The sequence below is a fragment of the Apium graveolens genome, unplaced genomic scaffold (genome assembly GCF_009905375.1).
Source record: "Apium graveolens cultivar Ventura unplaced genomic scaffold, ASM990537v1 ctg44, whole genome shotgun sequence".
Taxonomy (NCBI): Eukaryota; Viridiplantae; Streptophyta; class Magnoliopsida; order Apiales; family Apiaceae; genus Apium; species Apium graveolens.
In genome coordinates this window covers 1-67,678 of record NW_027418524.1, presented here as the reverse complement: position 1 = coordinate 67,678, position 67,678 = coordinate 1, and the positions used below count along the sequence as shown (strand labels likewise).

The window sequence follows — 67,678 nt, the reverse complement described above, 5'->3', positions numbered from 1 at the left end:
CCAAAAGTCGTATTTTGGCTTGATTTCAGTTTTAAACATACCAAACTGAATCGATTGAAAAATTGAATTACATGTTGCTTGAATTATGTGTTTATGTGTTATTTGAATTATGTGCCTACATGATTTAAGATTCTTATGCTTAAATATTTTAATTATGTGTGGACTATCGTATGGATAGAAGATAGAATGTTAGAAAAGGAGTTTGTCGAGTAATTATCGTGTAGATGATTAAAGATGTATCTTATAATTATAGATGCGGATCGTTCTAGACTATCATGACCAAACGTTGAAGTCAAAAGAAAATATTTGAATGGTAATGCATGCTGGGTTTGTAGCAACGACATGAGCGGCAGTTAAAGAGACTTGAGGGAATAAAATATGATGATGTCATGAGATGTCAGAATGATATTGTTGTGTTAAATGCGAGTGCGCATAATTTTTAAGGACCAAAGGCAAGTGTTTTACCCTCATTATAATATCATAATAGTAAAAATATTTTGCATGTTAATATGTTTAGCTTTACGCATGTATTCCTCGTCAATTCTACTTTCAAAATAGTTAAATGTTTTACGTATCAAACTCATTACTTATAATTATACAAGTACTTCTTTCACTATTCTATGTTCAGAATAGCTAGATGTTTTAACCTGTCCGTATGTGCAGATTTTTAAAATAGACAAGTTTTCTCAATTCTAAATTCAGAAGCGATAAATGTTTTTATGTATTAATAAGACTAAAGTTATGTTGTTAAAGTTGTGTTTTGAGTGTTCCTGCCCAAATGAATTTGGGGAATAGAATCAATAAGGGTATCAATTATTATGGCTCCTTTCAATAAAATGTTTTAAGATTGGGAAATATCGGGGGTTAGATAGTGTAATGTACAAATCGCGTTGTGTCCTCAACAAAACAAATTTGACAATTGGATATTTCTGATTTGCAGGAGCTTCAATGACATCTATAGTTTTTTGTTGTTTTGTCTCAGGCTTCTTAAAAGAAAATGAACTAGTCAAGATTAAAACAAGGTGATTAGGTACACCTAGTAAATCGTTACAACCATACTAAACACGGTATACAAACATATACAAAAATTAAGTAGTCAAGATGCATAAGCACAAATACACAAATAATAGTAAAAAATAAAATTTGAAAATTTATATATATATATATATATGGTGTGTCTGTGTGTGTTCGTATGAATATGCACACACACAAATAATCGACAATTGCATCGGATATATCTATACACGCACATAATCAAATAACGGACAACTAAAATAAAATTTTACTAGTTTTTCATCGGAGCTCCTAAGTCCACACATTATTCCATCATTCCAAGTTTGGACACAACCATCTTATTTTCAAAATTTGTTATCGGTAGTCAAGAGCATCTTCGTTATTTTTTATTTTAATAAAATGTTTTTGTAGATTATCACAATTCTGGGTGAGTTAGAGGTGTGTGGCGGAGTAATAGGTAAGATAACTGATTTTCATCTTGACTTGTATATTATTGGGATATTTGTGCAGCATTAGTAGAATTACTTGTACAAGAACTGATGGACATAAGTTAACTAACTTTCATGCCTTTTTTTCTTTTTAAGTCTTCTAATATTATTGTAAAAAACATAAAAAAATGTCTAACCTTGTTTGTATTATATAAATTAGGATTAAAAAACTATCAAAGGTGGCAAAAACATCAATAGCTATTCTATTTAAACTAAATCAGAATTTAGAATAAATTTGAAAAATATTACAATGAATGACAGAAAGTATTAACTAACAATATTTATTATAGCTTATTTTCTATTAAACCATAAGTTCGATAAATTACATGAAATCACGCACTATTTCTGACTTATTAAAAGCTCTCTCGATGTATTTCTTTCAACTTTATCTGATTTTTTTTTCCGTTTACATAAAATAATTCGAGGATATCTCTAAGATTTGCCTTCAAAATCATTAATTTCTTAATTTTTATCGTTAGATGATATATAGACTTAGGATGATCTGGCGACTCGGATAATTTACTCTCATACATAGACTCTGACAATGTTCTAGACTAGGATATGATACATAGACTCTGGTTGTTTGTCAGTTGTCTAGATTATGATTTTAAAATCTATTTATTAAGTAAAAATTTTGATTATGTAGAGAATATGTTGTGGCCATCTTTTTTATGATTGTTACCTTTCATGTGCATCTTTAAATTAGAATTCATGGTCGGAAAAAGAGTCGTAGTATGGTGCAATATTATATTAATTAATAATATTAATAAAATATTTCTATATGTTATTGTAGTTATAATATTATTAATCATATCTCATTTTCTATATGGCTCGATCTATTACAAGTAACTTTGTACTTTCAACATGAGACTGATTAATTCAATTTATTTCAGAAAAAAATTCTTAAGATAATAAACTTGAACAACATGATGTATCTTCTTCAAAAATACAAGTTTTCAATATTAAAAAGTGGTGAAACATTTACCACAAGCCACCAACTTTAACATAAACAGGAAAAAAAGGCTAGTTCAGATGTTTTTTTACTAATCATCAGAAGTGGACTCGCGACTTCTCTTGATATACTTTTTGGCCCAGACTTGCTTCCCATAAATGGAGTACTTGGTCTTTTTTCCGGGAGAGCAATGTGTGGAATGACGGAAGAACGGCAAACCATTCTAGCGTACAATGGTTGTTCATCACTCGACACATCTTGCATGTAGATGACTTCAATGAAATCGCCAAAAATCCTAAACACAGAGGAAAGGCATGTAAACATATATTTACTTACTCACCACATAAACAAATTTTCAACACTATATATAGTATAGTTATGGATTTGCATACATCTGGATGAATATTACATATTAAATTAATTTTATACCTTATGAAGAATTCTCGAATATCCGATTCAGGGAGGTAGTAGCCTTTGGAGAATGTTAAAAATATTGTTCGATCTTCTGGTGCAACATGGTTCATCCTCGCAACCATCCACCACCTGCATTCCTCCAAAAATTCACTTAAATCAGCATCGGGATTTTCCAATACATTCCGGATAGGACCCAAGTTTGCACCTAACCCTGGTTGAGGAAACCGACCTACAACATTGTGGTACAAAGGAGGACGTGGCACAAAAACTGGATTGGTGTTACAACCAAACCACATCCTTGTTGATTTGCAGATTTCTTATGATGACCTAATTCAAGATGTACATAGAGAATGCAGATTATGGGACTTAGTTGTTGTAAGTGATAGGGTTTGGTGTAATTCTATTTGACTGGGTAAACAAGTTTCTCTTCAAAACAAACTCTATCTTGATAAACCTCTTTGAACTATTCTAATCTTATCCTTTCTAAGGTTTATCTTTTACAACCAACTAACGGGTTGTTTTACAAAGACTTATTCAAATATTTTCAAACAAATAGATTATCCAATCTTATCTCTTCTTTGTTTTGAAAATCAAACCCGTTAGATTTGTGTGTATAAATACACATCTTATTTTTCAGATTCAATAAGAGTGCTTATTCCACGTTCTATCTTTATTCTCTAAAAAACTCTTCTTATTCCATTCTCTTGAATATTCTATTTAAGAAGAAGACACATCTCATATTCTCAGATTACACCTAATGATTCCATGTTCTATCTTTATAATCTGAAACACCATTCTTGTTTTATATCTCTTGAATATCCAGTCAAACAAGAAGCTTAGTTGAGTTGTAAACTTTCACATTACATTATTGTATTTGAATCATGTATTATATCACTTGTCCCGGGTTGTGGGAGGTTGATTACAACAGGAAGGCCAAGTAGCTTTGTGTTAGGTAGCTGTGTGCTAGGGAAAGGTTTCTTTCAAGTGAGCCAAGTTTGTAATCAAGGAAAGTTTGTAAGTACTTTGTTTTAAGTGGATATAATACATTCTCTATGCTAGTTGGCATGGGGACTTGGATGTAGGCCATAGACTAGGTGTAGGGGCCGAACCAAGTGAAAACTTCTGGTGTTTTTACTTTTCAGTTTTCAGCATTCTGCATTTTTTATTTCTGCATTTTACTTTCTGCAGTTAATTGAGACTGTCCCATTCATTGTCTCATTTGTAAAGGGACTGTCCCATTTGCATAAGAGACTGTCCCATTTACCTTGACAGTTAGAATATAATATTATCTATCGAGCCATCGAATTTCATTTGGTATAAGAGCAGGTGCATTTAATTCTCTTTTTAGTGTTTATTTTGCTAGCGATCCATGGCTCAACCAGATAGGTATTCAAACAATTATCCACCACTGCTTCATGGTGCTGAAAACTACAATGACTGGAAGTTTCGGATGAAGATCTTTTTCCAGCGTGACGCATTCGAATGGGATCTGTAGAAAATGGTTTCATAATTCCGATAAAAGAAGGGAAGCCAAAATCTCTCAAGGATCTTTCTCCCGAAGAAGTGAATGCAATGAATTCCAATGCTAAAGCTATGAACTCACTTATCAATGGCTTGTAGCTACAGAATTAAGAAAAGTTTCAGCATGTACTATTGCCAAACAGATTTGGGATACAATCAAAGTCAGCCACGAAGGCACGTCTAAGGTACGTGAAGTAAAATTAAGTATGCTAATGAGTGACTATGAAGGTTTCAGGTTGGAAAGAGATGAAAGCGTGCGAGATGCTCAAGGGAGGTTTCTGACATTGATGAACTCTATCTCACTTCTGGAAAGGATCATTCCTCAATCTGAGATTAATAGGAAAATCCTCAGAGCAATACCAAAGAAGTTTGCTCCAAAGGTTACCATTCTGCAGGATTCAACACTGCTTTCGACTATGGATACTCTAACACTGTTCAGTGAATTGGAAGAATTCGAAAATCAGCTATGCAGATATGATGAAGAAGATGAAGCTCCTCGTAAGAAAACTCTTGCACTTAATGCAGATGCAGACGAGTCTCCTGATGATTCTGATGAAGAGATTGCTCTTCTAACAAAGAAGTTTCATAAATTTCTTGCCAAACGGAATGCTTCCAAATGACCTATGAACTCATAGTTTCCAAAAAAGGACTTCAAATCTAATCCGAGCAAGGAGAGTAAAACAAATCAAAAAAAGGATACCTGTTTTGAGTGTGGAAAGAAAGGGCACTTCAAAAAGGACTGCTACAAGCTGAAGAACAAAAAAAGGCATTAATTACCTGGAGTGATGATAATCTGATGTGGAGATCGATTCAGACGATGAAGTTGCTCAACTTTGCTTTGCTGGACTAGAGGACAACTCAAGTGATAATGATGAGGTACAGAATATTAAGTATAATTCAAATATATCTTCATCCATGTTGAATTTGCAGGTCCAGGTTAAGAAGTTAAAAGAAAAGAATGCTTATTTAAAACAAGCATTAAGTGAAGTTCTTAGTGAAATGGATGACCCCATGAAGGAAGAAGCCTTGGTTGCAGAGAACAAATCCTTGCTTGAAAGGGTTTCAAAACTTACTGAAGAAAATCTATATCTCAAAAATGAGATTGAGATGAAAGATGTATGCCTTGAAGCCTTGAAGAAAGAGTCAATATCTGTTGATCCAGAAACCGTTAAAGAAGACAGTGCTCCTGATCCCCTGGTTCCTGAATTAAAGCAGAAAGTCGAACAGCTTGAAAAGGATTTAGCTAAATGTTTCCATGGAGAAGGAACTTTGAATGCTCTTCTTGGAGAACAAAAATCTTCTCTTGATAAAGGAGGTTTAGGATGTGAATCAATCAAGAAACGTGCATTTCAAGGAGGGTATAAGCGAGCTCCTATAAAATATAAGATGCCTTATGAGAAATGTCGAGATTGTGGCAAAGCTGGCCACCCTACATCTGAATCTAGATTATGTGGTATCAAGGGCCACCCTTCTAACTCATCTTATAAATCATCTACTAGATATAAATCTGCTAATACATCTGTTAATATTGTCCAGATGTGGATTAAGAAATCAGATAGACATTTATATAAGATTTGTGATACTAACCAACCAGGACCCAAGGTTAAGTGGGTACCTAAGAGATAAAGCAATTATTGCAGGTCTGTTTGAAGGTCCATGTTCCACGAAATAAATGGATCATCGACAGTGGTTGTTCACGTCACATGACAGGTGATAAATCCAAGTTTCTATCTCTAGTTGCCAAGGAAGGTGGCTTAGTTACTCTTGGAGATTCAAACACCGTCAGAATTATTGGAAAAGACACCATTGGTAATGACAGGTTTGTTATTTCTAATGTTTCTTTAGTTGATGGTTTGAAAAATAATCTTATTAGTGTAAGTCAACTTACTGATGTTGGTCATAAGGTTAAGTTCGATAAAGATGTATGTTATATTGGTACTCAGACTAATGAGTTTGCTTTAGTTGCCAAAAGGAAAGGAAATATTTTCGTGTTAGATTTTGATGAACAGCAGGAGGAAATTTGTCTTGCTACTGTTCAAGATCAGCAGAATCTTTGGCATCAACGTCTAGGTCATGTTCACATGGATCTTTTTCGGAAGATATCTTCTCATGATCTGGTACGAGGTCTACCAAAGTGAAGTACAAGAAAACAGAACCTTGTACAGCTTGCCAACTTGGAAAACAGGTGAAAACATCCTTTACTGCTAAGAATAAAGTATCAACTTCTGTTCCTTTGCAGCTCCTTCATCTAGATCTTTTTGGTCCAGAAAGGTATGTAAGTTTGGGAGGTAAGAATTATCATTTGTTATAGTTGATGATTATTCTCGTTTACTTGGGTATTATTTTTACGAACTAAGGATGAAGCTTTTGTTGAGTTTAAGGATCTTATTACTAACCTTGAGACTAAGTATTCATTTAAGCTCAAGACTATTCGTAGTGATCATGGAGGTGAATTCGAGAAGGATTTCATAACCTTCTGCAAATCGAGAGGAATCACTCATGATTCTCAGCTCCTCGAAACTCCTCAGCAAAACGGAGAAGTAGAACGCAAGAACGGGACTTTACAGGAAGCTGCCAAACTCTACTGCACTGAGTGTAAGCTTCCAAGAAAATTTTGGGCTGAAGCGGTACACACTTCCTCTTATGTTTTAAATAGAGTACTTATTCGTCCTATTTTGCTTAAAACTCCATATGAATTGCTTAAGAAAAGGACTCCTAACATTAGTTATTTTCGAGTATTTGGTTCCAAGTGTTTTATTTTAGATACTCAAAATAATCGAGGTAAGTTCGATGCAAAATCTACGGAAGAATCTTCTTGGGATATTCTACTACAAGCAAAGCTTATCCGCGTTTATAATTCTGTCAAGAACAAAGTAGAAGAATCCATCAATATTGCGTTCAATGAATCCTCAAGGAATATATCTCAAATTGATGAAGACACTGCGGATCTATCGTCTCATTCCCAAATGAGACAGTCTCATTCTGAAAAGAGTCAGTCTCATTCTGACAAGTCAAACAGTCAAGACTCTCCAGGTCCATCTCAGTCTTTTGACAATTCTTCAGGATCTACTCAAGCTTCAGATGAATCTTCTGCTCTCCAAAGACGCCCGATAGTGTTTCAAATGTGAATTCTGTTACTCCTCCTGGTAAATCTTCACAAGCGGAAATGAGCAGTCTCTTTGAATGAGACAAACTCCCATTCATTTCCAGGAAGACAATTCTAATGAGGAAGAGATGAGTAATATTCAACTTCCTAAGTCTTCTAGGACTATGAAGAATCATCCACCAGATAATCTTCTTACTGATTTAGATCAAGGGATTTCTACTCGAAGCAGACTTCATAATCTATGTGCATTCTGTGCTTTTGTTGCTGAATTCGAACCAAAAACCGCTCAAGAAGCAGTTGCAGACGAACACTAGGTCTGTTGCAATGCAGGAGGAATTGAAACCAGTTCGAGCGTTGTGATGTTTGGGAACTCGTCCTACCTCCTCAGGATGCCAAGCATCATTGGTACTCGTTGGGTTTTCAAGAATAAGAAGGATGAAGATGGCAACATTATTCGAAATAAGCTCATTTGGTTGCTGAGGGATACAACCAGCAGGAAGAAGGAAACGATTACGATGAGACATATGCTCCAGTAGCTCGTTAGAAGCTATTTGAATCTTAATGGCTTTTGCAGCTCACAGAAGTTCAAGCTCTATCAGATGGATGTCAAAAGCGCATTTCTAAATGGCTATCTTAAGGAAGAAGTCTACGTGAAGCAGCCTCCAGGCTTTGTTCATGAGAAGTACCCTAACTATGTTTACAAGCTCAAGAAATCTGTCTATGGATTGAGACAGTCCCCTCACTGTTGGTACGAGCGTCTCAGTCAGTTTCTTGTGAACAATGGTTTCATTCGTGGTACACTCGATCCAACTCTCTTTATTTTCCATAAACGTGATAACTTTCTTTTGGTTCAAGTTTATGTTGATGATATAGTATTTGGATCTTCTAACGAAACTCTGTGTAAGTGGTTTTTCTGATTGCATGCATAAGGAATTCAATATGAGTTTCGATGGGTGAATTGCAGTACTTCCTAGGTTTGCAAATTAATCAGTCTAATGCAGGAATATTTATTCACCAGGCAAGTACATAAAGGATTTACTCAAAAGGTTTGCACTTGATATGTCACACCTAAATCAACTCCGATGAGTACTTCAGTTAAGCTTACAAAGGATGAACAAGGTACACCTGTAGATGTCACTAAATTTCGAGGTATGATTGGCTCATTGTGATATTTAACTACTGCCTCACGACCTGACATTATGTATAGTGTATGCTTGTGTGCTTGTTTTCAATCTCAATCTAAAGAATCTCATTTGAATGCCGTGTAAACGTATTTTTAAAATATTTGAAAGGTACGAGTGACTTGGGATTATTTTATCCAAGATCCTCTTCCTTTGACTTAATCGGCTTTTCAGATGCTGACTATGCAGGGTCACAGGTTGATAGAAAAAGCACAAGTGGTGCTTGTGAATTTTTAGGAGATTGTTTAGTTGCATGGCATAGTAAAAAGCAAACTTCAGTAGCTCTTTCTACCGGTGAAGGAGAGTACATTGCAGCTGGAAGTTGTTGTGCTCAAATTTTGTGGATGCAACAAACATTGCAGGATTTTGGTATTTCTTATTCAAATATTCCCTATTTATTGTGATAATACCTCTGCAATTAATATCACTAAAAATCCTGTCATGCATTCTCGTACTAAGCATATTGATGTTCGTCACCATTTTCTACGAGATAATATTTCTAAAGGTAATATTGAGCTTATTTATATATCTACTGAGAAACAGCGTGCAGATATCTTCACTAAGCCTTTAGCTGAAGATAGATTTTGTTTCGATGCGTCGAGAACTTGGTATGTGCTCCTTGTGTGATTAATTCTTTTGTCCCTTTTATGATGTTGAGGGGAGAAGAGTTGTTTTTCGATTTTGAGAGTTTGATTATATACTGATTTATTTGATTTTATACTTATTATTATATCTGTTGCATAAAGATATAATCTACATATGCTATTTTGTTGTTACTAACATCTTGAACAGAGCTTAAAGTGTTTTTGATAGGGGGAAATTTTTTCTCTTTGTCATCATCATAAAAGGGGGAGAATTATGATTTGCAGATTTCTAATGATGACCTAATTCAAGATGTACATAGAGAATGCAGATTATGGGACTTAGTTGTTGTAAGTGATAGGGTTTGGTATAATTCTATTTGACTGGGTAAACAAGTTTCTCTTCAAAACAAACTCTATCTTGATAAACCCTATTTGAACTATTCTAATCTTATCCGTTCTAAGGTTTATCTTTTACAACCAACTAACAGGTTGTTTTAGAAAGACTTATTCAAATATTTTCAAACAATATCTCTTCTTTGTTTTGAAAATCAAACCCGTTAGATTTGTGTGTATAAATACACATCTTGTTTTTCAGATTCAATAAGAGTGGTTATTCCAATTCTATCTTTATTCTCTGAAAAACTCTTCTTATTCCATTCCTCTGAATATTCTATTAAGAAGAAGACACATCTCATATTTTCAGATTACACCTAATGATTCCATGTTCTATCTTTATAATCTGAAACACCATTCTTGTTTTTATCTCTTGAATATCCAGTCAAACAAGAAGCTTAGTTGAGTTGTAAACTTTCACATTATATTATTGTATTTGAATCGTGTATTATATCACTTGTCCCGGGTTGTGGGAGATTGATTACAACAGGAAGGCCAAGTAGCTTTGTGCTAGGTAGCTGTGTGCTAGGAAAAGGTTTCTTTCAAGTGGGCCAAGTTTGTAATCAAGGAAGTTTGTAAGTACTTTGTTTTAAGTGGATATAATACATTCTCTATGCTAGTTGGCATGGGGACTTGGATGTAGGCCATAGACTAGGTGTAGGGGCCCGAACCAAGTGAAAACTTCTGGTATTTTTACTTTTCAGTTTTTCAGCATTCCGCATTTCTTATTTCAGCATTTTACTTTCTGCAGTTAATTGAGACTGTCCCATTCATTGTCTCATTTGTAAAGGGACTGTCCCATTTGCATAAGAGACTGTCCCATTTGCCTTGACAGTTAGAATATAATATTATCTATCGAGCCATCGAATTTCAATCCTATCGCCATGAACATCTACAAACGACTATCACTTGTCAGTATATCTCTAAACGCCCTCACACAAACTTCAGAGACTATATTCCTGACACTCTCATTGACCTTACTCCGTTTCTCCCGAAAGTAGAGCACGTTGATTTCATGAGAGCATAACATCTAAAGCAAACGAGGATCAAACAACTCTTGACCTACGTCCTTGTTCTCCATCCACATAAAAAAACTAGCAATCTCATTTGCAAGTTGGTTAATCAAATGAAATGGCCAAGAAATTACTCTGTGGATAGCATTCTTGCTATAACAGATTCTTTCCAGCCAGATTAAAAATGCCACCACAAACATAGATTCATCAACGTTACGACCAAGTTTACGGACTAGCCTATAAAAAAATGTCTGGTCGATGGTATGGTAAAGATTAAAATGCTGGTCGCTAATATTTTCATCGAAATACGAAGCTGGATCGTACAAGGCAAACCTATGCTTCAATTCATAGAATTCAAACTCAGTCTCCATTGCCATGACTTAAAAAGAATTACAGGTGTATATAGGTGATTAAATGTGGGAGCAAGAGAGAGGAACTTGAGAGGAAACAGAAACAAAATGTTTAGAGACTAATTTGAAGAGGAAATGTGAAGAGTTTGTACCAGTAAGAACCAAACATAGACAAGAGCGCTCATCTACAGCCTAGACTTGGTGTGAATATATAGGGTGTATTTGACCCGCCAGTCGCAACCTTTCGGAGAGGCCGCATCTATTCAAATTTGTTAGGGTTTTTTGGTGTGGTTTTGCTCTCAACGGCTGTGTTGAATCTTGTGGTTGTTCTTTGGGTAAATATCTAATGTAGTGAACCGGACATTTTAAGAAATATTTTGAAATTGATTAGAATGAGAATATGCACCGTTTATCTTTTTCTTTTTTTGATAGAAAAATCATAAGATTTATGAAGAATAAATACATATTAATATTTTCAATTTACTCTGTTTTACATAAAGATCTGGCTGATAATTATTCTACAATTATAAGCTTAAATATAAATCAGGGAATATTTCTATATCTTGTTAATTTACCAAAATACTTTTCGTGTTAATTCTCTTTTTTTCTTAAAGAGTCATGTATTATTTAAATTCTAAAATACCATCATAATTAACAACAACTTAATGTTGTATAATTGTCATGCACGTGGTATACTTGAAATGCATATATATTTGTTGAAAGCTTTGCATTTGAAAAATCAGAAACCATCGTCTAAACAAAAAAATCACTAAGATCAAAAACTAAATGACTTATAGCCCAACCCATATCCTAAAGTTCAAAAATTTACAAATAGCGTGAAAGGCAGTTTCCATATCCAGTATTAGTGCATGATGCATAAAATAGTGTGTGTTGCTTAATGCATAATATATAAAATAGTATGCGTGATAGTTTCGAGAAGACACCTTAGATCCTCATTTTATTCATATCGTACTTACCTTTAAATAAATATATTTGATCGTACACAATGATAAATAAAATACTAAAAACTTAGCTAACATAGATTTGATCATACAATTTGAAATTGTACGTTGGCCAATGATTTTATTCACTTAGAGCCTTATATTTTCCATAAAATCTACATTATTCGAAATATTAGTTTTGCACAATAATTGCCCGCATATTATACGTTTGATGGCTATGGATCTCTTTGTACATTCCATTACATTATTTTGGTTAAAAATGTTCAAAGGCTTCCTCTACCAATTACAAATACCAAAGGCATCCATAGATCCTTCTCAATCCAAGACACCTAGAAACCTAATTCTTGGATTGGATTAAAATCTCCCCATCAGTATCCTTCCGGCACTTGGACCAATCTATCGTCCAATGCTTCACTAGTATGTTCACTTAGTAATTTTTGGTGCAGGTAAGCAGTAAATCCAATTCTTTCCACGGTAATTGGTGGCGAACAAAGGAATCTTGTTCATTTAAAAATAACAATTGTGCAGTATAGTCGTCAAATGACTTATCTTACTATATTGTACCAAAATTATAAATTTGAAATTTACTCAATGGAAACGGTAAAATATATTTCAATTCATCAATTGTATGACGAGCTACTTACTATAATTATTGCCACTTTTTAATGATATCTTTTACGAAGATAACTTATACCCAAAATTATCATCCTCTTTATACGAAAAACCAGCCAACGCAATTCTTGTGTCTAAAATTTTTAATTTAATAATAAGGAACAGATTACATAAGACAAACCAGTAGTCAGGTCCCAATGAAACCCAGACTGAAAAGGAAACCGACCAAATATATTGAACACAACCCCAGAGAAATCCAAGAAAAATTAAAGTGAATTCGGTTTGGTATCTGCAACAATCTCATCTTCCATCATGACTTCAATTGTTATCAATTTGTCTTACTTATTAAAATATCTGATACACTTACTAGTTGTTAATTTCTTGTTCTCCTAAATTCCTCTCCACGTCCTAATTCTTACAATTGTGATGTTAGTAATGATCTTCATACACAAGCTACGATTGTATATTTGTTGTGTGCATCAGTTGTGTTTTGGTCGTTAACTTGTCCAGAGTTAGTTAGCTAAAAAATTACCATAATATAGCATCTCAAACTATAGATCTTTTGTTCCATATTTTAACTATTATCATAAAATCAATGCACCAATGTCTTGTTATATGACCTAATTAAAAATTACATAAATCATCATATATTAACCCAATCCATGTCATATAGTTTAAATCACGATTGTGATTTTCAATTTGTTCCTTGTTCCTAAACATTAAAAAAATTTATTTTGGTTGGGGTTTTTATGTTGGTTTCACTTTGTTTGATAGAGACTCTCTCACACGTTTTATGTTTCTCTGATGTGATGGTATTGGATTGTCAAGTAAAATTCTTATGTTTGGTTTTATTGGTCTTATCATCCTTTTTTATTTCTTGTGTTTACGATAGGATAGGCATAGGTAGATGTGTACCTTTTTTCATGTGTCTATGATAGAGTAGTCTTAAGCAAATATATACACCTTTTCAGTATTTCTCATCTCTGTATTACACCCCAATCCATATCGAATAATCAAATTCTCATAAATTCAACAATTACTGAATCATTACTAAAAAATTGAACATATAATTCGAACAAGGGCATAAATAGGGTCTGTGTAATGTATGCCCAAATTATTGCGGAGTTTTTTTTTTTGTATATGCACGGGGTTCATTGTAATTAATAAGTAGAAGCCAATGAAAATTTACCAACTCATATTTTATCTTGTGTCATATAAAAACCGCAAAAAATAGGCCGTCAAGGTCAAGACGTATGAACACATATAATTCTAATAAAATTCGAATATTTAGGAATTTGTACCGTTTACTAGATGAAAATATACAATATACACACAAATAACCAACAACTGAAATATTGATTTGTATAGTACTTGTTGACTTCCTCAAAGTATCACAACTCTAGAATCCTTCCATATAGACAGTCGCGTAATTTCCGGTCAAAAGTTGAATATGTTTGCTAAAGCAGATATTTTATACATCATGTTGGACGTTTCTGATCTGTAATAAAAAAATGGTTTCATTATTAACCGTTAATAAACTTAAAAACTCATTGTAAGGCTGTAACATGTAGGTTCATTGATCTTCACTATATCACTTCATCCAATTTGAACCAACTTACACTCAAACTTTTTTGAAAAATTCAATTTATACAAAGAAAATTCATCTACCAATTTGAGCCAACTTACACTCAAACTTTTTTGAAAAATTTAATTTATACAAAGAAAATTCATCTACAAATTTATTGGGAAATATCGGGAGGTTAGATAGTGTAATGTACAAATCTCGTTGTGTGTCCTCAACAAATTTGACAATTGGATATTTCTGATTTGCAAGAGCTTTAATGACAAATATAGTATTTTTATTGTTTTGTCGCATGCCTTTTGAACGAAAATGAATTGGTCAAGGTTAAAACAAGGTGATCAAGTACACTTAGTAAATCATTACAACCAATCTAAACACTAAATACAAACATGTAAAAAAATTAAGTAGTCAGGATCAAGATGCACAAATACACAAATAATAGTAAAAATAAAATTTAATATATATATATATATATATGTATGTGGGTGTGTTCGTATGAATATGCACACACAAATAATCGACAATTGTATCGGATATATCTATACACGCACACACTCAAATAACGGACAACTATCTTAAAATTTTATTAGTTTTCATGGGAGCTCCTAAGTCCATAATTTATTCCATCATTCCAAGTTCGGACACAACCATCTTATTTTCAAAATTTAATATCGAGAGCATCTTTATTATTTATTATTTTGAATAAAATATCTTTATAGATTATCACTTTTGTGGGTGAGTTAGGGTAGGTGGCCGAGTAATAGGTAAAATAAATATTTTTATCATGACTATTATATTATTGTGATATTTGTGCAGAATTAGTAAAATTACTTGTACAAGAAAGGATGAATATAAGAATTAATGTTCATATTTGTTTTTTCTTCTTAATTCTTCGAATTGTAATTAACACAAATATAAATTAGGATTACAAACTCTATGAAGGATGGAACAAACATCGATAGCTACTCTATGTAAACTAAATAAATCAGAATTTAGAATAAGTTTGGAAAATAATATAATGAAAAACAGAGAGTGTTAACTAACAATATTTATTATAACTTTTTTCTATTAAACAATAAGTTCTATAAATTACTTGAAATACCCGACTATTTCCAACTTCTATTCATAGCTCCCTAGATGTCTTTCCTTCTACTTTATCTGATCTTTTTTAGTTTACATTAAATATTTTTTTCTACTCAGATGAGTTTACTCTCATATATAGACTCTGATAAAGTTCTAGACTATACATAGACTCTAGTTGCTCGTCACGGGTCTAGATTATGATTTTTAAAATATATTTATTAAGTAAAAACTTTGATTATGTGTAGAATATGTTGTGGACATCTTCCTTATGTTTGTTAACGGTTAGTGTGTATCTTTAAATTAGAATTCATGGTAGGAAAAAGAGTCCTAGTATTGTGCAGTATTATACTAATTTATAATATTAATCAAAATTTTCTATATGTTATTCTGGTTATAAATATTACTTATCATATATCATTTTATATATATGGGTTGATTTATTACGAGTAACTATGTACTTTCATGAGACTGATAATCCAATTTATTTCATATAAAAAATTCTTAAGATAATAGACTTGAACAACTTGATTTATATGCTTGAAAAATACAGATTTTCAAAATTAAACAGTGGTGAAACATTTACCACATGCTACCAAAATTTTTAGGGCTTTTCTTTAGGGTTTTCTTCCAAACGGCTATGGAATCGATGTTCCTTTTGGCAAATTTCTGATGTATTGAAGTGCATTGCAAGAAATATTCTGAAATTGATTGGAATGATAATATGCATTTATGGTTTTCTTTTTCATGAAAAAATTATAAAATTTATGAAGAATAAATACATGTTAATATTTTAAAATTATTTTGTTTATATAAAGATTTGGTTGATAATTATTCTACAAGACAAACTTAAATGTAAAGCAGAGAATATATCTTTATCTTTTTACCTTACTAAAAACAATTCGTGTAATTCTCTTTTTTCTCAAAGAGTCATTGAATTATATAAATTCTAAAATAACCGTTTTTCATAATTTAAAAAATGGTATGTATAATGTGTGCCCAGATTAGTCACTATTTGAATTATTTAGATACATGTTAACATTTTCAAATATTGTTATTTTTTGGTTATTTGTTACGTGTCAAAATGCGCTTAATTTCTATCAGAAATTAATTATGTTAACATGGACCTGCATCATTTTGCGTGTATTAGCATATTTTATAAAAAAAATCAGAGTTTATTTTAAATTCATAAAATATTTTGAGTTCTTAAAAGTTATCAGACCGGAACCGAACCGACACGTCAAATCCCACAAAATTTGTAGTTTTATGTATATAAAATCATGGGATTTCCAAATTTATATTATTGCATATTTTGAAAATTCATAATTTTTTAGGAACTTTGACATAATTTCTATAATTATTTGAGAATTAATTATTCCCCTTAGTTAATTTTGGGCTAAATATTTTTATTAAGTGGTATAGTTAGACCCCAAATATTTTTAGGACTATTATTATGTAAATATAAATAGTTTTTAATTAATTAAGATTCATATATATTTTTAGAAAATAGGAAAAAAAAATTGTTTTAAAAATAAGGAAATCCCCTAAAATCAGTTTCTATTGTTCTTGAGCTTAAGTGAGATTCAAAATCAAATTTGAAGGTGATGTAGAACTCCAATTTCAGTATTTGAGTACACAAATTGAATCCTAATCATACTTTCCTGTTTAGCCCATCAATTTCTTCCGAAGGGTAATAACTTTATAAACCCGATTTTAGGCTTCTTGTTCAAATTTGAGGGATTCATTTTTATCAATTGTTCATTTGTTTTTATGTTATATTTAGATTGATTTAGTAATTTCCAGTTCAATTATGTGCTTAATTTCATTGTTTAATTACGGGTTATGTTGATCATAGTCGAGGGCTATATCATGATTTTTTATTTGATTTTTTGGTGTCATTTTTTATAGTATGTTCATGTTGATTGATATGTAGGATTGAGTAATTTATAAGCTTAGATTTGAGCTATGATTCAGTCAAGGTTGGTTCAGTTTTTTCGTCGCGTTGAGTTTGGCCGAAAATCAAACGTGATGTTCGAATTTTTGATCGGAAATTACGATCGGTTGATTGTTTAGTGATGTTATAAATTAATATTAGTTGTTTTAATTTTGAACGAAACCCAACTGAAAAATCATTCAAACAGAGTTATTTTCATCACAATGGGAGACTCGCCAAAATCTGTAGTTTTACCAGAGTGTCTTATGTTCTTCGTGACCCAGAGTTGTTCCGATTTTCTAACCTAGAGTCGACCTCGTTTTGATCCACAAAAACCAAAGACTTTTTCCTAAAAATTGTTTTTGATTTCTGATTTATTAAAAATTCAAGAAATTTATTTTTAAATCTAATATTTTATTTAATAGTTTAATTTTTTAATTATTAAACTGAATTGTTTTTAAATTCTAGAAATTGTTTGCTTTATTAATTTCAAATTCTAATTTGATTAAATTATTTATAATTCATTTTAATTATATATTTATTAATCTAAATGCTTTGATAAAATCTTTAATTAAATGAATTTATTAAAAAGTAGTTATACAAAATATATTTATTTTCCTCTTCTTAAGTTGTATAACATTTAAACTTCTACCACTTTCTTTACGTGAACAAGTGCCCTTATTTAAAAGGATTGTTAAATCACTTCTAATAGAATCGTACAAATGTAAAACTAGCATAAATGATATTGAGCAATTTTTAATACTGTACTGGAAAGCACCGGGTGAGATTACAATAATGTGAGATCAACCAGAAATTCACCGGAGAAACGGGGATAAACCATTACTGATGAAAATGATTTCTAAGTTTCAACAGGACACTCCTAATAGAAGTTCATCACAGAAACAATAATGTGTTTCTCCAAAAGTTTCAACTTTTAGAGCAATCATCTAATAGTAGAAGAAATTAATACCCCAAAATCCATTTAATCTATGCGATCACTATAATTAGCGTGGTGATTGAATAATACATCAAAAAGATTGAAGAAAATAATTATCAAAATAGTGGAACAAGTAATAGTAAGGCACTAGGATAAGGTAAACTATAATTTAGAAAAAATAGGAAGAAGATGTAGTTTAACAGTATAAACACACACACTATGCACACACTATTCCCAGATATCTGAACAATACACATGAGTATTTGCATAGATAAACTTGTTGTTGAACTTTGATAATAATAAAAGTTAAGTTATTACTACAGACTCGATGCATACATATAATGAAAAAAGAACTACTACTTCTATAAAACAGGAACAACTCCTATCAGTACTCCACCACCTACACTTACTCAACTGCTCCTACAAAATAGCTAAATAAACTAAGACTTATTCAAAACACAGAAAAATACGTTTTCCAGACACCAATGCAAATAAACAAATAAACCATATAGAGTTTAGATTATTTCCAACAAATCTCCCCGTAATCTAAACTCCTTTCTACAAGTTTCTGATTCCAAGTAATTCAAGCATCCTTTTGAACTTAATCAGTTGTCATAGGCTTAGTTAGCACATCTGCTCATTGCTCCTCACTTCGAATATGCTTCACAATAATTTCACCACGCTCTACGCATTCCCGAATAAAATGATATTGTATATCAATGTGTTTACTACGTCCGTGAAACACAGGATTTTTAGCTAAGTCTATTGCTAATCGATTGTCAATGTAGATCATCACGGCTCCAGGCTTCATGTCAGTTATTTGTGTTAAAAGATTTCGTAACCACACTCCTTGGCATGCTGCTGTAGTAGCAGCCATGAATTCGGCTTCACAGGAGGACAAAGCAACACATCTTTGCTTCTGGGATACCCATATAATCAGACTTTCATTTAAATAGAAAGCCATCCCACCTGTACTCCTTCGATCCACCACATTGTTACCCATGTCACTGTCTAAGTATCCATAAAATAAGTAGTTACCTGTCCCCTTTGCATAAATCAGACCATACTCAAGTGTACCTGTGATATATCTTAGGATGCGTTTAGCTGCATTGAGATAAAGAATAGTCGGCCTCTCCATAAAGCAACTTACAACACCTACAGAAAAAGCTATATCGGGGCGAGTATGAACCAGATACCTCAAGCCTCCTACCATGATTTTGAATTCCGTAGAATTAATTGGCTTTCCCTTCTCATCTTTATCAATCTGCACCTTTGGTTCCATGGGAAATTTAGCAGAATTGCAGTCCTTCAGTCCAAATTTCTCGAGCAATATCTGAGCATATGATGTTTGCTTTAGCTTCATAAATCCCTCATCTTGAATTACTTCGATGCCCAAGTAATGAGACAGCCTTCCAAGATCACTCATATCAAATATCTCACCCATCTGATGTTTAAACTTGTTTACATTTTCGATGTTAGTTCCCGTGACCATGATATCATCTACATATACACCAATAAGTAGCACCTCCTCTCCTTCATGTTTTGTATAAACAGCGTGCTCATATGGGCATTTAAAAAAACCCATTCTCTCGAGAACCTTGCTGAGTTTTGAGTACCATGCTCTCGGTGCTTGTCTTAAGCCGTACAGAGCTTTCACCAGCCTATACACCATCTGCTCTTTTCCTTCTTTAATGAACCCTTCTGCTTGTGTCACATACACCGTCTCCTCCAATTCTCCATTGAGGAAAGCAGACTTGACATCTAAATGATCTACTACCCAACCATTCTTTGATGCTAAAGCCAGTAGAAGCCTTACTATTTCCAGCCTAGTTAATGGTGCGAAAACGTCGTCAAAATCTACTCCCTGCCGATAAGCATACCCCTTTTGCGACCACCCTCGCTTTGTACTTCACGATTTCACCCTTTGTGTTCCGCTTAATTTTATACACCCACTTCAAACCAATTGGCTTTTGTCCTGGTGGAAATTCCACTAGCTCCCACGTCTTATTTTTTCAATAGCATAAATCTTGTACTTCATTTCCAACTCCCATTCTTTATCTTTCGCTGCTTGTTTGTAATCTGTAGGTCCTTCAATTCCCAGCAACAATAGATCATCTCCGAGTTCAATTTCCTGTGTTTCATTATAAATCTCATCAAGTAAATGAAATTTATTGGGTTGATTGCTGTCACCTGATGATGTACTGATTTCATCAGTATTTGAGCTTAATAGACTGATACTTGATGGACTGTTACTCATTGTTGCACCACTTTCACCGTTCCCCTCCATTTCGTTACTAGAGATGCTGGCACCATTCCCTACTCTTCCATTACCAGAGAAGTTTGAGCCTTCACAGTATTCTTTGGTAACCCCTGTTACATTTTCAACAGCCACCGAAAAGGTTCCACCCAGTTGTTCACCTTCTTTTCCTTTATTTTCCTACTGCCAAACTCTATTTTCTTCGAACACAACATCACGACTCACTAGTATTTTTCCACTAATTGGATCATACAACCGTGAAGCCTTAGTCCTGGGTTCTCTACCAAGGTAAATAACCATTTTACTTCGGTCCTCTATTTTTGTTGTATGCCCACTTTGTACTTTCATATGAGCGACACTCCCAAAAACTCTAATGTATGACACATCAGGCTTCTCTCCTGTCCATGCTTCGCGAGGAGTTTTCCCTATCAGAGCTCTTGTAGGTAATCTGTGCAGCACATATATCGTGTGCGTTACAGCTTCCCCCCACAACGTTAAAGGCAGTCTCATCTCCTTCAAAAAACTGCGTGCCATAGCTACAACGGTACAATTTCTGTGCTCTACAACCCCATTTTGTTGGGGTGTGTAGGGTGCATTAAAATATTATATAATGCCCATGTCCTCACAAAATTATTTGAATTGGTTAGAGCAAAACTCCCCTCCTCTATCGGTTCTTAGCACCTTGATCTTGTTTTCCTTTTCTTTCTCAATCATCACTCTAAATTTTTGAATGCTTTTAAGACTTTGTCTTTGCTTCTTAGCATATAGGTCTACATCATTCTACTAAAATCATCAACAAGAAGTAGAAAATATTTGTTACCTCCCAAAGTGGCTGGAGTAATTGGTCTACAAAGATCTCCATGGATCAATTCCAATGGTTTCTTTTCATGAAAAGTTTTCCTTGCTCAGAAATAATCCCCTTGCCTGCTTCGACATCAAACAGCCGGTACACATCTCCTTTGGATTCAACAATTTAGGTATCCCATATGCCATGTTATTTTTAGACATTAGTTTGATTGCCTGAAAATTCACATGGCCAAGACGTAAGTGCCATAACCACTCTGGATCTTTCAATTTTGACAGCATGCAACTACCTTTGCTTGATTCAATTATGATCTTGTAAAGCCGATTTGCAGATCTTATAACCTTCATGAGCAGCCTTTCCTTTTCATATGAACCAACGAACCATCCCCAAATTTCACTTGACCTGTGATACTTTCATCCAACTCCTTGAATTTCGATCGTAACCCCGTCATATGGTTACTAGCTCCGTTATCCAAATACAACAAGTTGGATTCAGTTTGCATCTCAGAATCTTTGCTTAACTTTGGTCGAACATCTTTCTCATTTAACAAGAGTGTCCGTTCTTCCACTTTTTCTTGTTTTACCATAAGCAAAGCAGGTTCATTATCATGGATTTATGATAAGTTCACCTCTTGATTTTTCTCCCTACCTCGTCGTGGTTTACGACAAGTTGCAGCAAAATGTCCATAGTTGTGACAATTAAAACATTTTACCTTACTTATTTCTCTCACACCATGAAATTCCTGAGACCCTCCTCGAAATTTCTGGTTTTGTGAACTGTCAATTCCTCATGTACTTGTTCTCTTTAACCATTCCTTCTTGGTTAACAATAGTTGCCCTCCATTTGTTTCTCGCTTTGCCCACTCATCCTCAGTCAAGAGTAATTGATTTCCAAGCTTCTCTATTTGGCCATGAGTTTTTTCCTCATGCGCCTTTAATGATCCCACGGCCTCTTCTATTGACATCTCATTCAACTTTCCAAATTGCTCCATTACAGAGCTTATTTGCAGAAACCTAGAAGGTACAGCCCTCAACAGCTTCTTCACCACATAACATTTTTCAACAATTTCACCCAACGCTCGTATGTTGGTTACTAGGTCGTTTAACATCATACAGAACTCACCGATAGTTTCTGTCTCCTTCATGCTAAGCACCTCAAACTCTGACTTTAAGGTCTGCATCTTGGCCTGTCTTACGCGATCGGAACCTAGGCACATCGTTTTGATGGCATCCCATGTTTCTTTTGTCGTATTCTTAACAGCCACTGACAATAAGATGTCCTCCGGAATGGATTGATAGATGGCTTCCAAAGCCAACCTATCTTTCTTTTCCTCAGCTGCAACCTTTGGATCTGCAAGCTCCACTACCTTCCAGATGTCGTGTGCTTGCATATTCACCTTCATTTTAAGAGACCACGTTGTGTAGTTACTCTTGCTCAACATTGGATAGCTCAACGCCACCGTCCCATCTTTTGTTTTATCTCCCTCCGTCATAACTGGTCTTGGCATACACTTTGGCATACAACGCTCGAGAGCTCTGATAGAAAATGAAGTTTAACAGTATGAACACATACATTATGTACACACTATTCCGAGATATCTGAACAATACACACGAGTATTTGCTGAGATAAACTTGCTGCTGAACTTTGATAATAATAAAAGTTAAGTTATTACTACAGACTCGATGCATACATATAATGAAAAAAGAACTACTACTCCTATAAAACAGGAACAACTCCTATCAGTACTCCACCACCTACACTTACTCAACTGCTCCTACAAAATAGCTAAATAAACTGGGACTTATTCAAAACACAGACAAATACGTTTTCCAGACACCAATGCAAAATAAACAAATAAACCATATAGAGTTTAGATTATTTCCAACAGAAGAAAGCAAGCAAGCCAGATACAAAATTACATTCACACAATAAACCCAATCGAACAAATACAATAAAAACAAAAATTAACACATAAACATATAAACATATAAAAGCATAAACCTAGTGAAATATGTTTACCTTAATGAAAGCTTTAAACCCCTGAAACACTTCAATCCGCTGAAACACTTTAATCCCCTCAAAAACTCCAGTCCGGTGAAATAGAAGATATAAACTATTACTAAAACAGTTTATACAAGATATACAACTAAATGCAAGAGTAAAAAATGAAAATGCAAGATGTATTACCACTTAATCGAAGAAGCCCCAAATCGAAGAACCCTAATAACCTGTAAGAGAAAATTGATATGTTAGTAACTGAATCCAAAGAAAGTGTGTGTGTTTGTGTATTCAAGTACCTAATCCATACTTGAATCCACGTTTGAATCGAAGAAGAGAGTGGGTCGAGAGAGAAAGAGAGATGTGCCCGTAGAGAGCGAAAGAGAGATGTGTGGGTCGAGAGAGAAAGAGATATGTGTGGGTCGAGAGAGAAAGAGATATGTGTAGCCGTTTGTGTTTGTGTGTTTTTTACGGTCAATTTTCAATTGGGGGAAAGCTACCGCCCAAACATTTTCACCTTGGGAACTATAATTTCATTTTATTTTTTATTCAAAAATTAAGTGTTTATTTATTTATATAAGTAGAAAATGTTTTTTTATTATTTATATATTTTATTATTTATTTTTTAAATTAAATATTAAAATTTTAAAAATATATATAATATTAAATATAATATTTTATAGTAATGATTGATCCAGAATAGAATTTACAATGTAAATTTATGATAATATATTTACTTTAATTTTTAAAAATTACAATAATACCTATTATAACACCACATACTATTGTTAAATGTCGTGTAACACTGTCGCATTCATGTAACACTAGGTTAATGGCTATTATAACACCAATTTCATGGTGTTACAATAGACCTCAGATTTCTGAGTTACCGCAATGAAATGTTTGTAACGCTTTTTAAAAAATATTGCAGTAGCCCACTTATGGCGTAGTGAAAGGTAAATTTTAATGTAATCAAAGTACATTAATTCTCGTATAAAAATATAACTATTTCAAGTCTAAGGACCATTACATCATTATCACAGTGATGTAAATCGGAGCCTTATTGGACTATATATAAATAAACTAATTAATATTTTAAAATTATTTCGAGCTTTTAAAATTATATAAAGATATTGAATAATAAATTAATATTATTATTAATTGATTTATTCTTATTTAATTCATAATAAATAAAACATTTGTACAAATGTTCAGATTCTAAATTATACAAATGTTCTATATTCTAAATTCAGAATAGATAAATGAGTAGGGGAATAGAATTAGTAAGGGTGTCAATTATTATGGCTCCTTTCAATAAAAAGTTTTAAGATTGGATAAATGCGTAAGAGGCCGTGGCGGCGATGCAATATGAGCTATGTATTATATTTATCATAAATTGTTGTTGCGTAGTTTATATCAAAAAGTGATATTGATATTTAATTTTTTGTTGATATCAAAAATTGGTATTAACTCAGGTTCATGGGTATTGCCAGTCCCCAACTCCAAAATTCACCATATTGACCCGGGGTTACAGAACTGGATTAATAATTTCAATTTTCCAACTTTTGATCTCAGTAAAGAGGATAAAATTCTCTGGAACAATATTGTTATTCAAAGAGTGAAATCATGGCATATTTGGGATGCAACCAGATTCAGACTTCTAGAGGTCCCTTATTGTATTTTGGTTTGGAAAAAACTCAGAATTGATAGATATGCATATCATCTTTGGCTCATTTGCCCTGGTAGAATATCCATATTGCACAGATTGGACAATTTCGGAATTGATATCATACCTAGCTTGTTCACTTCAGTATGGGATGTTAGTATCAAAATTTGTATTGATATCTAAGTTGACATTGACATCAAAATGAATATTAATATTATGATTGGAGTTTTGAACAAAGTTAATATAAAGTTTATAATTCAGTCTGTTATCACTATTTCATATTGTTATTTACTATATTTTCGTAAACACTTTTTACAAGTTCTGATCCTTGAGATTCAAATTATTGCTTAAGCATATATATATATATATTTCAAAATATATTCTTGTTCGAAATTTTTGAAAACGGCTTTATAAAACTTCTAAAATTGCATAGTATTGATGGTATTAATTTTGTGATTTATGAAGCTATATTTTATTTACTAAAATTCATTCTTTTTAATCATAATTTTATTAATTATTGAATTACTAGTATACCCTTGCATGCATCTAAGCTTATAAGAGAGTCCAAGGCTAGTATATTCCATTCCAAACCCACTAACATGCAAAATTACCTCTTTAACCTTGCATGCATTTTTGTCACTATTAGTAAAAAGGACATTACTGTACATTCCTCATTCCATTACCTTTATAGTCAAATTAAAGAGACAAAAACCAAGTGAGTGCCCTTATTTTCATCAACACACCCACTCAAACACCCTCTCCTCTCCTCTCTTTACTCCCTCTTGGCCGAAGCCCATCCCCACCCTCATTCTTGCCATTTTCTTCATTTTTCTTCATCTTCTTTCACTTTTCAAGTTAGTCAAGCCAAGAACTTTATCATTTAGTGGAGTAGCATCATTTTGAGGTGAGTTTTATGCTTGCATGTTGAAGAAGCCGAGGTTGAGACCTTGGTTCTTATGAACTTAAGGTTGCAACCTTGGTGGCTTATAGAATGAACAAGATATGATCTTGGGGAGGTGTTACACTTCTATTTTACCAAGTCATACTCATTTTTCATAAACATTTGGCAATGATTTCTTAGGAGCCGGATGTAAAGTGTCGATTTTGGGAAGTTTTTATGAAAAATGACCATGCATATTGATTTTTAAAGTCTTACTCCTTATAAATGTTATTTTCTTAAGATTAAACCCTTGCATGCTATTTTTTCATCAAGATACCTTAAGTTTGGTACTTGCATGTTGATTTTAGCACTTGCATGTTGGATATAGTACTTGCATGTTGATTTACAAGTGATTTTCTAAGTAAAAACTATACTTGTTGATTTTATGTTTTGGTGTTTGACTTGTATGAGATGCATGTTGTGGTTTTTGGTTATGAAATGCTAGTTTAAGTTATATATAATGAAATGAGCTTAAGGTCAGTAGCTATCATGAAGTTACCATGCATGCATACTTCGAATTCTTGCTTAAAATGCTAAGTGATGGCTTGTCTTGTGATGTGTTACCTTACTTGTTTTTATAAGAGATCTTCATGCTAAATAAAATTACAAATGAGACTTAAATGTTATTAGTCAGTAGGTATTAGTGTATGTTAGGGCTTGCCTTGGTCTGTTGTTGATTATTATTTGGTTTTTGTGTAATGAAAGGAGTTAAGGTGGAAGGAGTCGCATTGATCTTAGTTGGGAAGAATTTTGTACTAGAAGTTTAGGTCATTTTAGGTGAGTTTTAGCAAGGACTTGGTAGGCCTGAGCTCAAGGGAGTTTGGACTTGGTTCATACTTGAGTCCAGTAGTTTTAGATTGCATAAAAGCTTGTATTTGGTTAGGCACACACACACAAACCTGAGAACAACTCAAAATGGGGCAGATTTGGGTAAACTTGACTTTTGGTTGATTATCAGCATGTCATAGGTTAGTCCTTCATGGGACCTTGGTCTAAATAGATGTAAGAAGTCTTAGAAAGCTTAACAAGTCATTAAAACCTATAATTGAACTAAATAGGTGAGTTTTAAGTTGGTAAAATTAGGGAAGTTTGGAAATCAGGGAAGGCAGTTTTATGTCAACTTCCACTTAAGGCCTAGGGAGGCCTGAGTAAGGCCTTTGAGTCATTCCAACTTTGAGAGTCAATTTAGAGTCTTAATGACCTTTAAAAGTTTGTTTGGAGTGAAGACCCAAGGTGGATATACCTTATTTCCACCAAAATACCCGAGAGTCACCATTAGAGTTTCCTTTAGAAGCTTTAGAGAGGTGCGTTGCATTTGTGTGTATTTTAAGTGAGGCTTTGATGTTAAACCAATTGCTAAAGTTAGCTTAAAGTCATAAGAAGTCATAGGAGTCAAAATATAGCAAAGGCCTAAGGTAGAACTTCATATTTTTGCCAAGGTACACCATTGGTGCCAAGGTGTGCATTTGATAAGTCAAATAGTGTGCATTGCATTTGTGAGTCATTTATAGTGAGGCATAAGTGTGCCTTACTGAATTTAGGTTAAGTTAAGGTCTTGTAAGGAGGATTAGGAGTATTGGTCATGATAATTGTATGTCTGAGATTAAATGCATAAGTGACTAAGGCCGTAAATAGAATCAAAATAGTGTGCATTGCATTTGTGAGTCATTTATAGTGAGGCATAAGTGTGCCTTACTGAATTTAGGTTAAGTTAAGGTCTTGTAAGGAGGATTAGGAGTATTGGTCATGATAATTGTATGTCTGAGATTAAATGCATAAGTGACTAAGGCCGTAAATAGAATCAAAATGTGTACTATTAACTAAGTAATAAATTGACATGTCATTTCTTGCTATGTGTTATGTGATTTATATTGTTCATATATTATTTGTAATTAGTAGAATTTAAGTGTATATATATGTGTGTGTATATGTGTATATGCATATTCATAGTATACGTGAAAGGGTAGTAGCAAGAATTGTAATGAGGATACTATTTATCATAGGTTCAAGTAGAAGGCCAGGAAAGAAGCCCATGGACGATTCAATTCAAGTACTCAGTAATCATAGTCCAGGAAAGTGAACTCTCAACATACCTCTATAATTTTGTTACTTGTGGTTAAAAACCCCGTGAATGCATGACTACGGTTTCAATAAGATTAATTAGTCCCTGACATCACCTAATGATTAAATTTTGAATCTAGTTAATCTCTTTCATACTTGAATTGATTCCTTTTCCTCACATATTACATAATATCCATGTGAATACCCTACAATAGTTCCTTAAGAAATCATGTGAATCCTAATACCCTCAAAACCTAGAATCATTTCCTTTGGAAACCCAAACACTAGTATCGTTTCCTTCATTTGAACTTTGACAATACCAACCCTTGTTATCTTGTCCTTGATCAAGAACCCTTTTTAAATTAAAAGGAATTGGATGGTATGTTTTGATAATACTGAGGCACCAGTCACCGTTAAAACCTCAGTAGCAGGGTGCCTGATGGCTTTTATATGGCCAATGTGTGTCGCGGATCCTCAATGGTTGTGAATCACTTGTTATGTGGTTCGGAGCTTTGATGTGGGCTGATCACCCCTCATTGGTCATAGCGTTGTGTGATTTCCAATTTCATTCACTCATTATAACTTGATCTTCTATTTGAGATTTCATATTGCTGATTTGTCTTCTGTTATCGTTTTATCACAGTTATGATGCATTGTTATATACTGTTATTCACTTGATGAGCATTTTTCTCATTGATATTGTTATTGATGTTATCCCTTCAATGAAACCCGAAGATGGTTCGTTTCAAGCAAACCGCGCGTAAGACTTCTGGGGACTTGAGGTATGCCTACCATCAGATATTGGAGCAGGTAGGGAACTAGTAGTTCCCTAAGGGTTGTAAACTTTGGGTTTAAAATTTAGTAGTAATTTGACTTAAGATATTTTTGATTTGTAATATGAATATGTTAGATGTTTTTCAAACTCATTCCTGTGTATTCGGGGATTGTGGATAAGGGTTGTAGCCTTAATATTCTATCTTTTGTAGTACTTTAATGTTTAATTATTATTATGCATATTTTTGATAGTTAGTAGTGTGGGTTCGTCACAGGTTGGTATCAGAGCCACAGGTTTGAGTCACTGAACAACATAGGATAAATGAAGATAAGATAGGAATTTAGAGAATCGGATGAACTTAGATCATTTGGGTTTTGGGACGTTAGAATCTATAGGTTTTCTAACCCTTTTATTTATAACCACGTATATATATATAACTGTTTGACAGGTATCATTCTCAGTGACTCTCGGATTCCCTTCTACTATGCCATTCCCTCTTTACGCGCAGATGGTATTGATGGTTGATCGACTGGAGGGCGAGAACGTGAATCTTCGACGTAGGGTGGACCAGCTGTATCGCGAGAACTCGAACGACGAGGCCGACCGACCCCGACTGATACCTAGGCTTTAGGAGATCATCCAGATGGCTGAGGACCGATTATCATTAATGATTCCACACTGTGAGAGAGAGAGTCAGATCACTCTTATCGCCATTACCAACGAGCTCCGCCGAGTGATTAGCCGTCTCTGTGCCCCTGTTCCCCCACCATCATCCTCTTAGACTATCATATAGTCCACTTGTTTCCAGCATCGTTGTTGATTAGTACTTTCATTTCCATTTGTACCTTGTACCCAGATTGTTTCAGAAAGACTTTATTTGCACTTTATTTCCTGTTCGTACTTTATTCGCACTTTTCATTCGAACTAATGTTAAATTCGCACCTTGATTATCTCTATAATATTGTCATCTCATTACCATGCTATATACTTGCTTAAATAGAACTTGTTGTTTAAATTCTGTCGATTTTGATGAAACATTTGCTCCTGTTGCAAGACTTGAAGCCATCAGAATCTTCTTAGCCTATGCAGCCCATGCCAATTTCAAGGTCTATCAAATGGATGTCAAAAGTGTCTTTCTGAATGGAGATTTGGAGGAAGAAGTATATGTCAGTCAACCTCCTGTTTTTAAAGATCCAAATTTTCCAGAACATGTATATTATCTTTTGAAAGCACTTTATGGACTGAAGCAAGCACCTAGAGCCTGGTATGACACTTTATCAAAGTTCCTTTTGGAAAATCACTTCACAAGAGGTACTGTAGATAAAACTTTATTTTTCAATAATGTTAATGGCTCTAGTATACTTGTTCAAATTTATGTAGATGATGTTATTTTTGGCTCTACAGATGAGAAACTTTGTAAAAAGTTTGCCAAATTGATGCAAAGTAAGTATGAAATGAGCATGATGGGAGAACTAACTTACTTTCTTGGTTTACAAGTTAAGCAAGTTAGTGATGGAATATTCATTAGTCAAACTAAATATATTTTTGATCGTTTAAAGAAGTTTGATCTAATGGATTGAACATCTACAAAAACTCCCATGGCCACTGCAACTAAGCTTGAATTAAACACTACTGAAAAGTTTGTGGATATTTCAAGTTATAGAGGCATGGTTAGCTCACTTCTGTACTTAACAGCTAGTAGGCCAGATATAATGTTTGCTACTTCTTTAAGTGCTAGATTTCAGGCTGATCCTAGAGAATCTCACTTAATAGCTATTAAGAGAATTTTCATATATCTCAAGGGAACACCAAACCTTGGCATTTGGTACCCTAGAGATTCTGGTTTTGATCTAACTGGTTATTCAGATGCAGATTATGCAGGTTGTAGAATTGATAGAAAGAGTACAACAGGAACCTGTCAATTTCTAGGAAACAAGCTTGTGTCCTGGTTCAGTAAAAAGCAAAATTCAGTTTCTACTTCTACAACTGAAGCTGAATATATTGCTGTTGGAAGTTGTTGTGCACAGATTTTATGGATGAGAAATCAATTGCTGGACTATGGTTTGCAAGTTGAGAGGATTCCAATTTTCTGTGATAATACAAGTTCAATTACCATCACTGAAAATCAAGTGCAACATTCAAGGACAAAGCACATAGATATCAAGTACCATTTCATAAGGGAACATGTAATGAATGGTACTGAGGAGCTACATTTTGTTCCAAGTGAGAAGCAACTTGCAGATATCTTTACCAAGCCACTGGATGAATCCACCTTTTCAAGGTTGGTAAGTGAGTTAGGTATGCTTAATTACTCTTAAATCTATCTGAGTTATTTTGCAAGTTGATATGCAGCCAGAAATTTAATTGATTTTTCAGTCTTGGATGAAATTTTGGCTAAGTCAAAATTTACATCTCGGCAGATGACCCTTATCCATCGAGTTTGGTCATCCGTCGACATACAGTTTGCTAATAAAAATCAATTACTTTTCTGGAATATTTTATGTCTCGACGGATAACAGTTTATCCTCATCCGTCGAGTTGTCTTAATCTCAGCCGTTAATTCCCTGTACATTATCCATCGAGTGTACTTACAGTTTATAAGCATTACACGATGGATAATGGGTGGAATTTTTACAGTTTATTTTTAAACGGCTATTTTAGGCCATTTCTATTGGTTAATTTATTTTACTTTATTATTTTTATCAGTTATTTTTGAGATAGTATAAAAGCTTATTTCATTGCAATTGTTTTCTTTTATCATTCTCAAATTCAACTGCTCTAATTTCATTCTCTTTCAAGCACTTACTCTCCTTCTCTTCAAGCTTTTATTCTCTAAACAGTGGCACCTGTTGTGAAGATTATTTCTCAAACTGGGTTCATTTATGAGAAGAACAATTTCACTGCATTAGTTAACAAGGGTATTCAGCAATCGGATGACTATCACAAGATGATGGACTTTGTGAAGAATTGCAAGCTCAATTATGCCATGCTGGAATCACCCACAATCTTCTGTGAAGTTGTTGAAGAGATGTGGACCACTGCTACCTACAACTCTACTGAGAAGACCATCACTCTAACCATCAAAGGTAAAGAATTATGTATCAATAGTGATGTGATAAAAGCATGTTTCAAAATTCCTGATAACAATGTGACTTCACCACACAATGACACTGATATTATCAATATGCTTAATTCCATGCACTATGCACTTCATACTTCTAAACTGAGTGATATTAGGAGAATGGGTCTTAGGAAGGAGTGGAGTTTCTTGTGTGATGTAGTTACAAAGATTTTCTCAGGAAAGATCAGTAATTTTGATTCAGTGAATATTTCCATGCTTAACATGCTATATATGCTAGTTACAGATAAATTTTATAATTTCAGTGACCTTGTCTTGTTTGAGTTAGGTTTTAAATTAGGTGAGTTAGCTAAAAGAGGTAAGAATGTGTATTATGCTAGATTTCTTATGTTATTGGCTAACAACCTCTGTGAAGAGATTGTGCTTGAGAACCCTAACAACAAACTGGATTGTTGGGTTCAAGAGAGAAGGCTCATTGTAGATTTGAACAGGGCCAATCATCACACGGATGTGCCAATGTTCTACTTTCCTGTAATGCAGGCACCTCAGGTAAGTGAGGTAAGTTCATCCATCCCTACAACTATTCCAACCTCCACAATTTCTTTGAGTTCAGGAGTAGCTATGGCAACTGTGCCAATAACCAAACAGTTGCCTACCAAAGCTGCCAAACCTACTACTATTTCCAAATCCAAATCAAAGAAAACCCCCTCTGGTATCTCTCAAAAGATACCAGTTGAAAAATCCACAAAAGCCAAGGAGGGGAGTGTGAAGGAGGGAAAGTCAGGTGAGGGAATGGGTGAACATCAAAGAAACCCCAAAAATAAGGTTGGAGAGTTGAGTGAATCCCAGCCTAGCCACACTGCAGTTTCCCAACAAACTGCAGTGCTTAAAAAAGGATAAAAGCTCACTTCTAGATGCATCCTCCCAAAAGGATATAGTTATTGAACAAAGCTCTCAACCAAGAGCACAGGCCAAGATGCTTAGGGACACAAGCTCACCCCAAACTTATACAAGAAAGAAGAAATCTAAAACCTCTTGGGATGCACAGGATACACACATAGTGCAAACTGGTGCTAAAGACACAGTCACTGCACCTTCTCAAGTTCAGTTTGATGTGGCTCCAATAAATATGGAGTCACAGCCAAAATCTCTAGTTATAAGAGCACCTCAAACACCATACTCACCAACAAATTCTCTGGATGTGGATATGATAAACACATAAATTCCCGATTCCCCTTCTTTAACTCTGTTGGGGAAGCCAAAATCCAGTGCAAGTGAGCATCATCTTTTAGATGATTTGTTGGCTCACTTGCCAGTTCTTTCAGAAACTGTTGTGTCATTTGTGCCTAAAATTTCTTCAATCAGCACAGAGTCAATAATAGTTTCTCTTCCCACCTCATTCATTTCTACTCTCTCGACGGATATTGCTCATCCATCGAGTAGTGATTGTATCCCGACGGATAAGCCTAGCAGTTATCCGTCGGACAGTAAAACCACTCACTCGATGGATATCACTCATCCGTCGAGTATCTCTGCACAACTTCAAACTTCAATTATTTCAAGTGCAGAAAATTTAGTGGTTGTACAGTCACTCTTAGGATTGAGAGAGCAGAGTGTCTTGAGTGAGAGGCTGGGTTGCTCCCAGGCAAAAGGAGAGGAAATGAGTGAAAATATGCAATCCATTTCTTCAGGATTGGCAAAAGGGAGTGAGAGGAGTCCCACCTTAGTAGGTGATGGTGAGGGTGTGAGGGTAGGAAGCAAGGGTGAGACCCTGATGCAACAAAGGAGAGAACATGAGAGAAAAGCAGGTACAGAGGATATAAGGGTGGATCCAGCCATTGCTCATGAGTCAATGATTGTGGATGATGCAGAAAAGGAAAGACAATTTCAGCAACATTACAAAGCTGTAATTGATAACATTTCCTTGGATGCTGACACTTTTACTCATCCTGTGTCAGCCTATCAACTGTTGGCTGCTCAGGGCAATGAGGAAGCAGAGAAGACTTTAAATCTAATACATACTTCAGAATCTCTACAAAGGGATAAAGTTGTTGTTAATTTAATGCCTTCTACAGCAGGTGAGCCATCTGAAGAATTTGGAGTAAATTCTAATGATGATGACTCTGTTTCATTTGATGGAAGCATGAACTTAGGGGGAGATGAAGGCCCAAGTTCTATTCCAGATCTACCTGAATGGGCTTTGATAAAGGAGTCTACACCAGGACAATTCAATGTATCCTTAGTCAAACAAATCATGTCTATCCAAAAGGCCATTCAGAACACCTCAAATGCTGGTACCAAGGCTATTCTTCAAGCCCACCTAGATTCTCTACATCTCATGGAGCTACAGCAATTAAGACAGAATCTGAGTGTGGATGAACTCAAAAAGGATATAGCTGACTTGAAGACCTACAATTCTGATAAGCTGGATTTAATAATGCCCTATGGTACCATGCAGGATCTGCTCCTGAGACTGAGAAGAGAATCAGATGCTGAAAAGAAGCTGGCCAAATTGGAGGACAGAGTTCAAGTTATTGAAAACTCTGTGGTCACCATTCTTCAAAATCAACAGTCTCAGACCAGTCTTCTAATGCAACTGGCTAAAGCACAAGGCTTGACTCCTCAACTTGATGATAACAAAAAGGGGGAGAAAGGACCAAGTGAGGCGGAGAAACTTCAGATACAAATCAGTAAAGTAATTGTGCCTTCAATTACTGTCTCAAAGCCACCAGTTGTAGATGGTATAGATCTGATTCAAGCAGCAGCAGCTAACTTGAAAGTTGCTGAGAAGGAAAAGTTGAGTTTGGTCAACTGGAAGAAAATTGATAAGGAGATACAGAAAAAGTTTGAACTTGTCAAGGAGCCAGTTAATTCAGCCATCCATCACTCTCAAGTCAAGCAAATTAGTGTGCATGAGATGAGCATGAATTATCTGAAAAGAGGATAATCCTCCTGCATCAAGTCTCCAAAGGCTGAAATGATTCTTAAACCAAGGGCAAACTACTCAAAATCATCTTTGAAGAACCCCTTGGACTTTGTGTATGAGACACCCAAGCCTGATGAAAAGAAGCTTCTGTCAAGATCAATTGTCTTCTATACAGATCCAGCTGATTCAATTTCTAAAAGAAGGATTGCTAAAATTGTCAGAAATGGGAAAGAAATTTGTGTGGTGGCTGGCCACCCTCAATTTGCTCAAGCAAAGAGAGAAGAAAAATCTAGATTGAAGCAGGAAAAGAAGCAGGCTGCTCTAGATGCTAAAAAGGCTAAACAAAAGAGAGATCAGATTGCTATCTTGGCCAAGCTACATGCTGTAAACACATCACAACAAATTCTCTCTCAACCATCTGAAGCTACTGAATCAAGGAAGCAAGTTGAAGAACAAAAGAAATCTCCAAGAAAGAAAGAATTGGCTAAAAGAACTAAAAGAAAACTGGATATTGTTGACAAGGAATTGGAAGATCAATTTCCTAAGATATCCACACCAATTACAACTCAAGCAACAAAGCCTTTTGTGGTATTTGAAGACATAAAGGTGGTGGATCCCTACAGGAATATTCATGGTGAACCTATTGTGCCCAAGGATGAGCCAATAGATTGGGATAACATACCAATTCCAGACTTCAATCTACCAATCCTTAGCAAGCCAAAAAGGACAAAGTCAAGAGCAGTCAAGAAAGTGAAGTTGTCACCTCTCAAATCCAAGTCTGTAGTTAAAACTCAGCCCAAAGTCAATAAGGGAGACTACATGTACTTGTGTGACATCAAAGAATTTTCTGATCTAAACCTCTATCTGGATGAACTAGATGAGGTGAGAGGAATTGATGCATACAGAAACCTACCTGAAAGGTTAGTGTTCAAGTACAAAGGAGGAAAGGAGATTCAGTGGCCACTTCATAGGATTCTTCAAGAGAGCCAAGCTGTACTGATTAAAGTTTATTCATCTTTCAAGAAGAACTTTGGGTTTAATATCACTGCAAGAAGACTAGTATTGAAGAAGATTGAAGAACTAAGGAGTGTTAGAGCAAAAGATGCACTCCCAAAGACTCTAATTATCCTATACACTGGGAGAAGAGTGCATCTAAGGCCATACTGGCTGATGGAGTTCATAGATGACAAAGGTGTGAGAAGATTCTTCAGATTTGTTAGGTCCCAATATGTTTGTAGAAGGGGGGGTTGAATACAAACAGTACCAAATAATCGAATAAATGCGGAATAAAAAATGTGAAACAAAATTCAAGTTAAATAAAAATATTATTAAACTTGAAAGGTGTTACAACAACTGTATCGATTATAAGGTATTAATCTCAAATCAATTATCACAAATCTAGAATAAATTCGACATGAACTTTTTCTATTTTTGCAATAATTAGAATCAAATGCTAAACGCGATTTGAGATTAAGTTCTAGGGATTTTGATCCGCTAGATTGTTACACAAGAACAAGAGAATGATTTCTAGTTGATTGGATTTAACTTTGCAATCTAGAAATTGATCTTGAATTAAGCAGATAAAAAAATTGAATGTTTCAGAGGCGGCTGCTTTTTCTTTCTGTTTGTTCTTGGCTTCTATTTTTCTGAATTATTGAGTTGCTGCTTCTCTGCTTCTTTTTAATCAATAGCTGAATAGAATTGAACTGGCATGACAATCCTATAGCTGGCAAGACTTTCGGTAGGACAATGGATTGAACTAGCAAGATAATCTGATTGAACTAGCAAGACACTCAGAATGAACTAGCAAGACAATCCTCCTCCTAGTGTAACTTTCGGTGAGACTATTGAAAATGGCCTAGCATGACAATCGGTATGACAATCCTGATTGTCATGCTAGTTCATTTTCAATTGTCTTGCTGATTTAATGCAGATTTTAATCCAATTAAAATTCTGAAAATCCTTAATATTAATTCAGAATTAATTAATCAATTAATTCAATTAATCAATAAATTAATCTTTACAGATATAATTTATTTTCTTAATTAAATTATATGACTTAATTAATTAATAGAGAATTAATACTACTCTTAAGCAGCAACCAATCTTCTGAATATCTTCTGAAAATCACTGAAATTATGAATCAATTCCACCACTTCAATGTTGACACTCGATGTACTGTCTGGTTCCTGAGTGACTAACTTCCGTGACGTTTCTTCATGTCTTGACTTTGACACTTTGATTTTCTTCAGATTAAATCCTTGTAATTAATGATACTCTGACGAGATCTCTGTCACTTGATTAAATCCATGATCTTGATTTATATCACTGAGGCATGATCAACTTCTTGAACTTCTTCCAGTGAATTAACTCCTCAAGTCTGTAGATGAACCTTGTTTCTGAATCCTTTGACAGATATTACTTTGCGAGATCTCTTTGACGGTAGATCCACTATTTACTTATTACATTCTTATTTGAGTTGAGTTGAATCCTCGAATATACAAATAGGCTATGACATATGACTTACAATCTCCCCCTATTTGTTTGTTAGACAATAACACACAAATACCTAGAGGATAACTCAACTAACAAAAAAGAAAAAGATATAAAAAGCAATGCAAAGTAAATAGTAGAAAAGTTCTGGACTAGATTTAACATTTTCCAGATTCCAAGTAGATGTTCCTCTAGACTGAACATATCTTCAAGTAGTTCCATCTTCATTTGTACAACCACATTTCCTGTTGAGAAGCCCATATCTCTCTTGCTTCTCCCCCTATGAGAATCAACTGATTAAAGAAGATCACCTTCGTTTACCACCTCTCCCGTACAATAGGATCCGCAGATAAAAACCAATGGTACTCCCCTTTTGAAAACAGCTTCTTCCCTTACTAGAAAATCACCTTGTGTTTACCACCTCTCCCGTACAATAGGATCCGTAGTTACAAACAACAATGGTGTGGTGTAGTGTACATTTTTAGGATCTTTTTCTTCCTCCCTACTATTTCTCCCCCTTAGTTGAGGAATCCTCCAAACTATTACTTAAGCTTTTATCTCCCCCTTAAAGAAGGAATGTATGCCGTCGTCTGAAGGAGTTCTCATATTTCACTTGGTTGGAAAAGAAATAACAAGAAGTTTCTCTTTCTTCCTCACTGTGAGTGTGTGATTCTGTTTAGTGTACCTCACATGTGTTTCACTCTTCTCTCCACTCGTGTTTACACTCATTCTCACAAGTGTATCACTCTTCTCTCATAGCTCCATAATCCAGCTGTACCTGCAAGGAAAATCACCTTAGCCATCCTTAAGGAGGTCACAGGTGGTGCAATGGGAGTTCACAAATCCCCATCCTTGTTAAACTCGTCAGATGAATCTGAGTCATAATTTACAAGTTGCTAGTTTCCCTTTTAGGGTTCCAGATTTGAATTCTGGGAAGGTAAACAATGATCCAACGAATTTAGCATAAAGATTAAAGTTCCCTTCTAATGTCTGTGAAGACATTTCCTTGTGACTCATCAGGTAATATCTGAATCATTGTCAACAAGTTGCCGATCTGCACCTATGTTAGATCCACTATCCGCAGATGCATCCAGGGGATTTAAGCCTGGGGAGGTAGACACTGACCACTGACATATGGCTTTTGGATCAGTATCCTCTCCTAACACCTGTAAAGGCAATTGGTCCACTAACGAACCTTGAACAATCGAATCTGACCTTAAAATGGTCGAAACTCTTGTTTCCGTCAACTCATCCTTTGTGTGTGTAACCTCTCCTTGTGCATCAAGAATTAATTATGTTTGAAGTGGTGACACTACATCGGATACCTTGGCCGACAGGCAAAATTCAATAGACGCACCCTGTTGAGAGAATGAATCTAGTAACTGTTTTTGTGCCTTTGTCAGCCATTACATCTTTTTGAGAAGATGTATGGGGGCTAGCAGTTGTCTCGGTTTAAATACTACTCATCTATGTAGGAGACAGAGCTACTGGGTTGACTACAGAACCTTCCTTATGTGGTGCACTAAGGCACTATCTCCCTCACGCTCATTCATACTACATTTAGTGGTAAGAGAGTGTTGGTTGGTTCTGTTTTTGTGTTTGTCTTTACAGTCTGGGATAGATGTTGTGGGTTTTCAACCTCATGACTGTCAATGAAAGAAAGCCATTGGAGACTGAACCTGTAACACAGAACATATGGTAATAGAGAGAAAATGATTTACAATAGTGATTTCAAAAGATTTTACATGAAATAAGAAATCACTAATGTAGAAAGAAGTTTGATTTTGTTTTTCAATATGAATGAGTTTTTGATAAAACATTGATCACTTAGGGTAAGGTCTAAGTAATTCTCATTCATGTCAAAAGCTTACAAATCACTTGTTATGTTGCATAATCAATATACCACTGCACATATAAAACAATATGATTGTGCCTAGTGATAAGATAGTTACTAATATGACGACTCTACTTATTCATATAAAATTATAACTTCTGTTAGAGTGCCATACCATGTCCTTGACGATTGCTTGAGCAGTATACTAGTTCATACCAACCTGAAGTGAGATTGTGAAGAAGAGATTGCATAGTCCAATAGATCTGCAGCTGCAAAGTCCATGAATTGTGGTGCACTGACTTCCTCTTTTAACTCACCAATCAGGAGTACACTTGTACACATCTTACTAGAGTCCAATTCCAAGTGTAATGTGCATCAGGTGCCTGATATGTCATAATATTCTCAAGTCTCGTCACTTGTGCTATATGTTAGATACTGCTTCCTGATAATAACCTAGCACAATATACAAAATTTCACTGATAACATATCCAGCTTGCAAACAGCCATATCCCTTAGATAAACCTTTGCTGTTATCTCCAAAGGTAACCAGGGGGCCAGCTTTCTCAATCACATTTGATAGCAGGGCTCTATCTCCGGTCATATGTCTTGATGATCCACTTGTCAAGAATCCACACTACCATAAATGCTTTATTAATTTCAAATTGTAATTTGATTAAATTATTTATAATTTGGTTTAATTATATATTTATTAATCTAAATGCTTTGATAAAATCTTTAATTAAATGAATTTATTAAAAAATAGTTATACAAAATATATTTATTTTCCTCTTCTTAAGTTGTATAGCATTTAAACTTCTACCATTTTCTTTACCTAAACAAGTGCCTTTATTTAAAAGGATTGTTAAATCACTTCTAATAGAATGTACAAATGTAACACTAGCATAAATGATATTGAGCAATTTTTAATACTGTACTGGAAAGCACCAGGTGAGATTACAATAATGTGAGATCAACCCGGAGAAACAGGGATAAACCATTACTGATGAAAATGATTTCCAAGTTTCAACAGGACACTCCTAATAGAAGTTCACCACACAAACAATAATGTGTTTCTCCAAAAGTCTCAACTTTTAGAGCAATCATCTAATAGTAGAAGAAATTAATACCCCAAAATCCATTCAATCTATGCGATCACTATAATTAGCGTGGTGATTGAATAATACATCAAAAAGATAGAAGAAAATAATTATCAAAATAGTGGAACAAGCAATAGTAAGGCATTAGGATAAGGTAAACTATAATTTAGAAAAAATAGGAAGAAGATGTAGATTAACAGTATAAACACACACACTATGCACACACTATACCCAGATATCTGAACAATACACACGAGTATTTGCAGAGATAAACTTGTTGTTGAACTTTGATAATAATAAAAGTTAAGTTAATACTACAGACTCGATGCATATATATAATGAAAAAAGAACTACTACTCCTATAAAACAGGAACAACTCATATCAGTACTCCACCACCTACACTTACTCAACTGCTCCTACAAAATAGCTAAATAAACTGTGACTTATTCAAAACACAGAAAAATACGTTTGCCAGACACCAATGCAAATAAACAAATAAACCATATAGAGTTTAGATTATTTCGAACAAATCTCCCCGTAATCTAAACTCATTTCTGTAAGTTTCTGATTCCAAGTAATTCACGCATCCTTTCGCACTTTATCGTTGTCATAGGTTTAGTTAGCACATATGCTCATTGCTCCTCACTTCGAACATGCTTCACAATAATTTCACCACGCTCTACGCATTCCCGAATAAAATGATATCGTATATCAATGTGTTTACTACATCCGTGAAACACAGGATTTTTAGCTAAGTCTATTGCTGATCGGTTGTCAATGTAGATCACCACAGCTCCAGGCTTCATGTCAGTTATTTGTGTTAATAGATTTCGTAACCACACTCCTTGACATGTTGCTGCAGTAGCAGCCATGAATTCGGCTTCACAGGAGGACAAAGCAACACATCTTTGCTTCTGGGATACCCATGTAATCAGACTTTTATTTAAAAAGAAAGCCATCCCACCTGTACTCCTTCGATCCACCACATTGTTACCCATGTCACTGTCTAAGTATCCAGAAAAAAAGTACTTACCTGTCCCCTTTGCATAAATCAGACCATACTCCAGTGTACCTGTGATATATCTTAGGATGCATTTAGCTGCATTGAGATCAAGAATAGTCGGCCTCTCCATAAAGCAACTTACAACACCTACTGAAAAAGCTATATCGGGGCGAGTATGAACCAGATACCTCAAACCTCCTACCATGATTTTCAATTTCGTAGAATTAACTGGCTTTCCATTCTCATCATTATCAATCTATACCTTTGGTTCCATAGGAAATTTAGCAGAATTGCAATCCTTCAGTCCAAATTTCTCGAGCAATCTCTGAGCATATGATATTTGCTTTAGCTTCGTGAATCCCTCCTATTGAATTACTTCTATGCCCAAGTAATGAGATAGACTTCCAAGATCACTCATATCAAATATCTCACCCATCTGCTGTTTAAACTTGTTTACATCTCGATGCTAGTTCCCGTGACCATGATATCATCTACGTATACACCAATAAGTAGCACCTCCTCTCCTTCACATTTTGTATAAACAGCGTGCTCTTATGGGCATTTAACAAAACCCATTCTCTCGAGAACCTTGCTGAGTTTTGAGTACCATGCTCTCGCTGCTTGTCTTAAGCCGTACAGAGCTTTCACCGGTCTATACACCATCTGCTCTTTTCCTTCTTTAATGAACCCTTCTGGTTGTGTCACATACACCGTCTCCTCCAATTCGCCATTGAGGAAAGCAGACTTGACATCTAAATGATCTACTACCCAACCATTCTTTGATGTTAAAGCTAGTAGAAGCCTTACTCTTTCCAGCCTAGTTACTGGTGCGAAAACTTCGTCAAAATCTACTCCCTGCCGTTGAGCATACCCCTTTGCGACCACCCTCGCTTTGTACTTCACGATTTCACCCTTTGTGTTCCGCTTAATTTTATACACCCACTTCAAACTAATTGGCTTTTGTCCTGGTGAAAATTCCACTAGCTCCCATGTCTTATTTTTTCAATAGCATCAATCTCGTACTTCATTGCCAACTCCCATACTTTATCTTTCGCTGCTTGTTGGTAATCTGTAGGTTCTTCAATTCCCAGCAACAATAGATCATCTTCGAGGTCAATTTCATGTGTTTCATTATAAATCTCATCAAGTAAATGAAATTTAATGGGTTGATTGCTGTCACCTGATGGTGTACTAATTTCATCAGTATTTGAGTTTAATGGACTGATACTTGATGGATTGTTACTCATTGTTGCACCACTTTCACCGTTCCCCTCCGTTTCGTTACTAGAGATGCTGGCACCATTCCCTACTGTGCCATTACCAGAGAAGCTTGAGACTTCACTTAATTCTTCGGTAACCCCTGTTACATTTTCAACAGCCACCGAAAAGGTTCCACCCAGTTGTTCACCTTCTTTTCCTTTATTTTCCCACTGCCAAACTCTATTTTCTTCGAACACAACATCACGTCTCACTAGTATTTTTCCACTAATTGGATCATACAACCGTGAAGCCTTAGTCCTGGGTTCTCTACCAAGGTAAATAACCATTTTACTTCGGTCCTCTAATTTCGTTGTATGCCCAATTTGTACTTTCATATGAGCGACACACCCAAAAACTTGAATGTATGACACATCAGGCTTCTCTCCTGTCCATGCTTCGCGAGGAGTTTTCCCTGTCAGAGCTCTTGTAGGTAATTTGTTCAGCACATATATCGTGTGCCTTACAGCTTCCCCCCACAATGTTAAAGGCAGTCTCATCTCCTTTAAAAAACTGCGTGCCATAGCTACAACGGTTCGATTTCTGCGCTCTACAACCCCATTTTGTTGGGGTGTGTAGGGTGCAGTAAAATATCGTATAATGCCCATGTCCTCACAAAATTATTTGAATTGTATAGAGCAAAATTGCGCTCCTCTATCGGTTCTTAGCACCTTGATCTTGTTTTCCTTTTCTTTCTCAATCATCACTCTAAATTTTTTGAACGCTTCTAAGACTTTGTCTTTGCTTCTTAGCATATAGGTCCACATCATTCTACTAAAATCATTAACAAGAAGTAGAAAATATTTGTTACCTCCCAATGTGGCTGGAGTAATTGGTCCACAAAGATCTCCATGGATCAATTCCAATGGTTTCTTTTCATGAAAAGTTTTCCTTGCTCGGAAACAATCCCCTTGCCTGCTTCGACATCAAACAGCCGGTACACATCTCCTTTGGATTCAATAATTTAGGTATCCCATAAGCCATGTTATTTTTAGACATTAGTTTGATTGCCTGAAAATTCATATGGCCAAGACGTAAGTGCCATAACCACTGTGGATCTTTCAATTTTGACAGCATGCAACTACCTTTGCTTGATTCCATTATAATCGTGTAAAGCCGATTTGCAGATCTTCTAACCTTCATGAGCAGCCTTTCCTTTTAATATGAACCAATGAACCATCCAACTCCTTGAATTTCGATCGTAACCCCGTCATATGGTTACTAGCTCCGTTATCCAAATAAAACAAGTTAGATTCAGTTTGCATCTCAGAATCTTTGCTTAACTTTGGTCGAACATCTTTCTCATTCAACAAGAGTGTTCGCTCTTCCACTTTTTCTTGTTTCACCATAAGCAAAGCAGGTTCATTATCATGGATTTGTGATAAGTTCACCTCTTGATATGTCTCCCAACCTCGTCGTGGTTTACGACAATTGCAGCAAAATGTCCATAGTTGTGACAATTAAAACATTTTACCTTACTTGTTTCTCTCACACCATGAATCCCTGAGACCCTCCTCGAAATTTCTGGTTTTGTGAACTGTCAGTTCCTCCTGTACTTGTTCTCTTTAACCATTCCTCCTTAGTTAACAATAGTTGCCCTCCATTTGTTTCTCGCTTTGCCCACTCATCCTCAGTCAAGAGTAATTGATTTCCAAGCTTCTCTGTTTGGCCACGAGTTTTTTCCTCATGCGCCTTTAATGATCCCACAGCCTCCTCTATTGACATCTCATTCAACTTTCCAAATTGCTCCATTGCAGAGGTTATTTATAGAAACCTAGAAGGTACAGCCCTCAACAGCTTCTTCACCACATAACCTTTTTCAACAATTTCACCCAACGCTCGTATGTTGGTTACCAGGTCGTTTAACATCATACAGAACTCACCGATAGTTTCTGTCTCCTTCATGCTAAGCACCTCAAACTCTGACTTGAAGGTCTGCACCTTGGCCTGTCTTACGCGATCGGAACCTAGGCACATCGTTTTGATGGCATCCCATGTTTCTTTCGTCGTATTCTTAATAGCCACTGACAGTAAGATGTCCTCCGGAATGGATTGATAGATGGCTGTCAAAGCCAACCTATATTTCTTTTCCTCAGCTACAACCTTTGGATCTGCAAGCTCCACTGCCTTCCAGATGTCATGTGCTTGCATATTAACCTTCATTTTCGTCAAGGTTGGTTCAGATTTTCCGTCGCGTCGAGTTTGGCCGAAAATCGAACGTGATGTTCAAATTTTTGATCGAAAATTACGATCGGTTGATCGTTTAGTGATGTTATGAATTAATACGAGTTTTTTCAGTTTAGAATGAAACCCAACTGAAAAATCATAGAATTCGAGTTATTTTCGTCCCAATTGGGGCCTCTCCGGACTATCGACCTTCGTCAGAATCTGTTGTTTTACCTGCGGGTCTTGTGTTCTCGGTGACTCGGAGTTGACAATGTTTCGATCCATAAGAAACAAACACTTTTTCCTAAAAACTGGTTATGGTTTATGATTTATTAAAAATTCTAGAAAGTCATTTTTAAATCTAATATTTTATTCAATTAATTTTATTAATAATTAAACTGAATTGTTTTTAAATTCCAAAAATTGTTTGCTTTATTAATTTGATTAAATAATTTCTAATTTATTCTAGTTAATTATTTATTAATCTAAATGGGTTGATTGGATTTTTAAATAATTGATTTTATTAATAAATAGGTAAACGAATTATTTATAATTAAATCAAATAATATTTTGAAAAATATTTTGAGTTTTTGAAAATATATAAAGGTATTAAATAATCAATTAATAGTATTATTATTTGAATTATTCTTATGTTATTCATAATAAATAGACTGTTTGTCTGTTTAGTACAAAACGAACGCATCTAGACTCTGAAAAATATTCGGCTTCCATTAAAAATACTTTCGAGACCTAAATCCTGTTGTGTCGAATGGTCGCTTATTTTGTAAACATTTCTATGTGGCGTATTTACCAAAAGTCGTATTTTGGCTTGATTTCAGTTTTAAACATACCAAACTGAATCGATTGAAAAATTGAATTACATGTTGCTTGAATTATGTGTTTATGTGTTATTTGAATTATGTGCCTACATGATTTAAGATTCTTATGCTTAAATATTTAATTATGTGTGGACTATCGTATGGATAGAAGATAGAATGTTAGAAAAGGAGTTTGTCGAGTAATTATCGTGTAGATGATTAAAGATGTATCTTATAATTATAGATGCGGATCGTTCTAGACTATCATGACCAAACGTTGAAGTCAAAAGAAAATATTTGAATGGTAATGCATGCTGGGTTTGTAGCAACGACATGAGCGGCAGTTAAAGAGACTTGAGGGAATAAAATATGATGATGTCATGAGATGTCAGAATGATATTGTTGTGTTAAATGCGAGTGCGCATAATTTTTAAGGACCAAAGGCAAGTGTTTTACCCTCATTATAATATCATAATAGTAAAAATATTTTGCATGTTAATATGTTTAGCTTTACGCATGTATTCCTCGTCAATTCTACTTTCAAAATAGTTAAATGTTTTACGTATCAAACTCATTACTTATAATTATACAAGTACTTCTTTCACTATTCTATGTTCAGAATAGCTAGATGTTTTAACCTGTCCGTATGTGCAGATTTTTAAAATAGACAAGTTTTCTCAATTCTAAATTCAGAAGCGATAAATGTTTTTATGTATTAATAAGACTAAAGTTATGTTGTTAAAGTTATGTTTTGAGTGTTCCTGTCCAAATGAATTTGGGGAATAGAATCAATAAGGGTATCAATTATTATGGCTCCTTTCAATAAAATGTTTTAAGATTGGGAAATATCGGGGGGTTAGATAGTGTAATGTACAAATCGCGTTGTGTGTCCTCAACAAAACAAATTTGACAATTGGATATTTCTGATTTGCAGGAGCTTCAATGACATCTATAGTTTTTTGTTATTTTGTCTCAGGCTTCTTAAAAGAAAATGAACTAGTCAAGATTAAAACAAGGTGATTAGGTACACCTAGTAAATCGTTACAACCATACTAAACACGGTATACAAACATATACAAAAATTAAGTAGTCAAGATGCATAAGCACAAATACACAAATAATAGTAAAAAATAAAATTTGAAAATTTATATATATATATATATATATGTGTGTGTCTGTGTGTGTTCGTATGAATATGCACACACACAAATAATCGACAATTGCATCGGATATATCTATACACGCACATAATCAAATAACGGACAACTAAAATAAAATTTTACTAGTTTTTCATCGGAGCTCCTAAGTCCACACATTATTCCATCATTCCAAGTTTGGACACAACCATCTTATTTTCAAAATTTGTTATCGGTAGTCAAGAGCATCTTCGTTATTTTTTATTTTTAATAAAATGTTTTCGTAGATTATCGTAATTCTGGGTGAGTTAGAGGTGTGTGGCGGAGTAATAGATAAGATAACTGATTTTCATCTTGACTTGTATATTATTGGGATATTTGTGCAGCATTAGTAGAATTACTTGTACAAGAACTGATGGACATAAGTTAACTAACTTTCATGCCTTTTTTTCTTTTTAAGTCTTCTAATATTATTGTAAAAAACATAAAAAAAAATGTCTAACCTTGTTTGTATTATATAAATTAGGATTAAAAAACTATCAAAGGTGGCAAAAACATCAATAGCTATTCTATTTAAACTAAATCAGAATTTAGAATAAATTTGAAAAATATTACAATGAATGACAGAAAGTATTAACTAACAATATTTATTATAGCTTATTTTCTATTAAACCATAAGTTCGATAAATTACATGAAATCACGCACTATTTCTGACTTCTATTAAAAGCTCTCTCGGATGTATTTCTTTCAACTTTATCTGATTTTTTTTTCCGTTTACATAAAATAATTCGAGGATATCTCTAAGATTTGCCTTCAAAATATCATTAATTTCTTAATTTTTATCGTTAGATGATATATATAGACTTAGGATGATCTGGCGACTCGGATAATTTACTCTCATACATAGACTCTGACAATGTTCTAGACTAGGATATGATACATAGACTCTGGTTGTTTGTCAGTTGTCTAAATTATGATTTTAAAATCTATTTATTAAGTAAAAATTTTGATTATGTAGAGAATATGTTGTGGCCATCTTTTTTATGATTGTTCACCTTTCATGGGCATCTTTAAATTAGAATTCATGGTCGGAAAAAGAGTCGTAGTATGGTGCAATATTATATTAATTAATAATATTAATAAAATATTTCTATATGTTATTGTAGTTATAAATATTATTAATCATATCTCATTTTCTATATGGCTCGATCTATTACAAGTAACTTTGTACTTTCAACATGAGACTGATTAATTCAATTTATTTCAGAAAAAAATTCTTAAGATAATAAACTTGAACAACATGATGTATCTTCTTCAAAAATACAAGTTTTCAATATTAAAAAGTGGTGAAACATTTACCACAAGCCACCAACTTTAACATAAACAGGTGAAAAAAAGGCTAGTTCAGATGTTTTTTTACTAATCATCAGAAGTGGACTCGCGACTTCTCTTGATATACTTTTTGGCCCAGACTTGCTTCCCATAAATGGAGTACTTGGTCTTTTTTCCGGGAAGAGCAATGTGTGGAATGACGGAAGAAGAACGGCAAACCATTCTAGCGTACAATGGTTGTTCATCACTCGACACATCTTGCATGTAGATGACTTCAATGAAATCGCCAAAAATCCTAAACACAGAGGAAAGGCATGTAAACATATATTTACTTACTCACCACATAATTAAATTTTCAACACTATATATAGTATAGTTATGGATTTGCATACATCTGGATGAATATTACATATTAAATTAATTTTATACCTTATGAAGAATTCTCGAATATCCGATTCAGGGAGGTAGTAGCCTTTGGAGAATGTTAAAAAGATTGTTCGATCTTCTGGTGCAACATGAGGTTCATCCTCGCAACCATCCACCACCTGCATTCCTCCAAAAAATTCACTTAAATCAGCATCGGGATTTTCCAATACATTCCGGATAGGACCCAAGTTTGCACCTAACCCTGGTTGAGGAAACCGACCTACAACATTGTGGTACAAAGGAGGACATGGCACAAAAACTGGATTGGTGTTACAACCAAACCACATCCTTGTTGATTTGCAGATTTCTTATGATGACCTAATTCAAGATGTACATAGAGAATGCAGATTATGGGACTTAGTTGTTGTAAGTGATTGGGTTTGGTGTAATTCTATTTGACTGGGTAAACAAGTTTCTCTTCAAAACAAACTCTATCTTGATAAACCTCTTTGAACTATTCTAATCTTATCCTTTCTAAGGTTTATCTTTTACAACCAACTAACGGGTTGTTTTACAAAGACTTATTCAAATATTTTCAAACAAATAGATTATTCAATCTTATCTCTTCTTTGTTTTGAAAATCAAACCCGTTAGATTTGTGTGTATAAATACACATCTTATTTTTCAGATTCAATAAGAGTGCTTATTCCACGTTCTATCTTTATTCTCTAAAAAACTCTTCTTATTCCATTCTCTTGAATATTCTATTTAAGAAGAAGACACATCTCATATTCTCAGATTACACCTAATGATTCCATGTTCTATCTTTATAATCTGAAACACCATTCTTGTTTTATATCTCTTGAATATCCAGTCAAACAAGAAGCTTAGTTGAGTTGTAAACTTTCACATTACATTATTGTATTTGAATCATGTATTATATCACTTGTCCCGGGTTGTGGGAGGTTGATTACAACAGGAAGGCCAAGTAGCTTTGTGTTAGGTAGCTGTGTGCTAGGGAAAGGTTTCTTTCAAGTGAGCCAAGTTTGTAATCAAGGAAAGTTTGTAAGTACTTTGTTTTAAGTGGATATAATACATTCTCTATGCTAGTTGGCATGGGGACTTGGATGTAGGCCATAGACTAGGTGTAGGGGCCGAACCAAGTGAAAACTTCTGGTGTTTTTACTTTTCAGTTTTCAGCATTCTGCATTTCTTATTTCTGCATTTTACTTTCTGCAGTTAATTGAGACTGTCCCGTTCATTGTCTCATTTGTAAAGGGACTGTCCCATTTGCATAAGAGACTGTCCCATTTACCTTGACAGTTAGAATATAATATTATCTATCGAGCCATAGAATTTCATTTGGTATAAGAGCAGGTGCATTTAATTCTCTTTTTAGTGTTTATTTTGCTAGCGATCCATGGCTCAACCAGATAGGTATTCAAACAATTATCCACCACTGCTTCATGGTGCTGAAAACTACAATGAATGGAAGTTTCGGATGAAGATCTTTTTCCAGCGTGACGCATTCGAATGGGATCCTGTAGAAAATGGTTTCATAATTCCGATAAAAGAAGGGAAGCCAAAATCTCTCAAGGATCTTTCTCCCGAAGAAGTGAATGCAATGAATTCCAATGCTAAAGCTATGAACTCACTTATCAATGGCTTGGTAGCTACAGAATTAAGAAAAGTTTCAGCATGTACTATTGCCAAACAGATTTGGGATACAATCAAAGTCAGCCACGAAGGCACGTCTAAGGTACGTGAAGTAAATTAAGTATGCTAATGAGTGACTATGAAGGTTTCAGGTTGGAAAGAGATGAAAGCGTGCGAGATGCTCAAGGGAGGTTTCTGACATTGATGAACTCTATCTCACTTCTGGAAAGGATCATTCCTCAATCTGAGATTAATAGGAAAATCCTCAGAGCAATACCAAAGAAGTTTGCTCCAAAGGTTACCATTCTGCAGGATTCAACACTGCTTTCGACTATGGATACTCTAACACTGTTCAGTGAATTGGAAGAATTCGAAAATCAGCTATGCAGATATGATGAAGAAGATGAAGCTCCTCGTAAGAAAACTCTTGCACTTAATGCAGATGCAGACGAGTCTCCTGATGATTCTGATGAAGAGATTGCTCTTCTAACAAAGAAGTTTCATAAATTTCTTGCCAAACGGAATGCTTCCAAATGACCTATGAACTCATAGTTTCCAAAAAAGGACTTCAAATCTAATCCGAGCAAGGAGAGTAAAACAAATCAAAAAAAGGATACCTGTTTTGAGTGTGGAAAGAAAGGGCACTTCAAAAAGGACTGCTACAAGCTGAAGAACAAAAAGAAGGCATTAATTACCTGGAGTGATGATAAATCTGATGTGGAGATCGATTCAGACGATGAAGTTGCTCAACTTTGCTTTGCTGGACTAGAGGACAACTCAAGTGATAATGATGAGGTACAGAATATTAAGTATAATTCAAATATATCTTCATCCATGTTGAATTTGCAGGTCCAGGTTAAGAAGTTAAAAGAAAAGAATGCTTATTTAAAACAAGCATTAAGTGAAGTTCTTAGTGAAATGGATGACCTCATGAAGGAAGAAGCCTTGGTTGCAGAGAACAAATCCTTGCTTGAAAGGGTTTCAAAACTTACTGAAGAAAATCTATATCTCAAAAATGAGATTGAGATGAAAGATGTATGCCTTGAAGCCTTGAAGAAAGAGTCAATATCTGTTGATCCAGAAACCGTTAAAGAAGACAGTGCTCCTGATCCCCTGGTTCCTGAATTAAAGCAGAAAGTCGAACAGCTTGAAAAGGATTTAGCTAAATGTTTCCATGGAGAAGGAACTTTGAATGCTCTTCTTGGAGAACAAAAATCTTCTCTTGATAAAGGAGGTTTAGGATGTGAATCAATCAAGAAACGTGCATTTCAAGGAGGGTATAAGCGAGCTCCTATAAAATATAAGATGCCTTATGAGAAATGTCGAGATTGTGGCAAAGCTGGCCACCCTACATCTGAATCTAGATTATGTGGTATCAAGGGCCACCCTTCTAACTCATCTTATAAATCGTCTACTAGATATAAATCTGATAATACATCTGTTAATATTGTCCAGATGTGGATTAAGAAATCAGATAGACATTTATATAAGATTTGTGATACTAACCAACCAGGACCCAAGGTTAAGTGGGTACCTAAGAGATAAAGCAATTATTGCAGGTCTGTTTGAAGGTCCATGTTCCACGAAATAAATGGATCATCGACAGTGATTGTTCATGTCACATGACAGGTGATAAATCCAAGTTTCTATCTCTAGTTGCCAAGGAAGGTGGCTTAGTTACTCTTGGAGATTCAAACACCGTCAGAATTATTGGAAAAGACACCATTGGTAATGACAGGTTTGTTATTTCTAATGTTTCTTTAGTTGATGGTTTTGAAAAATAATCTTATTAGTGTAAGTCAACTTACTGATGTTGGTCATAAGGTTAAGTTCGATAAAGATGTATGTTATATTGGTACTCAGACTAATGAGTTTGCTTTAGTTGCCAAAAGGAAAGGAAATATTTTCGTGTTAGATTTTGATGAACAGCAGGAGGAAATTTGTCTTGCTACTGTTCAAGATCAGCAGAATCTTTGGCATCAACGTCTAGGTCATGTTCACATGGATCTTTTTCGGAAGATATCTTCTCATGATCTGGTACGAGGTCTACCAAAGCTGAAGTACAAGAAAACAGAACCTTGTACAGCTTGCCAACTTGGAAAACAGGTGAAAACATCCTTTACTGCTAAGAATAAAGTATCAACTTCTGTTCCTTTGCAGCTCCTTCATCTAGATCTTTTTGGTCCAGAAAGGTATGTAAGTTTGGGAGGTAAGAATTATGCATTTGTTATAGTTGATGATTATTCTCGTTTAACTTGGGTATTATTTTTACGAACTAAGGATGAAGCTTTTGTTGAGTTTAAGGATCTTATTACTAACCTTGAGACTAAGTATTCATTTAAGCTCAAGACTATTCGTAGTGATCATGGAGGTGAATTCGAGAAGGATTTCATAACCCTCTGCAAATCGAGAGGAATCACTCATGAATTCTCAGCTCCTCAAACTCCTCAGCAAAACGGAGAAGTAGAACGCAAGAACGGGACTTTACAGGAAGCTGCCAAAACTCTACTGCATGAGTGTAAGCTTCCAAGAAAATTTTGGGCTGAAGCGGTACACACTTCCTCTTATGTTTTAAATAGAGTACTTATTCGTCCTATTTTGCTTAAAACTCCATATGAATTGCTTAAGAAAAGGACTCCTAACATTAGTTATTTTCGAGTATTTGGTTCCAAGTGTTTTATTTTAGATACTCAAAATAATCGAGGTAAGTTCGATGCAAAATCTACGGAAGGAATCTTCTTGGGATATTCTACTACAAGCAAAGCTTATCGCGTTTATAATTCTGTCAAGAACAAAGTAGAAGAATCCATCAATATTGCGTTCAATGAATCCTCAAGGAATATATCTCAAATTGATGAAGACACTGCGGATCTATCGTCTCATTCCCAAATGAGACAGTCTCATTCTGAAAAGAGTTAGTCTCATTCTGACAAGTCAAACAGTCAAGACTCTCCAGGTCCATCTCAGTCTTTTGACAATTCTTCAGGATCTACTCAAGCTTCAGATGAATCTTCTGGCTCTCCAAAGACGCCCGATAGTGTTTCAAATGTGAATTCTGTTACTCCTCCTGGTAAATCTTCACAAGCGGAAATGAGGCAGTCTCTTTTGAATGAGACAACTCCCATTCATTTCCAGGAAGACAATTCTAATGAGGAAGAGATGAGTAATATTCAACTTCCTAAGTCTTCTAGGACTATGAAGAATCATCCACCAGATAATCTTCTTACTGATTTAGATCAAGGGATTTCTACTCGAAGCAGACTTCATAATCTATGTGCATTCTGTGCTTTTGTTGCTGAATTCGAACCAAAAAACACTCAAGAAGCAGTTGCAGACGAACACTGGTCTGTTGCAATGCAGGAGGAATTGAACCAGTTCGAGCGTTGTGATGTTTGGGAACTCGTCCTACCTCCTCAGGATGCCAAGATCATTGGTACTCGTTGGGTTTTCAAGAATAAGAAGGATGAAGATGGCAACATTATTCGAAATAAAGCTCATTTGGTTGCTGAGGGATACAACCAGCAGGAAGGAAACGATTACGATGAGACATATGCTCCAGTAGCTCGTTTAGAAGCTATTTGAATCTTAATGGCTTTTGCGGCTCACAAGAAGTTCAAGCTCTATCAGATGGATGTCAAAAGCGCATTTCTAAATGGCTATCTTAAGGAAGAAGTCTACGTGAAGCAGCCTCCAGGCTTTGTTCATGAGAAGTACCCTAACTATGTTTACAAGCTCAAGAAATCTGTCTATGGATTGAGACAGTCCCCTCACTGTTGGTACGAGCGTCTCAGTCAGTTTCTTGTGAACAATGGTTTCATTCGTGGTACACTCGATCCAACTCTCTTTATTTTCCATAAACGTGATAACTTTCTTTTGGTTCAAGTTTATGTTGATGATATAGTATTTGGATCTTCTAACGAAACTATGTGTAAGTGGTTTTCTGATTGCATGCATAAGGAATTCAATATGAGTTTAATGGGTGAATTGCAGTACTTCCTAGGTTTGCAAATTAATCAGTCTAATGCAGGAATATTTATTCACCAAGGCAAGTACATAAAGGATTTACTCAAAAGGTTTGCACTTGATTATGTCACACCTAAATCAACTCCGATGAGTACTTCAGTTAAGCTTACAAAGGATGAACAAGGTACACCTGTAGATGTCACTAAATTTCGAGGTATGATTGGCTCATTGTGATATTTAACTGCCTCACGACCTGACATTATGTATAGTGTATGCTTGTGTGCTTGTTTTCAATCTCAATCTAAAGAATCTCATTTGAATGCCGTTAAACGTATTTTTAAATATTTGAAAGGTACGAGTGACTTGGGATTATTTTATCCAAGATCCTCTTCCTTTGACTTAATCGGCTTTTCAGATGCTGACTATGCAGGGTCACATGTTGATAGAAAAAGCACAAGTGGTGCTTGTGAATTTTTAGGAGATTGTTTAGTTGCATGGCATAGTAAAAAGCAAACTTCAGTAGCTCTTTCTACAGGTGAAGGAGAGTACATTGCAGCTGGAAGTTGTTGTGCTCAAATTTTGTGGATGCAACAAACATTGCTGGATTTTGGTATTTCTTATTCAAATATTCCTATTTATTGTGATAATACCTCTGCAATTAATATCACTAAAAATCCTGTCATGCATTCTCGTACTAAGCATATTGATGTTCGTCACCATTTTCTACGAGATAATATTTCTAAAGGTAATATCGAGCTTATTTATATATCTACTGAGAAACAGCGTGCAGATATCTTCACTAAGCCTTTAGCTGAAGATAGATTTTGTTCGATGCGTCGAGAACTTGGTATGTGCTCCTTGTGTGATTAATTCTTTTGTCCCTTTTATGATGTTGAGGGGAGAAAGAGTTGTTTTTCGATTTTGAGAGTTTGATTATATACTGATTTATTTGATTTTATACTTATTATTATATCTGTTGCATAAAGATATAATCTACATATGCTATTTTGTTGTTACTAACATCTTGAACAGAGCTTAAAGTGTTTTTGATAGGGGGAAATTTTTCTCTTTGTCATCATCATAAAAGGGGGAGAATGTTGATTTGCAGATTTCTAATGATGACCTAATTCAAGATGTACATAGAGAATGCAGATTATGGGACTTAGTTGTTGTAAGTGATAGGGTTTGGTATAATTCTATTTGACTGGGTAAACAAGTTTCTCTTCAAAACAAACTCTATCTTGATAAACCTATTTGAACTATTATAATCTTATCGTTTCTAAGGTTTATCTTTTACAACCAACTAACAGGTTGTTTTAGAAAGACTTATTCAAATATTTTCAAACAATATCTCTTCTTTGTTTTGAAAATCAAACCCGTTAGATTTGTGTGTATAAATACACATCTTGTTTTTCAGATTCAATAAGAGTGGTTATTCCATATTCTATCTTTATTCTCTGAAAAACTCTTCTTATTCCATTCTCTTGAATATTCTATTTAAGAAGAAGACACATCTCATATTTTCAGAGTACACCTAATGATTCCATGTTCTATCTTTATAATCCGAAACACCATTCTTGTTTTATATCTCTTGAATATCCAGTCAAACAAGAAGCTTAGTTGAGTTGTAAACTTTCACATTATATTATTGTATTTGAATCGTGTATTATATCACTTGTCCCGGGTTGTGGGAGATTGATTACAACAGGAAGGCCAAGTAGCTTTGTGCTAGGTAGCTGTGTGCTAGGAAAAGGTTTCTTTCAAGTGGGCCAAGTTTGTAATCAAGGAAAGTTTGTAAGTACTTTGTTTTAAGTGGATATAATAAATTCTCTATGCTAGTTGGCATGGGGACTTGGATGTAGGCCATAGACTAGGTGTAGGGGCCGAACCAAGTGAAAACTTCTGGTATTTTTACTTTCAGTTTTCAGCATTCCGCATTTCTTATTTCAGCATTTTACTTTCTGCAGTTAATTGAGACTGTCCCATTCATTGTCTCATTGTAAAGGGACTGTCCCATTTGCATAAGAGACTGTCCCATTTGCCTTGACAGTTAGAATATAATATTATCTATCGAGCCATCGAATTTCAATCCTATCTCCATGAACATCTACAAACTGACTATCACTTGTCAGTATATCTCTAAACGCCCTCACACAAACTTCAGAGACTATATTCCTGACACTCTCATGACCTTACTCCGTTTCTCCCGAAAGTAGAGCACGTTGATTTCATGAGAGCATAACATCTAAAGCAAACGAGGATCAAACAACTCTTGACCTACGTCCTTGTTCTCCATCCACATAAAAAAACTAGCAATCTCATTTGCAAGTTGGTTAATCAAATGAAATGGCCAAGAAATTACTCTGTGGATAGCATTCGTGCTATACCAGATTCTTTCCAGCCAGATTAAAAATGCCACCACAAACATAGATTCATCAACGTTACGACCAAGTTTACGGACTAGCCTATAAAAAATGTCTGGTCGATGGTATGGTAAAGATTAAAATGCTGGTCGCTAATATTTTCATCGAATACGAAGCTGGATCGTACAAGGCAAACCTATGCTTCAATTCATAGAATTCAAACTCAGTCTCCATTGCCATGACTTAAAAAGAATTACAGGTGTATATAGGTGATTAAATGTGGGAGCAAGAGAGAGGAACTTGAGAGGAAACAGAAACAAAATGTTTAGAGACTAATTTGAAGAGGAAATGTGAAGAGTTTGTACCAGTAAGAACCAACATAGACAAGAGCGCTCATCTACAGCAGAGACTTGGTGTGAATATATAGGGTGTATTTGACCGCCAGTCGCACCTTTCGGAGAGGCCGCATCTATTCAAATTTGTTAGGGGTTTTTTTGGTGTGGTTTTGCTCTCACGGCTGTGTTAAATCTTGTGGTTGTTCTTGGGTAAATATCTAATGTAGTGAACCGGACATTTTAAGAAATATTTTGAAATGATTAGAATGAGAATATGCACCATTTAATCTTTTTCTTTTTTGATAGAAAAATCATAAGATTTATGAAGAATAAATACATATTAATATTTTCAATTTACTCTGTTTACATAAAGATTGGCTGATAATTATTCTACAATTATAAGCGTAAATATAATCAGGGAATATTTCTATATCTTGTTAATTTACCAAAATACTTTTCGTGTAATTCTCTTTTTTTCTTAAAGAGTCATGTATTATTTAAATTCTAAAATAACCATCATAATTAACAACAACTTAATGTTGTATAATTGTCATGCACGTGGTATACTTGAACTGCATATATATTTGTGAAAGCTTTGCATTTGAAAAATCAGAAACCATTCGTCTAAACAAAAAAAATCACTAAGATCAAAAACTAAATGACTTATAGCCCAACCCATATCCCTAAAGTCAAAAATTTACCAAATAGCGTGAAAGGCAGTTTCCATATCCAGTATTAGTGCATGATGCATAAAATAGTGTGTGTTGCTTAATGCAAATATATAAATAGTATGCGTGATAGTTTCGAGAAGACACCTTAGATCCTCATTTTATTCATATCGCACTTACCTTAAATAAATATATTGATAGTACCACAATGATAAATAAAAATACTAAAAACTTAGCTAACATAGATTTGATCATACAATTTGAAATGTACGTTGGCCAATGATTTTATTCACTTAGAGCCTTATATTTTCCATAAAATCTACATTATTCGAAATATTAGTTTTGCACAATAATGCCGCATATTATAAGTTTGATGGCTATGGATCTCTTTGTACATTCCAGTTACATTATTTTGGTTAAAAATGTTCAAAGGGCTTCCTCTACCAATTACAAATACCAAAGGGCATCCATAGATCCTTCTCAAGCCAAGACACCTAGACACCTAATTCTTGGATGGATTAAAATCTCCCCATCAGTATCCTTCCGGCACTTGGACCAATCTATCGTCCAAGGCTTCACTAGTATGTTCACTAGTAATTTTTGGTGCAGGTAAGCAGTAATCCAATTCTTCCACGGTAATTGGTGCGAACAGAGGAATCTTGTTCATTTTAAAAATACAATTGTGCAGTATAGTCGTCAAATGACTTATCTTACTATATTGTACCAAAATTATAAATTGAAATTTACTCAATGGAAACGGAAAATATATTTCAATTCATCAATTGTATATGACGAGCTCCTTACTATAATTATTGCCACTTTTTAATGATATCTTTTACGAAGACAACTTATACCCAAATTATCATCCTCTTTATACGAAAAACCAGCCAACGCAATTCTTGTGTCTAAAATTTTTAATTCAATAATAAGGAACAGATTACATAAGATAAACCAGTAGTCAGGTCCCAATGCAACGCAGACTGAAAAGGAACCGACAAATATATTGAACACAACCCCAGAGACATCCAAGAACAATTAAAGTGAATTCGGTTTGGTATCTGCAACAATCTCATCTTCCATCATGACTTCAATTGTTATCAATTTGTCTTACTTATTAAAATATCTGATACACTTACTAGTTGTTAATTTCTTGTTCTCCTAAATTCCTCTCCACGTCCTAATTCTTACAATTGTGATGTTAGTAATGATCTTCATACACAAGCTACGATTGTATTTTGTTGTGTGCATCAGTTGTGTTTTGGTCGTTAACTTGTCCAGAGTTAGTTAGCTAAAAAATTACCATAATATAGCATCTCAAACTATAGATCTTTTGTTCATATTTTAACTATTATCATAAAATCAATGCACCAATGTCTTGTTATATGACCTAATTAAAAATTACATAAATCATCATATATTAACCCAATCCATGTCATATAGTTTAAATCACGATTGTGATTTTCAATTTGTTCCTTGTTCCTAAACATTAAAAAAATTATTTTGGTTGGGGTTTTTATGTTGGTTTCACTTTGTTTGATAGAGACTCTCTCACACGTTTTATGTTCTCTGATGTGATGGTATTGGATTGTCAAGTAAAATTCTTATGTTTGGTTTTATTGGTCTTATCATCCTTTTTTATTTCTTGTGTTTACGATAGGATAGGCATAGGTAGATGTGTACCTTTTTTCATGTGTCTATGATAGAGTAGTCTTAAGCAAATATATACACCTTTTCAGTATTTCTCATCTCTGTATTACACCCCAATCCATATCGAATAATCAAATTCTCATAAATTCAACAATTACTGAATCATTACTAAAAAATTGAACATATAATTCGAACAAGGGCATAAATAGGGTCTGTGTAATGTATGCCCAAATTATTACGGAGTTTTTTTTTTGTATATGCACGGGGTTCATTGTAATTAATAAGTAGAAGCCAATGAAAATTTACCAACTCATATTTTATCTTGTGTCATATAAAAACCGCAAAAAATAGGCCGTCAAGGTCAAGACGTATGAACACATATAATTCTAATAAAATTCGAATATTTAGGAATTTGTACCGTTTACTAGATGAAAATCTACAATATACACAAAATAACCAACAACTGAAATATTGATTTGTATAGTACTTGTTGACTTCCTCAAAGTATCACAACTCTAGAATCCTTCCATATAGACAGTCGCGTAATTTCCGGTCAAAAGTTGAATATGTTTGCTAAAGCAGATATTTTATACATCATGTTGGACGTTTCTGATCTGTAATAAAAAATGGTTTCATTATTAACCGTTAATAAACTTAAAAACTCATTGTAAGGCTGTAACATGTAGGTTCATTGATCTTCACTATATCACTTCATCCAATTTGAACCAACTTACACTCAAACTTTTTGAAAAATTCAATTTATACAAAGAAAATTCATCTACCAATTTGAGCCAACTTACACTCAAATTTTTTGAAAAATTCAATTTATACAAAGAAAATTCATCTACAAATTTATTGGGAAATATCGGGAGGTTAGATAGTGTAATGTACAAATCTCGTTGTGTGTCCTCAACAAATTTGACAATTGGATATTTCTGATTTGCAAGAGCTTTAATGACAAATATAGTATTTTTATTTTTGTCGCATGCCTTTTGAACGAAAATGAATTGGTCAAGGTTAAAACAAGGTGATCAAGTACACTTAGTAAATCATTACAACCAATCTAAACACTAAATACAAACATGTAAAAAAATTAAGTAGTCAGGATCAAGATGCACAAATACACAAATAATAGTAAAAAATAAAATTTAATATATATATATATGTATGTGGGTGTGTTCGTATGAATATGCACACACAAATAATCGACAATTGTATCGGATATATCTATACACGCACACACTCAAATAACGACAACTATCTTAAAATTTTATTAGTTTTCATGGGAGCTCCTAAGTCCATAATTTATTCCATCATTCCAAGTTCGGACACAACCATCTTATTTTCAAAATTTAATATCGAGAGCATCTTTATTTTATTATTTTGAATAAAATATCTTTATAGATTATCACTTTTGTGGGTGAGTTAGGGTAGGTGGCCGAGTAATAGGTAAAATAAATATTTTTATCATGACTATTATATTATTGTGATATTTGTGCAGAATTAGTAAAATTACTTGTACAAGAAAGGATGAATATAAGAATTAATGTTCATATTTGTTTTTTCTTCTTAATTCTTCGAATTGTAATTAACACAAATATAAATTAGGATTACAAACTCTATGAAGGATGGAACAAACATCGATAGCTACTCTATGTAAACTAAATAAATCAGAATTTAGAATAAGTTTGGAAAATAATATAATGAAAAACAGAGAGTGTTAACTAACAATATTTATTATAACTTTTTTCTATTAAACAATAAGTTCTATAAATTACTTGAAATACCCGACTATTTCCAACTTCTATTCATAGCTCCCTAGATGTCTTTCCTTCTACTTTATCTGATCTTTTTTAGTTTACATTAAATATTTTTTTCTACTCAGATGAGTTTACTCTCATATATAGACTCTGATAAAGTTCTAGACTATACATAGACTCTAGTTGCTCGTCACGGTCTAGATTATGATTTTTAAAATATATTTATTAAGTAAAAACTTTGATTATGTGTAGAATATGTTGTGGACATCTTCCTTATGTTTGTTAACGGTTAGTGTGTATCTTTAAATTAGAATTCATGGTAGGAAAAAGAGTCCTAGTATTGTGCAGTATTATACTAATTTATAATATTAATCAAAATTTTCTATATGTTATTCTGGTTATAAATATTACTTATCATATATCATTTTATATATGGGTTGATTTATTACGAGTAACTATGTACTTTCATGAGACTGATAATCCAATTTATTTCATATAAAAAATTCTTAAGATAATAGACTTGAACAACTTGATTTATATGCTTGAAAAATACAGATTTTCAAAATTAAACAGTGGTGAAACATTTACCACATGCTACCAAAATTTTAGGGCTTTTCTTTAGGGTTTTCTTCCAAACGGCTATGGAATCGATGTTCCTTTTGGCAAATTTCTGATGTATTGAAGTGCATTGCAAGAAATATTCTGAAATTGATTGGAATGATAATATGCATTTATGGTTTTCTTTTTCATGAAAAAATTATAAAATTTATGAAGAATAAATACATGTTAATATTTTAAAATTATTTTGTTTATATAAAGATTTGGTTGATAATTATTCTACAAGACAAACTTAAATGTAAAGCAGAGAATATATCTTTATCTTTTTACCTTACTAAAAAAATTCGTGTAATTCTCTTTTTTCTCAAAGAGTCATTGAATTATATAAATTCTAAAATAACCGTTTTTCATAATTTAAAAAATGGTATGTAATGTGTGCCCAGATTAGTCACTATTTGAATTATTTAGATACATGTTAACATTTTCAAATATTGTTATTTTTCGGTTATTTGTTACGTGTCAAAATGCGCTTAATTTCTATCAGAAATTAATTATGTTAACATGGACCTGCATCATTTTGCGTGTATTAGCATATTTTATAAAAAAATCAGAGTTTATTTTAAATTCATAAAATATTTTGAGTTCTTAAAAGTTATCAGACCGGAACCGAACCGACACGTCAAATCCCACAAAATTTGTAGTTTTATGTTTATAAAATCATGGGAATTCCAAATTTATATTATTGCATATTTTGAAAATTCATAATTTTTTAGGAACTTTGACATAATTTCTATAATTATTTGAGAATTAATTATTCCCCTTAGTTAATTTTGGGCTAAATATTTTTATTAAGTGGTATAGTTAGACCCCAAATATTTTTAGGACTATTATATGTAAATATAAATAGTTTTTAATTAATTAAGATTCATATATATTTTTGAAAATAGGAAAAAAAATTGTTTTAAAAATAAGGAAATCCCCTAAAATCAGTTTCTATTGTTCTTGAGCTTAAGTGAGATTCAAAATCAAATTTGAAGGTGATGTAGAACTCCAATTTCAGTATTTGAGTACACAAATCGAATCCTAATCATACTTTCCTGTTTAGCCCATCAATTTCTTCCGAAGGGTAATAACTTTATAAACCCGATTTTAGGCTTCTTGTTCAAATTTGAGGGATTCATTTTTATCAATTGTTCATTTGTTTTATGTTATATTTAGATTGATTTAGTAATTTCCAGTTCAATTATGTGCTTAATTTCATTGTTTAATTACGGGTTATGTTGATCATAGTCGAGGGCTATATCATGATTTTTTATTTGATTTTTTGGTGTCATTTTTTATAGTATGTTCATGTTGATTGCTATGTAGGATTGAGTAATTTATAAGCTTAGATTTGAGCTATGATTCGTCAAGGTTGGTTCAGTTTTTTCGTCGCGTTGAGTTTGGCCGAAAATCAAACGTGATGTTCGAATTTTTGATCGGAAATTACGATCGGTTGATTGTTTAGTGATGTTATAAATTAATATTAGTTGTTTTAATTTTGAACAAACCCAACTGAAAAATCATTCAAACAGAGTTATTTTCATCACAATGGGAGACTCGCCAAAATCTGTAGTTTTACCAGAGTGTCTTATGTTCTTCGTGACCCAGAGTTGTTCCGATTTTCGACCTAGAGTCGACCTCTTTTGATCCACAAGAACCAAAGACTTTTTCCTAAAAATTGTTTTTGATTTCTGATTTATTAAAAATTCAAGAAATTTTTTTTAAATCTAATATTTTATTTAATAGTTTAATTTTTTAATAATTAAACTGAATTGTTTTTAAATTCTAGAAATTGTTTGCTTTATTAATTTCAAATTCTAATTTGATTAAATTATTTATAATTCATTTTAATTATATATTTATTAATCTAAATGCTTTGATAAAATCTTTAATTAAATGAATTTATTAAAAAGTAGTTATACAAATATATTTATTTTCCTCTTCTTAAGTTGTATAACATTTAAACTTCTACCACTTTCTTTACGTGAACAAGTGCCCTTATTTAAAAGGATTGTTAAATCACTTCTAATAGAATCGTACAAATGTAAACTAGCATAAATGATATTGAGCAATTTTTAATACTGTACTGGAAAGCACCGGGTGAGATTAAAATAATGTGAGCTCAACCAGAAATTCACACGGAGAAACAGGGATAAACCATTACTGATGAAAATGATTTCCAAGTTTCAACAGGACACTCCTAATAGAAGTTCATCACAGAAACAATAATGTGTTTCTCCAAAAGTTTCAACTTTTAGAGCAATCATCTAATAGTAGAAGAAATTAATACCCCAAAATCCATTTAATCTATGCGATCACTATAATTAGCGTGGTGATTGAATAATACATCAAAAGATTGAAGAAAATAATTATCAAAATATGGAACAAGTAATAGTAAGGCACTAGGATAAGGTAAACTATAATTTAGAAAAAATAGAAGATGTAGTTTAACAGTATAAACACACACTATGCACACACTATTCCCAGATATCTGAACAATACACATGAGTATTTGCATAGATAAACTTGTTGTTGAACTTTGATAATAATAAAAGTTAAGTTATTACTACAGACTCGATGCATACATATAATGAAAAAAGAACTACTACTTCTATAAAACAGAACAACTCCTATCAGTACTCCACCACCTACACTTACTCAACTGCTCCTACAAAATAGCTAAATAAACTAAGACTTATTCAAAACACAGAAAAATACGTTTTCCAGACACCAATGCAAATAAACAAATAAACCATATAGAGTTTAGATTATTTCCAACAAATCTCCCCGTAATCTAAACTCCTTTCTACAAGTTTCTGATTCCAAGTAATTCAAGCATCCTTTTGAACTTAATCGTTGTCATAGGCTTAGTTAGCACATCTGCTCATTGCTCCTCACTTCGAATATGCTTCACAATAATTTCACCACGCTCTACGCATTCCCGAATAAATGATATTGTATATCAATGTGTTTACTACGTCCGTGAAACACAGGATTTTTAGGTAAGTCTATTGCTAATCGATTGTCAATGTAGATCATCACGGCTTCCAGGCTTCATGTCAGTTATTTGTGTTAAGATTTCGTAACCACACTCCTTGGCATGCTGCTGCAGTAGCAGCCATGAATTCGGCTTCACAGGAGGACAAAGCAACACATCTTTGCTTCTGGGATACCCTATAATCAGACTTTCATTTAAATAGAAAGCCTCCCACCTGTACTCCTTCGATCCACCACATTGTTACCCATGTCACTGTCTAAGTATCCATAAAATAAGTAGTTACCTGTCCCCTTTGCATAAATCAGACCATACTCAGTGTACCTGTGATATATCTTAGGATGCGTTTAGCTGCATTGAGATAAAGAATAGTCGGCCTCTCCATAAAGCAACTTACAACACCTACAGAAAAAGCTATATCGGGCGAGTATGAACCAGATACCTCAAGCCTCCTACCATGATTTTGAATTCCGTAGAATTAATTGGCTTTCCCTTCTCATCTTTATCAATCTGCACCTTTGGTTCCATGGGAAATTTAGTAGAATTGCAGTCCTTCAGTCCAAATTTCTCGAGCAATATCTGAGCATATGATGTTTGCTTTAGCTTCATGAATCCCTCATCTTGAATTACTTCGATGCCCAAGTAATGAGACAGCCTTCCAAGATCACTCATATCAAATATCTCACCCATCTGATGTTTAAACTTGTTTACATTTTCGATGCTAGTTCCCGTGACCATGATATCATCTACATACACCAATAAGTAGCACCTCCTCCCTTCATGTTTTGTATAAACAGCGTGCTCATATGGGCATTTAAAAAAACCCATTCTCTCGAGAACCTTGCTGAGTTTTGAGTACCATGCTCTCGGTGCTTGTCTTAAGCCGTACAGAGCTTTCACCAGTCTATACACCATCTGCTCTTTTCCTTCTTTAATGAACCCTTCTGCTTGTGTCACATACACCGTCTCCTCCAATTCGCCATTGAGGAAAGCAGACTTGACATCTAAATGATCTACTACCCAACATTCTTTGATGCTAAAGCCAGTAGAAGCCTTACTATTTCCAGCCTAGTTAATGGTGCGAAAACGTCGTCAAAATCTACTCCCTGCCGATAAGCATACCCCTTTTGCGACCACCCTCGCTTTGTACTTCACGATTTCACCCTTTGTGTTCCGCTTAATTTTATACACCCACTTCAAACCAATTGGCTTTTGTCCTGGTGGAAATTCCACTAGCTCCCACGTCTTATTTTTTCAATAGCATAAATCTTGTACTTCATTTCCAACTCCCATTCTTTATCTTTCGCTGCTTGTTTGTAATCTGTAGGTTCTTCAATTCCCAGCAACAATAGATCATCTCCGAGTTCAATTTCCTGTGTTCATTATAAATCTCATCAAGTAAATGAAATTTATTGGTTGATTGCTGTCACCTGATGATGTACTGATTTCATCAGTATTTGAGCTTAATAGACTGATACTTGATGGACTGTTACTCATTGTTGCACCACTTTCACCGTTCCCCTCCGTTTCGTTACTAGAGATGCTGGCACCATTCCCTACTCTTCCATTACCAGAGAAGTTTGAGCCTTCACAGTATTCTTTGGTAACCCCTGTTACATTTTCAACAGCCACCGAAAAGGTTCCACCCAGTTGTTCACCTTCTTTTCCTTTATTTTCCTACTGCCAAACTCTATTTTCTTCGAACACAACATCACGACTCACTAGTATTTTCCACTAATTGGATCATACAACCGTGAAGCCTTAGTCCGGGTTCTCTACCAAGGTAAATAACCATTTTACTTCGGTCCTCTAATTTTGTTGTATGCCCACTTTGTACTTTCATATGAGCGACACTCCCAAAAACTCTAATGTATGACACATCAGGCTTCTCTCCTGTCCATGCTTCGCGAGGAGTTTTCCCTGTCAGAGCTCTTGTAGGTAATCTGTAGCACATATATCGTGTGCGTTACAGCTTCCCCCCACAACGTTAAAGGCAGTCTCATCTCCTTCAAAAAACTGCGTGCCATAGCTACAACGGTACAATTTCTGTGCTCTACAACCCCATTTTGTTGGGGTGTGTAGGGTGCATTAAAATATTATATAATGCCCATGTCCTCACAAAATTATTTGAATTGGTTAGAGCAAAACTCCCCTCCTCTATCGGTTCTTAGCACCTTGATCTTGTTTTCCTTTTCTTTCTCAATCATCACTCTAAATTTTTGAATGCTTTTAAGACTTTGTCTTTGCTTCTTAGCATATAGGTCTACATCATTCTTCTACTAAAATCATCAACAAGAAGTAGAAAATATTTGTTACCTCCAAAGTGGCTGGAGTAATTGGTCTACAAAGATCTCCATGGATCAATTCCAATGGTTTCTTTTCATGAAAAGTTTTCCTTGCTCAGAAACAATCCCCTTGCCTGCTTCGACATCAAACAGCCGGTACACATCTCCTTTGGATTCAACAATTTAGGTATCCCATATGCCATGTTATTTTTAGACATTAGTTTGATTGCCTGAAAATTCACATGGCCAAGACGTAAGTGCCATAACCACTCTGGATCTTTCAATTTTGACAGCATGCAACTACCTTTGCTTGATTCCATTATGATCTTGTAAAGCCGATTTGCAGATCTTATAACCTTCATGAGCAGCCTTTCCTTTTCATATGAACCAACGAACCATCCCCAAATTTCACTTGACCTGTGATACTTTCATCCAACTCCTTGAATTTCGATCGTAACCCCGTCATATGGTTACTAGCTCCGTTATCCAAATACAACAAGTTGGATTCAGTTTGCATCTCAGAATCTTTGCTTAACTTTGGTCGAACATCTTTCTCATTCAACAAGAGTGTCCGTTCTTCCACTTTTTCTTGTTTTACCATAAGCAAAGCAGGTTCATTATCATGGATTTATGATAAGTTCACCTCTTGATTTTTCCCTCCACCTCGTCGTGGTTTACGACAAGTTGCAGCAAAATGTCCATAGTTGTGACAATTAAAACATTTTACCTTACTTATTTCTCTCACACCATGAAATCCCTGAGACCCTCCTCGAAATTTCTGGTTTTGTGAACTGTCAGTTCCTCATGTACTTGTTCTCTTTAACCATTCCTTCTTGGTTAACAATAGTTGCCCTCCATTTTTTTCGCTTTGCCCACTCATCCTCAGTCAAGAGTAATTGATTTCCAAGCTTCTCTATTTGGCCATGAGTTTTTTCCTCATGCGCCTTTAATGATCCCCGGCCTCTTCTATTGACATCTCATTCAACTTTCCAAATTGCTCCATTACAGAGCTTATTTGCAGAAACCTAGAAGGTACAGCCCTCAACAGCTTCTTCACCACATAACATTTTTCAACAATTTCACCCAACGCTCGTATGTTGGTTACTAGGTCGTTTAACATCATACAGAACTCACCGATAGTTTTCTGTCTCCTTCATGCTAAGCACCTCAAACTCTGACTTTAAGGTCTGCATCTTGGCCTGTCTTACGCGATCGGAACCTAGGCACATCGTTTTGATGGCATCCCATGTTTCTTTTGTCGTATTCTTACA

General features: G+C 34.4%; 2 protein-coding genes across 2 annotated transcripts; both read right to left on the bottom strand.

Moving 5' to 3' along the window:
* Positions 1-21,264: 21,264 nt before the first annotated feature.
* On the bottom strand, positions 21,265-22,676 carry LOC141701801 (uncharacterized). The gene is made up of 3 exons (XM_074505433.1): positions 21,980-22,676; positions 21,558-21,757; positions 21,265-21,399 (listed from the first exon to the last, which is right to left on the bottom strand). Exons 1-3 carry the CDS (start codon positions 22,674-22,676, stop codon positions 21,265-21,267), a joined length of 1,032 nt encoding a protein of 343 aa, XP_074361534.1.
* A 25,180-nt stretch (positions 22,677-47,856) lies between these two features.
* LOC141701800 (uncharacterized) lies at positions 47,857-48,482 on the bottom strand. Its single transcript, XM_074505432.1, has 2 exons — positions 48,199-48,482; positions 47,857-48,064 (listed from the first exon to the last, which is right to left on the bottom strand). Exons 1-2 carry the CDS (start codon positions 48,480-48,482, stop codon positions 47,857-47,859), a joined length of 492 nt encoding a protein of 163 aa, XP_074361533.1.
* Positions 48,483-67,678: the final 19,196 nt, after the last annotated feature.

What these genes read in the sequence shown, in the direction of transcription:
- LOC141701801 (XM_074505433.1), bottom strand. Translation starts at nt 22,676, where the DNA reads ATGACGGAGGGAGATAAAACAAAAGATGGGACGGTGGCGTTGAGCTAT. An exon ending in GGAATGGTTAAAGAGAACAA is followed by an intron (nt 21,758 to 21,979) that starts GTACATGAGGAA and finishes TGGTAAAACAAG; the next exon opens with AAAAAGTGGAAGAACGGACA. An exon ending in AATTTGGGGATGGTTCGTTG is followed by an intron (nt 21,400 to 21,557) that starts GTTCATATGAAA and finishes GTGAATTTTCAG; the next exon opens with GCAATCAAACTAATGTCTAA.
- LOC141701800 (XM_074505432.1), bottom strand. Translation starts at nt 48,482, where the DNA reads ATGTGGTTTGGTTGTAACACCAATCCAGTTTTTGTGCCATGTCCTCCT. An exon ending in ATTCGAGAATTCTTCATAAG is followed by an intron (nt 48,065 to 48,198) that starts GTATAAAATTAA and finishes CTCTGTGTTTAG; the next exon opens with GATTTTTGGCGATTTCATTG.